We start from the raw sequence: 72,089 nt of genomic DNA, 5'->3' as shown, positions 1-72,089 counted from the left end.
TAATTACCTTCCCCCTTACATGGAAATCAACTTGCTATACCCCTCACAGAGGAACACAAATCCTCCAACTAGTCAAGCCACCTTGTGTCCAACCACCACACACACACTCGTACACGTTACGGTGAGTTTTCCTAAAGAAATCCCTTGACCTTTTCATGACAGATGACTGCAGTCTGGCCATTCCAGTTTAACAGAAGTGTTCTAAAACTCCTGTATCTCAAAGTGAAGGAGTCTGGGAGCTAATCCCTTTCTCCCAGAAGACCTCTGTCCCTTACACCGATCTCTGCAAACTTAGCAGTCAGGGGTGAATACCTGCTGTACGCTGATGTCACTAAACTGTCGTTTTAGGCTTTTCTGGAAGACAGAAGGTCTGTCCCAAGAAGATTAGATATTTCTGCTCTCCAGAAATAGAAATAGCCATGATTAAAATTTTTTTCAATAAAGTAATACATGAAAGTAACAAAAAATTTAAGGTACTGAAAGGTGTCAAGTAAAAAGCAACATGTTCTTTAAAAAACTTCAACTCAGTCTGTTTCATTTGGAATAAAAATAATGTACAGAACATTGTGAATTTCGAAAAGTAATATAAAATGTTTACATGGTGCTCAGTATGTGCCAGGCATTTCTCTATGAGCTGTATACATTTTAATTCATTTGCTCTTCATGACTCCACAAGGCAGGGCATTTCTCTATGAGCTGTATACATTTTAATTCATTTGCTCTTCATGACTCCACAAGGCAGGGCATTTCTCTATGAGCTGTATACATTTTAATTCATTTGCTCTTCATGACTCCACAAGGCAGATATTAGTTATTATTATTCCTGTTTCACAGATGTGAGGAGACTGAATCCCAGAGAGGGGAATCATCGGTCCAAGGTTGTCCCACTAGAATTTTTTTCCTGGACTTGCTTTATATACATGTATCCACCCATCAGTGCATCTCAAAGTAAACTGCAAACATTTTGACTCATTTTCTGATTTAGAGTTATTAACATTTTTGCTTTCCCATAAATATTGTCCTTGCGCTATTAAGAGCATAACTGATGGAACATTTGTTAGAATGCTCAACTACTGTCCATGGATTTGCTTCCGAGCTCAGCTTTCTTCCTTTCACCATGTGTCAATGGAAGGGTTTCCAGACAACAAATTCAAATTCCTTGTTCAAATGGTTTTAAAATATTTATGCTTAAATAGTATGAAATTGCAGTGGTCCAGTCACATTGTTGGAAACAACAGTCAGGCAAGGATGATGACATTGTAATTGCTGCTCCACACAGAGCAACTGTAAGACGCCCTCAGTTATAGGATAAATGCAATTTCCAGAGAGGCTGAAAACAGCAGCTCAGAATTGATGAAATCATGTAGATACTACATGACTAAGCACTCAATTCTATGGCTGGCAATCATCAGAATCACGGTTTTCAGATGAGGAAATGTCTCTGAGGATCTCCTCTCTCTGACCCTTCCTCTCTGCTCTTGGTCTCTGCCTCAATCACTTTTCCAGTGTCCCTCACCCTCTCTCCCACCTCCCCGTTCCTCTCTCTCCCCACAGCTCTCCCATCTCTGTGGCTTTCCCTTTTTTGCCATCTGCAGTCAAGGCAGTTAAGGATTCAGACACCCTCAGCTGTCTTCTCTCCTCGAACTTTTAAAAAATGATGAATTTGTGCTCCAGCTTCCTGTCCCTACAGCTGGAAGAACAGTAAAGGGAGGAGCTGATTGAATTTCAGACTTCTCCCTTTAATTTGCAACATTTCTGTATCTCTCCAGATGATCAAAGTGTTACTCCATCTTCAACATGTGAATGTGCTGGAATGCACTCACAAACTTTCTAACATGGTATTTCTGTATTTCTGAAAGCAACTCTATCAGTTATTTTGAGTACTTGCCAAAACATTGCTGAGCTCAATTTGTTAGCATTTTACCTGGAAATTTTCCTTCCATTTTTGAGTGCCATTGACCTAGATTTTATTCTATTTTGCTTTTCTAGATTTGTTATGAGAATTATGCTAATAATTAAAATGATTTGAGTAGTGTCTGTATTCTCTGGACCACTTTCTATAACCTAGGAATTCTTTCTTTGAATGCATAATGAATTGGTTAATAAATCTAATGTCTAATGCCTTTAGACCGAATCTAAAATCTAAGGTCTAATGCCTTTCTCAGAGTCTAGATCTTTTTACTTCCTTTATAACTTATTCAGTTATTGGTCTATTCAGATTTTCTACTTTTTCACATGTCAGTTATTATCATTAATACTTCCAAAGAGAAACTCCATTTTCATTTAAATTTTATTATTTTGGCCTAAAATATCCTTTGCCTGGCTCATGCCTCTCGGGATCTAGCCCTCATCCTGATTGGACATCAAGGGTAAGGTGTGAGTGAGTCTTCCGCCCTGAGCAACAATGCTGGGAACTTCGAGAGAGCATCCCCATTGGAAAGCAGTTGGCTGTGTTTCAGCCTGTGTCCACTTGTGTTTATCCACCGTGAACCTGAGAAGCAGCAATACCTGTGCAGGGGGCGGAGGAGAGCTGCCCACCCACAGCAGATGGAAGAAAGGACCACACCATCGCTGAGCAGGATTTTCCATGTTACATACAAATGGCGCCACCTGGAGCTCAATGTTGGTAGTCACCCTGGGGCTGGGCGACATAGAGATCGCTCACTGTCCCAAACGTTCCGGTACTGGGTCTCCACAGGTACCCTCCCGGTCCAATCACCCACTCACAGTCCCACCATCCCCACACCTGCTGAGCCAAAGGATGACAGCCAGATCACCAACGTGTGGTGGTTTTGCTTTGCATTTCCCTGATAATTTGTGACACAGGACATCTTTTCACACGCCTGCAGGCCATCTGTATGTCTTCTTTGGTGAAGTGTCTGGTTAGGCCTTCTGTTCATTCTGATGGGGTTCTTTTTTAAATTAAGCTGTGGGAGTTGTTTCTGTATTTTGGATGTTAACTCCTTATCCAGTACATTATTTGTAAATATTTTCTCCCAATCCAAAGATGTCTTTTCCTTTTGTTTAGTTTCCTTTGCTATGCAAAAGCTTTGAAGTTTAATTAGGTCCCATTTGTTTATTTTTGGTTTTGTTTCCATTTCTCTAGGAGACAGATCCAAAAATATATCACTGTGATTTATGCCAGAGAGTGTTCTGCCTATGTGGCCACGTTCCCCAATCCTAACTGAGCGAACACCCTGGCCCCACTGACCTCACGCCACGACTTGACTGAATCTAGGGCAGCCAAGTCCTGAGAAGAGACTTGGTCTAGAGATGTAGAGGCAACCTGAGGGCCTGGGGGCGGTCCAGGTGGGGCAGCAGTGGCCGCAGCTGGTACTCCAACAGCACCACAGATGCAGCCCAAGCCTCCGGCCCAGCACAGCCACCGGGACCCCAGCGACCACCACGCCACGAGCCCCACTCCCCGCTGGGCAAACGTCTGGGCTCTACCCACTCCACACCAGAACCCTGCATTAGACCTGGGACAACCACAACCGTTACCTACTGGCAAAAGTTAAAGATCAAGAGGATTCCCACGACAGCATGAGAAACACAGAGTCACATACAAGAGAATCCCCACAGGGCTATCGGCTTTCTCTGCAGGAGCTCTGCAGGCCAGAAAGAAGAGACATGGTAGTCTGAAAGAGAAGAACCTACAACCTAGGATACGCCAGCCAGCAAGATTGTCACTTAGAACGGAAAGAGACGGAAAGAATTTTCAAGACAAGCAAAAACTAAAAGAATCCAGCAATACTAAACCCATTCTAAAAAAAAAAAATGCTGAACGGTCTTCTCTAAATGGAGAGAAATAAGCATCAACAGGAAAAAAAATTCCAACAAGAAAGGCAAATATATAGTAAGGATTGAAGATCACTTATGCCAGTGTGTAGACTGAAAAAAACAAAAAATTGCAAAAGCAACTGTGACTACAATAAACAGCAAAAGGATAAGCATGAAGATATAAAATATGACATAAAAACACAAAATGTGAGGGAGAGGAGAAAAAATGTAGACCTTTTAGAATGTGTTTGAAATTTAATAATTATCTGTTTAAAGTAGGTAGGTATAACTATGAGGTTTCCCTGGTGGCTCAGACAGTAAAGAATCCACCTGCCAATGCAGGAGACCAGGATCTTCCTTGGGTTGGGAAGATCCCCTGGAGAAAGACATGGCCACTTGCTCCAGTATTCTCGCCTGGAGAATCCCGTGGACAGAGAAGCCTGGCAGGCTACAGTTCATGGGGTTGCAAAGAGTCAGAGATACGACTAGGTGACTAACACACAGAGGTATAATTATGGGTCAACATATATGAAACTCCATGGTAACTACGAATCAAAAACCTACAACAGATAAGACAAAAAACAAAAAGAAAGGGATCCAAGCATACTACAGAAGAAAATCATCAAACCACAATGGGAAAAACAGAAAGAAGAAATTAACAAAGAAAAATTACAGAAACAATTGGCAATCAAGGAATGAAATGGAAATAAGTAAATACTGATCAATAATTTAAATGTTAATAGGCTACCTGCTCCTATAAAAAAGAAACAGGAAAAAAAAAAAAAAGAAACAGGATAGCTGATTGGATATAAAACAAAGACTCTCAACAGGCTGACTACAAGAGACCACTTTAGGGCAGAAGACACACACAGACTGAAAGTGACAGAAAGGGAAGAGATATTCCATGCAAATGGAAATGACAAGAAAACAAGGGTGGCCATACTCAGACAAAACAGGCCTTAAGACAAAGGCTCTACTATTAATGACATAGGGATCAATACAGTAAGAGATCAATTCAAGCAACAAATTTAATAGGATATGAATTCTATTAAGCATTTTTTTCTGACCACAACAGTATGAAGCTAGAAATCAACTATAAGAAATTAAAACAGGAAAAGAACATGGAGACTAAATACCATGCTGCTTAAAAACAACAACAAAAAAAACTAAACCCAATGGATTAACAAGGAAATCAGAAAATACATCGAGACAAATGAAAATGAAAACACAATTTTTCAAGATCTACGGGATGCAGCAAAAGCAACCCTAAGAGGGAAGTCCAGAGTGATATAGGCCTTCCTCAAGACACAAGAAAAAAAAAAATCTAACCTAACCTATTACCTAAAATAGTTAGAAAATACAAAGCCCAAATCAGCAGAAGGAAGGAAGGAAAACTCAGAGTAAATTAAACAGAGATAAAAATAATAGAAAGGTCAATGAAACCAAGGGATAGTTTTTCTGAAAAGATAAATAAAACTGATAAACCTTTAACCAGGCTTACCAAGAGAGAGAGGACCCAGCAGGTGCATGTGAAAGTGAAAGTGAAGTCGCTCAGTCGTGTCCGACTCTTTGCAATCCTGCGGACTGTAGCCTACCAGGCTCCTCCGTCCATGGGATTCTCCAGGCAAGAATTCTGGAGTGGGTTGCCATTTCCTTCTCCAGGGGATCTTCCTGACCCAGGGATCGAACCCGGGTCTCCTGCATTGGAGACAGACGCTTTAACCTCTGAGCCACCAGGGAAGCCCCATTGTGCATGAACACACACACAAATAAACAATAAATGAAAGGAGAAATAACAACTAATACCACAGAGATACAAACAGTCACAAGAGAATACTGTGAAGTTATATGCCAACAACTGGACAACACAGAAGAAATGGACAAGTTCCGAGACACTTACAATCCACCAAGACTGAAATAAAGAAGGCACAGATAATTTGAACAGATCACTAAAAGTGAAATAGAATCTATTTTTTAAAAAAACCCCAGCAAGCAAAAGTCCAAGACTAGACAGCTTCACTGGGGAATTCTACCAAACATATAGAGAAAAACTTACAACGATCCTTCTCAAGCTATTTCAAAAAGTTGAAGAGGAGGGAACACCCCCAAATTCATTCTACAAGCCACCATTATCTTGACACAGAAGCCAGACAAAAACACTACAACAAAAAAGGACATCACAGGGAAATATCTTTAATGAATATAGATGCAAAAATTTTCAGCAATGTATGAGCAAACCAAAGTCAACAATACATAAAAAGGAACTATACACCATGATGAACAGTCACTATACACCATGATTCCAAAGTCACAAGGATGATTTGACATACACAAATCAATGTAATACACAAGATTTTAAAGGAAAAAAAATCACATGATCATCTCAATAGACTAAAAAAAAAAAGTAACAAAAACATGTAACAAAATTCAATCTCCATTTATGAAAGTGGGCATAGAGGGAACATATCTCAACATAATGAAAGCTATTGAACATTTATTACAAACCTAAAGTCAACATGACACTCAATGATGAAAAGCTGAAAGTCTGTCCAGTAAATTCAGGAACAAGACAAGGATGCCCACTCTCATCACTTCTATTTAACATAGTACTGGAAGTCCTAGCCACAGCAAATCACACAAGAAAAAGACATAAAAGGTATTCAGTTTGGAAGGAGAGAGGTAAGACTGTCACTATCTGCATAAATCTCCACCCAAAAACTACTATAACTAATAGATGAACTCAGCAAGACTGTAGGATACATATACAGGATTAATGTTATACAAGATGAATAACATTAATGTTATTAATGTTACTAATGACTGTAGGACTAATATACAGGAATCCATTGCATTTCTTTACACTAATAAGTATCACAAGATAAAGTTTTTTAAAAGTCCCATTTAAAATTGCATCCAAAGATGCCTTAGTCATGTAGTAGTTAGGTGGGGGAGGTAAAAGAAGTATTCTATATTCCTAAGATTAGGTCCGTAAGTCTGTGATTCTAGACTATAAACTTCACAAATATTTCTCAGATTCCACCCCCTTAGGTTGCACAAGACGGCCAGAGTGGGCATTTCCCTTCACCCATGAGGCTTGAGCCAGCTGAAGTTAGATACTTTCTTCCTCCAGGTTAGTGATACTCATAATACCCTAGCAGCTTCAGCTTTGGTTAGCTCGGCTGCCTGAGGGTAGGTCTTGTTAAGAGAGTGCTCTAGCATACTTCAAAATAGTTCTGGGAATTCCTTGGTGACCTAGTGATTACTGCCATAGCCTGAGTTCAATCCTTGGTCGAAGAACTGAAATCCCAAAAGCCATGCAGTATAAAAAAAAAAAAAAAAAAAGTTTTTTTCCCTTCCCCAAGCTGGAAGCAAAGGGGATTTCCTTTTCCTCCACATTTAATGTGGGGAATCTGGTCAAACTCCTCCAGGTAAATTCCATAATATCATAGGTGCCCCGTTATAACTGCGTCCTCCTCAGAGTTAACTCCCAGACTGTCCACACTTATCCTCTAACAATTTGTCAGCTACAGTTTAGGTTTTCCTGCCCCAGCGCTGGTCCCCACGATGCTTTCCCCTGTCTCTGTTCCAGCAAGCAATGATGTCACCGATTGATATTTGTCTCTCTCTCCAGTCTTGGGGGCAGCAGTATGCCCTGTGTCCTCCCCTCTCTTACAGGCATTCAGGAAGAGTTGCTGGCTTTTCAACCTGTTCGTCTTTCTTATTTTTTGCTAGGATTGACTGGCAACTTCCAAGCTCCTCACATGCCAATTAGAAGCCGAAATTCTGAGGTCTGCCTTTTTCACATCTCATCACGTTCCCTCCCTCAGACCACATTCTGTCTCCTCCCCAGCACTATTTCCTTCCCCAGGCCACCTGATGGCTCCTGGATCAATTTAGCAATATTCTTTGTCTATTTCCTAATTCATTAAATTCATCAATTATGACCACATTTAGCAGAAAGCAGTCAAATGACAAGCTACAAATCGGTGCTTGCCATCTGCCTCTACAAGGATTATGTCCTCTGCTGCAGCTGCTACTGACCTTCAGCAGCCCCTGAAGGGAGTCCAGGGTGGAGGGAAGAAATGAGGCACTCTGATCTTGGGGAAAACTGGCAGGATAGGCCTTCAAATAGTTAGATATTTTCAGGAACTGACTTTATGAACCCAATTCTTGTGTCTCCCCATATCCAGAAAAGCACTAAAATCCTTCATGGTGACGACTATTCCTCATGACTAGCAAGAGTTTCATGAGACTAGTAGAAACCTTCTAGAAAAAATATGTGCTTGATCAACTCGTACTTCCTCTTCATCAAAATCACATATATACTGACCTTCCCCCCTGCCTCTTTGGAGCAGTTTCTCAGAGCTTTCTGAGGTGCTGTCTCCCAGGCTATGATCCTCATTTTGACCCAAATAAAAACTTAACTTGCAACTCTCATGTTATGCATTTCAAGCCGACACGGGTAGTAAGATTTAATGAAAGAGGTGGCAGATCCATTTCAGGTGATCCTACCTGGAGAAGGCTAGCCACCACCCACTGCCTCTCCCGTAGGTGGGAGATACCCAGAACTGAAGATTGGGTGCTGTGTGTCCGGGTTCATGAGGTGGGACCAGGAACAAGGCAATAATTATGAAACTGACAGGAACCTGCAGGGCTCCCCCGCCCTGCCACCCAGAGACAGGTCCTGCCTCCATTTCCCTTGCCTCTTGTTCGCAGGAGAGCTTTAGCCTTCTAAGTCTTCCCTCAGTTCCAAAGAGCAAATTTAATCAGAGAATGAGAAAATTCAGAAACAAAAACCGACAACAAAATAAACAGTTTACCCATAAAAGGAAATGAAGGGCCTCTCCGTCCTCCTAAAGGGCCATGGGTGATATATCTGGAGCCATATGTGTGAGCTGTTTTGCAGATACTAAAACCCCACCAGGTGGAAGTAGTTAACCGCATGCTGACCATAAGCACGTAAACCTTGGACCAGTCGGAATGAGAAGGTTGACGAGGTTAACTCCTCAAATACCACCCTGTCAACAACCAATCAGAAGAATGTCCACGAGCTGATGCCTGCAGCCCTCTCCCTCACCCCCATCTTAACAAACGCTTCCCGCTGCCCATGCTCCTTGCATGGCCTCGTTTTGCAGAGCCTTGCAATAAACCCTGTATTTTCCTTCACCACAAACCAGTGGCAAAAGATTGGCTTCCCTGCGCACTGGGCAAGCAGACCCAAGTCTGGTTCAGTAACAAGTACACTGCATAAAGTTCTGTACGCACAAGACTACGTATACTTTCTGATATGTCATACGTGCAAATTTAAATGACCGTATTTTTAAACGTAATCATTTGCAAGATTGTAGAGTACCTACCTTGTATTGTGGCTTGGCCTCTGGGTTCAGCTTCAAAGAAAACACTGGCCTTAGGAAACTCAGAGTCTGAAAAACAAAAGGACCATTTTTAAGTCACAGAAATACAGGGATAATGTGGTAACCATTATAAAAATGTACCACAGAGCCTAGCTGTGGCCTGTGGACCAGCAGCATCTGTGTTAACCTTGGAGCTTGTTCCTATAAAGGCAGAGTCTCAGCCAACGGAATCACCATACACATGAAATCAAAATCAGCAGTTTAAACATCCCCAGGGAACTGAAAGGTACATTCGAGTTTAAAAAGCGCTGTCAGAGAGAGCCACACAAGTATAAAATCTATCCGGACCCTGAAACAGCCCTGTCTCCCTCCCTGCTAGCTTTGTTGAGTAAAATCTCTCCCTCTCTCTTCCTCTTCCCTCTGAACCAGGAGCTGAGGTCTAAGTCCTCCCTCCTCCTCATCTCTATGCAGAATACCACGTTCCCCCTGTACCGCAGGCTCTCCCCATACTCCAGAGTGAGTTGAATTCAGGTGGGTGATGAGTTGGTCCCTCTAACCACTCACCTCTAAGTGACCTCCTTCCCCAGCCTGCCTTGCACACACATTCAAGACATTGCCATCACCTTGAGTGGGTTCAGCTGTACTGTCTTCACTTTAAACATCCAAGTCTGAGTCAGTGCTGGCCCTTCCCGCCGATATGCTATCACTGCTCCATATATCCAGCTGTTTCTATTCTGTCTTTTATACTCTCCCTTATTACTATTTCTCCCCCTTTATTTTTTTAAGATTTTTTTTTATGTGGACCATTTTAAAGTCTGTGCTGAGTTTGTTACAGTGTTGCTTCTGTTTTATGTTTTGGTTTTTTGGCCGAAAAACATGTGGATCTTAGGTCCCTGACCAGGGATCAAACCTGGACCCCCTGCACTGGAAGGCAAAGTCTTAACCACTGGACCAGCAGGGAAGCCCTTTTTCATGTATCTCAGTCCCTCCTTCTACCCATACCCCATCCTCAACCTTCCGATAGAGACCGTCTGCCCACTCTGACCGTCCCCTGTCTTTTCCTCTCTTCATCTCTCTGTTATGCACGGACTTTTCAATGTACTTTTGCTCACTCTTGTCCTGGTCAAATTCAGCATGCCTCTCAAACTTTAGGTAGGAGGAGCCTAACTCAATTAACAGCTGATTTCTGAAGGGGAAAATGGGACATGTTGTATGGGGAAGAACCAAAATTGGAGCTCACCTCCTCTGGAATCTCCTTCAAAACTTCTTATAGCCCATAATTCCCGTTCTGCAATTTTCTGATTTGTCTGAACTTCTGTACTCTTTAGTAAGTTCCATGGTGGCTCAGACGGTAAAGCGTCTGCCTGCAATGCGGGAGACTGAGGTTTGATCGCTGGGTCAGGAAGATCCCCTGAAGAACGAATGGCAACCCACCCCAGTACTCTTGCTTGGAAAATCCCATGGATGGAGGAGTCTGGCAGGCTATAGTCTGCGGGGTCGCCAGGAGTCGGACATGACTGGGTGACTTTACTCGCTCTCTCTCACTCTGTACTCTTTTCCAAGCACCTGGGCACTTAAATTGTGATATTGTTATTTATAATAAGAAATACAAAAAAAAAAAAAAAAGAAATACATATGAAGTCTTGGTTCCTGTTCCTGGCACAGAGCTCTTGGCATAAAACCCTTGGCATTTCCTGAGATGAGCCATAAAAGTGCCTTTTATGTTCGTGAGGTGACTTCTGGAGAGTAGATCACTTTGGGAAGTATAAAGAAGTTAACAATATTAATCTTCCAACCCATGAATATGGGTTACCTTTCCATTTGACTGGGTCTTCTTTGATTTTCGTCTATTTCCTGATTTTTATAAATTTCCGTGTACAAGTCTTTCACCTGATTGGTTAAGTGCATTCTTAGGAATTTTACTTCTGTTGCTGCTGGGAAGAGGAGTGCTATCTAAAATTCTTTCCAGATAATCTGTGGTTTGTTTACAGAGATGTGCCTAATATCTGCAGATTCCATATCCTGCAGCTTTACTGGATTTATCAGTTCTGAACTTCTGGCTCTTTGGGGTTTCCTACACACACAAACATAATGAAAACTCCTCCTGCTTCTCCTCTAACTTCAGTACTTCACTTCTGGCTCCAGGTTGTGTGTGGGTTTTCCCAATGCCAAGCAATTCTCACACACCAGCTAGGAGTTCTACAATTTTAACGTGGTTCTGACATGATGGACCTGGACCCAGCATCAGATCCCACAGATTAAGAGTTCATTCCTGTACTTCCTGGAGGTCTGGTGGCTGACAGTCCACCTTGCAATGCAGGGGACATGGGTTTGATCCCTGGTCCGGGAAGACCCCACAGGTCGTGGAGCAACTAAGCCCATGCGCCACGACTACTGAGCCTGTGTTCCTCAACTAAGGAAGCCCGGGGGTCTAGAACCTGTGCTGCACAACCAGAGAAGCCAATGCCATGAGAAGCCCAAGCACTGCAATGAAGAGCAGCTCCCACTCGCCCCAACTAGAGAAAAGCCTATGCAAAGCAACAAGACCCAGCACAGCCAAAAAAACAAAAGAAGAATCCGATTTGCAATGCAGGGGATGCGGTTTCAATCCCTGATCAAGGAACTAAGATCCCACATGCCTCGGGGCAATTAAGCAAAGATCTCATGTTGCTGCAACTAAGACCCAGTGCAGCCAAGTAAGTAAATATCAAAAAGAATAATAAATTATAGTACAGTTTTTCGCTTAGCAACCATCCCTGTTCCCAGCATCTGTAGTCACATCTCACACTCCAGCTATGATCAAGGTTTTCCTCCCAGGGAAAGGCCACATATTCACCTGCAGTCTCGGTCTCTTTGCTGGCAGATGGAGAGCTCTTGTTAGCTTTGCTTGTCTCACAGGGAACAAGATGAACAGATCTAGTTTCAGTCCATCTCTGCAGCGTGGCAGTGCTTCCAGACCCACTCATTTCATAGACTGAGGTGAAGCAAGCACACGGATATCAGCATGTTGAATCCAAACATCTTGCAAACCTGTAAGAGTGGGGGAGCATGGATAGGTCTTATTTTAATACACCCTTCAAATTCCCATAGTGATTTCTGTGGGGCCACGCCTCATCTCAGTATCCTTTCAGAGGCCAGGTAACCATTGCCCCTCTGCCTGACCACACAGCCAAGCCACTGGGCACCGCCAATGAGCCAGTAAAACCAAAATGCAGGGATGTCCCTAGTGGTCCAGTGGCTAAGACTCCACACTCCTAATGCAGGGGGTCCAGGTTCCATCTTGGCCAGGGAACTAGATCTCACATGCCGCAACAAAGATGGAAGATCCCACATGTCACAACTAAGACCCAGCACAGTCAAATACATAATTAAAAAAAAAAATGAAATGCAGGAACCTTTACCACTGTTTAATACTTTTATCCTGCTAGGAAGATGCACGCAGTGCAGCCCACTGAGGTTGTTTTTAATTTCTTTTGATCAGAGTGGTGGTCTTTCCAAGTGAGATGCTGTCCATTTACCTTGGAATTGTGGTCCCCAGATCTAGCAGCTCTTCGTTGGCCAGTTTGAGCTACACATACAACACTATCCATGTCACGATAGAATCCAGTGGGTCCTCGCATGGTTCCAAAGTGAGTCCCGGGGTTAAAGAGGCTGCCTGATCATACCTCCTCCTTGCATCCCCCAGGCAGCATGTTCTGGTATAAACCATTTTCATTTTGTTACATATTCTTCTAAGTACAGCCATTCCCCTTAGAGCATTTCTTCATCATCCAAGGTATCATGGCTATTTCAGGTCCCAAGATTATTTCAAATCCTTTAGTCAAAGGGACAGTTTCCAGTGTATCCATTAGCCAGCTAATATGAATAGCAAGCTTGAGACTCCCCTGGTGGTCCAGTGGTGAAGATTCCCCCTTGCAATGCACGGGACATGGGTGCAATACCTGGTCGAGGAACTGAGATCCCATAAGCTGCGGGGCAACTAAGCCAGAGTGCTGAAGCTAGAGTCTGTGCGCCACAAGGAATATCCCATGTGCAACGACGTAACCCAATGTGGCCAAATAAATATTTTTTTTAAAGGAATAGCAAGCTTGCCTCTCAAGCGGAAATTCTCTATTCCAATGAATCACCCCTGGGACATGCAATGTTACTCATTCTTATTCAGCATTTTCAACGAATAATGTAGAAGGGTGAATGTATGTGCCTTCTGTTTTATGGTACTTGGTAGGGGTACCATTTCCAAGTCACATACATAATGTCCACCCTGTAACACAATCAGGTAAAGGAGATGCAATCACTTTACATAAAGGCTGTTGAAACATAACTGTTCGCCTCCAAACTTTCACACTATTTCAACCAAACCTTACATTCTTAACTGTAGTCTCCAACAGGATTCGATTGCAAGTTTTACTTTTTTAACACTAGGTAGGCAGTGTGTTTCATGACCTGAGGTAATATCCTTTCCCATAAAGCATTCAGGTGAAGGAGACACAACCTCTTTACCTACTGCCTGTTTAAATGTTCCACCTTCTGCAATCCCATCAGCCTTTCATGTTCTCAATCTCACTACAGTTCATGTCAAGACTTCACTGGGTTCTGGTATCCCAGTGGGTGGGTCTCCCACATCAAGGAGATCTGGAAACTTCTCTTTCCATCACTGATCCTTTTTACTCACTGTTGTGTAAAAAGGCTTTGGGTCCCCAGTGAAGAGACCCTGACTCTGTCAATCTTCATTTTTATCAGTCTGCCTAACCTATGCTCAAAGTGATGGCAGGTCAGATTTCTATTATCATCTTTGACTTTTAAATTTTTTCTAAACTAGAGAAAACAGAGCTGACAGGACAGTCGGGGAGTCCTTTTGGCCCACCCAATCTTTGTAGTACTGGATTACAACCTTAGTGTTTTTTTTTTTTATAACCTTAGTTTTAATTGAGTTCCATTTCATTCATTCCATTTCTTAGTACCAACATAGTGATTCATAAACTGGTCCCCAGAAGAGAGTGAAGAAAGAGGCAGATCACAACAGACTGGTCGGTGGCAGCTTAACTGAACAAAGAAACTTAATTACAAAGCTCATCCTGGGTGGACGCAAGCCAAGTAGGTCTCCACATCCACCCACCAAATCTTAAAATGTTTATATGGAGGCCTTTACTGGGTTCAGTCATGTATTCAGTCCAGGTGGTCTCAGCAACAAAGTTACTCTCTCAAGACTACATCCTTGTGACAGCTCCCGCTATGGGAAATGCAGGCAGAATGGACATGCAAAGGACAGAAGATGGGGTGAGGAGTCCCTCACTGGCTAGGTCCACCTCACAGGTCAACAGGCAGTCACATCCTCTGGTCAGTGATGTGGGTTTTCACACCGTAGGTGACTGCCAGCATCTGATGAAGCTGTAGCATCAGCTCCTGCTCTTGAGGGCTCAGGCATTCATGCCTCGCAGTTTCGTCAGCTGGGATTCGCATGCAGGAAGACTTGGGGTGTCCTCAGAGGCAAAAGCTTCTGGTGTCACCGACAGCCCCAGGGCTCCTTGGTGAAAGTGGATAAGGCCTGCCTGCTCTTTGCTCTAGCGTGAGGTCACAGCCAAAGGGATCAGTCTTGGCCGCAAGCTATGTGGTGACACAGGTAAAAGGCTTCCATTTCCTATGGGCATGTGTTCCTGTTTGTGTCTGAAGGCTCCCCTTTTCTCCCTGTCCTCGCCAACATTTCTTGTGGTCTTTCAGATGACAGCCATCCTGACTGAGTGTGAGGTGACACCTCACTGCAGTTTTGATTTGCATTTCCCAGATGGTAAGCCATGTTGAGCATCTTTCATGTGCCTGTTACCCTGCTGAGTAGTAACTGAACTCCAGAGCTCTCCCAGAGCTATTTTCATCAGTGGATAATTATGAAATCATTGTTTGTTTTGTCAGGTACAAGTGCTGGGACCTCCTCATACAATCTATTGCTAATGTCACACCCTTAAATGTTTTTCTTTGGGGGGGGGGGGTGTTGTTATTTGAGTGTTTATTTTTTCAGCTGTGCCATGCGGCATGTGGGATCTTAGTTCCCCCAACCAGGGACTGAACCCATGTCCCCTGCACTGGAAGCGTGGAGTCCTAACTCTTGGATCACTAGGGAGGTCCCTAATTCTTTTTGTTTTAAAGACAAAGATCGCCCATGAAAAACAGGTATTTTTATATGATATTAATGGAGATAGCTCAACTGGGACAAACTAGGAGAACTAGCTAGTTTCTGCTATTTCTCTAAAGACACCTGATGACTGCCCTTTATACTGAAATTTGGTTGAGGAGGCCCTTAGAGGACAGAAGGGAGCCGCAACTATTGAGCCCTGCACACCTAGAGCCTGTGCTCACAGCAAGAGAAGCCACCACAGTGAGAAGCCCGAGCACCACAACCAGAGAGCAGCTCCATCCCCCGCAAGGAGAGAAGAGCCCATGCAGCAACAGAGACCCTGCAGAGCCAAACATACACAGATAAAACCATCTTTAAAAGGTATCGGATCACGGAACTTCCTCAGGACTGTAGCTGTGCTCGCCATCACCATGGTGCTCAGCGCCGACCACAGGACCCCAGCTGGAGCACTCTGGGAGGAGGTACTGATCCAGACTGCTGGGGTCATCATCCCCAGGTAAGTCGTATAACTGTATAAGCTCATCCAGGTCATAAGGAATGGAGGCCCAAGGAGGATCAGCGTCTCTGAGATCTATCTGTGGGAGGTGATCAGTCTGGAAATTGCAGGATGAAGGGCATGGAGGGGCAGCAGCCCCTTCACACTGCTCAGCGTAAGAAAGCGCAGGGAGCTCGTGATGAGAATCATCTGAAAGGCTGAGACTCGTGGGATGAGTGCTTCCTGAAGTGCCCGGTAAGGGCATCTCTTCCTCCTTCACGGAAACAACCTGATGTGGGTCTCCTGGTGACACATTTTGCCGAAGCTGATTCTCCTCCCTCCTCCTTTTGACACGTTGGTTTTTAAACCACGTCTGGAGAGGGAAGAGATGAGCAGGTTAATAAGAGGGGGAAGCATCCAAAGGAGAATCCTCATATACTCCAGAAATTTGGTTGTTTCTGGTATATGAAAGTTACTCTCACACGTCTTCACGTTTAATTTGAGTGAGGAAAATTCTATCCTCTCCTGGTCCTGGAATCCAGGAGGCAAAGGGGGCATAGGATTGTGCTGCCAACTGGCACGACAGGACAGACTGCTTTCAGCTAAAAACAGGAGGTGTATTTAGAAAGTGGGTTTTGTCTTGGTGGATACTCTGCGTTCTCAGAGAGGATTCTGAAGCCTGAGAATACGGGGAGGTGGGGGGTGAGGAGTAGCTTGGGGTGCCTTCAGGATTCGTCCAGCGGTTCTCATGCCCTGAGTACTCTAAGGGAACTTAGCCACAAGGTACATAGATAACTGAATGTTGTGATTAAGGAGAATCTAGAAATAAACAGGAACAGACACAAATCCATCACCAAAGGATCTCATCTAGCATTGTGGGTCTGGAGTCAGAAAGGCCTGGGTTCAAATTCTAGCTCTACTGTTTATAATTCTTGGAACATGATTCCTCTCTGTGACTCTTGGTCTTAAAAAAAAAAAATGTGGAACAAATAAATAAAATGCTTAACATCTGTCCTGGCACACAGCAATTTTTCAAGCAATGAGAATTACATGATGACTAAATGTGTGTGAAATTCTGGGTTAGGTGTGCTATCTAGCTGCATAGAGACAGACCTCAGGGACATACCTTTATAACTGACTCGTCAAGATGAATAGTTGAAGCAAGTGTTCTTATGAGGAACAAATGTGGGTACCTGGTCCTTTCAAATACATCTCTTAGTGCTCCTAGCTGTTCTCCATTAAAGCGTGTGCGGAATCGGTGAGTTGAATTTTGCTTTTCTGTTAAAAGAGAACAGATGAAAATCTTCCCTAAAAAATACTTCCAAGGGAGTTGCCCATTGGTCCAGTGGTTAAGAATATGCCTTGCAATGCAGGGGACATGGGTTTGAGCCCTGGTTGGGGAGCCAAGACCCCACGCACTGCAAAGCAACTGAGTCTGTGAGTCTGTGTAACCACTAGGCCCACATGCTCTGGAGCGGGTACACCACAATGAGAGAGCCCATGCACCACAACCAGAGAGTCTTTGCATGGCAATAAAAGATCCTGCAGGCTGCAAGTAAGACCCAATGCAGCCAAATAAATATTTAAAATATATATATATACATATTCAATAAGAAAAGTAGTGGATAAGTCACATACAAAGCAAGCAGAAAGAGTAAAAGACACAGTAGTAAAATCAATTCAAGATTAACAACCTGTCAAGAGATACATGAAATAAAAAGATGTAAAATGCGTCATACAAATATAAAGTGTGGAGGGGGTTAAAAATACATAGGCTATTATATATGTGAACTTTATGGTAACAACAAAGAAAACACATATTAAATACCTAAAGAAAATGAGAAAAGATAAACAGAACACTAAAGAAAACAATCAAACCACAAGGTAAGAGAGAAAGAGAAGGAAGAACTACAAAAAAAGCCAGAAAACAATTTTTGCAATGGCAATTACACATCTATCAATAATTACTTTAAATGTAAATGGAATAAACTCCCCAATCAAAAAACCTAGGTGGCTAAATGGACTTTTTAAAGCTTCTATTAATGTTTGCCTTTTATATGCTGTCTATAAGAGATACACTTCAAAACTGAAGACAGAGAATGAAAGTGAAAGGATCAAAAAAGATATACCAAGCCAAGGGGTCAATCCTAAAGAAAATCAACTCTGAATATTCGCTGGAAGGACTGATGCTGAAGCTCCAGTACTTTGGCCACCTGATGAGAAGAGCTAACTCACTGGAAGAGACCCCAATGGAGAAACAGACTGAAGGCAGGGAGGAGAAGGGGACGACAGAGGACAAGATGGTTGGATGGCATCACCGGCTCAATGGACACGAGTTTGAGCAAACTCCAGGAGATGGTGAAGGACAGGGAAACCTGGTGAGCTGCAGTCCATGGGGTTGCAGAGAGTCTGACACGACTAAATGAGTGAACAACAACGCCAATGGGAAGGAAAAGAATGCTGGGGTAGCAATACTTGTATCAGAAGAAGTATACTTTAAAACAAAAGACTGTCACAAAAGACAAAAAAAAGGTCATTACAGAAGGATAAAGGGGTCAACCCAACAAGAAGATACATTTGTAGACATTTCTGCCCCCAGCATCAGTTCAGTTCAGTTCAGTCACTCAATTGTGTCCGCTGAGCAGACACATGACTCTTTGCGACCCCATGAATCGCAGCACGCCAGGCCTCCCTGTCCATCACCAACTCCCGGAGTCTACTCAAACCCATGTCCATGGAGTTGGTGATGCCATCCAGCCATCTCATCCTCTGTCGTCCCCTTCTCCTCCTGCCCCCAGTCCCTCCCAGCATCAGAGTCTTTTCCAATGAGTCAACTCTTTGCATGAGGTGGCCAAAGTATTGGAGCTTCAGCTTCAGCATCAGGCCTTCCAATGAACACCCAGGACTGATCTCCTTTAGGATGGACTGGTTGGATCTCCTTGCAGTCCAAGGGACTCTCAAGAGTCTTCTCCAACACCACACTTCAAAAGCATCAATTTTTCGGCACTCAGCTTTCTTCACAGTCCAACTCTCACATCCATTCATGACCACTGGAAAAACCATAGCCTTGACCAGACGGACCTTTGTTGGCAAAGTAATGTCTCTGCTTTTTAATATGCTGTCTAGGTTGGTCATAACTTTCCTTCCAAGGAGTGAGCGTCTTTTAATTTCATGGCTGCAGTCACCATCTGCAGTGATTTTGGAACCCAAAAATATAAAGTCTGACACTGTTTCCACTGTCTCCCCATCTATTTCCCATGAAGTGATGGGACCAGATGCCATGATCTTAGTTTTCTGAATGTTAAGCTTTAAGCAACTTTTTCACTCTCCTCTAGACATAAATAAAGTAAGTATTAAAGAAATAAAGGGAGAAATATACAGCAACACAGTAATATTGGGGGACTTTAATATTACATTCTTAAGGAAATGACTTTCAATATAAAATTCTCTATGCAGTCAAATTTATCCTTCCACGTGAGAACAGAATAAAGATACATTCAGATACTCATAAGTTCAACCAACTTATGTTGTGTGCTACATGAGGATACAGTTCAACTCAGAAAAATAAAGAACAAGAGGGAGGGGCCTTCCCTCGTGGTCCAGAGGGTAAGAATCTGAGCTTCCCAAGCATGGAGGTATGGGTTCAATCCCTGGTCAAACACTAAGGTCTCCCATGCCACCCAGTGCAGGCTTTGGGGGGTGGTGGTAACAAACAAGGAGGAATTTGTGTGGATGAAAGGAGAATCCACACAAGAGGATGACAAGGGGAACTTCCAGGTTGAGTCCTATACAACAGGCCTGGAAAGCAAGCAGAGCTGATTCCTGGAGGAGGAAATGGCAACCCACTCCAGTATTCTTGTCTGGGAAATTCTGTGGACAGAGGAGCCTGGTGGGCTACAGTCCATGGAATCCCAGAGTCAAGACATGATTGAGTACACATACATGTACATCTGCAACCAATATAAGAAATAAATTATTGGTGTCCAGAATACAACAAAAATGTTCCACTAAGCCTCAAAGGGGGAGAAAAACACTAGAAAAACGCCAAAGGAAAGAAGTAGGAAATTAGCAAAAGAGAAAAGCAAAACAGACTTTAAAATAGAGTGAAGAGTCTCAATTTCATTGGTTGACAAAGAAATGGAACTGGATCAAATTTCATGTATCCACTATTAAAAACAAAAGAACCCAAATGGAGTCACTTATGCTCCACACTGCCAACAGACTTAATTTACAGTTTCAGCTCTCCCAGAAATAGAATCTTAAGCCCATCAATCAGTAATTGCTCAATCAGTACTAGTTAGGTAACTGATAGACCCCCTGCTATCCCATAAAGGGAAATAACCCTGCAATAATCTGATTTCCCACCTTGTGTAGCCTAGTTCCTATTCCCTTCTGCCTGTACAATACAAATCATTCACTTTACACAGCTCCTCTGAGCTCCTTCTGATATGCTAGGCTGGATCCTGCCTGATTCATGAATCACTGAATAAAGCCAATAAAATCTTTAAAATTTACTCAGTTCAATTTTGTTTTCTGAACATCACCAAATGGTTGACATTTAAAAGTATGACAGTACCACTTGTTAAAAAGGAAGTGGAGGGAAAAAAAAAAAAAGGAAGTGGAGAAACAAAAACTTAAATTACTAGTGATGTAATTTTCTACTACACGTTATTCACTAAAGGAATGTTGCCTATAAGCTTAAATTATACATAACAGCTCATCTCTGGGAACCCTCCCAGGTAATGATCATTAAGCTAAAATATCTTTGTTTACCATATAGGAAATATCTTGACCAGGCTCACCTGAGAACGACTGCAGGAAAGTCATTAACACATTCCCTCCGGAGGTTGATGGGAACCAGGAAATGTTTGACATTACTTCCTCCCCTTTTAGAACATAAGAAGCCTGAATTGTAACTCAGACATGGAGGTTCTTTGGAACTCCAGTCCACTATCCTCTTGGTCTGCTGGCTTTCTGAATAAGGTCGATATTCCTTGTCCCAACAACTTGTCTGTGGACTTCCCTAGGGATAGGAATCTGCTTGCCAATGCGGGAGATATGGATTCGATCCCTGGTCTGGGAAGATTCCACATCCCTCAAAGCCCCTAGAGCCTGTGCTCTTCAACAAGAGAAGCAACGAGAAGCCCCAACACCACAACGAAGCGCAGCCTCCACTCGCCACAACTAGAGAAAGCCCTCGAGCAGCAACAAAGACCCAGCACAGCCAAAAACAACAGAAAGAAAATCGTCTGTCGATTTATTGACCTGTCATGCAGTAAGCACTGTTTTTCAAAAGCTCCCTGTTGGTATAACCCAATGGTTCCCAAAACTGATGAGCCAGTATTGGCAAAGCTCAGAGACTACCACAAAGTCTCACCTCAGTTTATCACAACCCAACTACTCAGCCTCTAGCAACTTCAGCTTGCATTGCCTTTACCCAGCTTACCTGCCATGAGAAATCCTTGAGAAGCCAGTGATTCAACCAGATGTTGCCTGACTCTGAATTGTAGTCTTATATATCTGCTGGGTTTAGAGGCCTAATATTTAAGCAAAATTTTAACAAAATCATGCCCCCACCCTACTCCTCCCTAATGCCACACCCTCCCATCATCCACTCAACAGGATTAATGAGAATCTAGTCTGTGCCTGGGGTTGTCCAGGGTCCTGGGGATAAGGTGTGAATCCAGATTTCATTTCTGACCTCAAATAGTGGAGGAAAATCAATCAAAGTCAAGGAGGACATGGATAAAATGTTCAACACTGTCACTCACAGAATAAAAATAAATAAACAGGATGCTGGGAGAAAGAACAAGTTGGTGAGACACCTGAAATCAAAAGGTAAAGAAGGGGTTTTGTGGGTGGGCCGCTCTCGGTGTGAACTGGGGGTCAAGAATGAATGTCTAAGGGACAGCTTGTGGAGGAGATGGACTGTCAAAGCCCCCCAACATCAGGTCTTCCCAGCCTTCCCACACGAGATAGCAGCCGACTTGGGGGAAGAATTTGGCAGAGCTTGAATCACAGAGGTCCTTGTAACTTAGGTTAAGGAGTTTTCGAATTTGGGACAGCTGAAAGTCCACGGACAATTCTAAGCAAGCGAACTTAACAAACTTGAATTTTTTAATTTAAGATTTTTTTTGTTTTTGGTCATTTCAGGATCTTTGTTGCATCTTGTGGGATCTTTTGTTGAGACACACGGGCTTAGTTGCCGCGCAGTATGTGAGATCTTAGTTCCCTGATCAGGATCGAACCTCAGTCCCCTGCATTGCAAGGTGGATTCTTAACCACTGGACCACCAGTGAAAGTGAAAGTCGCTCAGTCGTGTCCGACTCTTTGCAACCCCAAGGACTATACAGTCCATGAATTCTCCAGGCCAGAATACTGTAGTGGGTAACCATTCCCTTCTCCAGGGGATCTTCCCAACCCAGGGATCGAACTCTGGTCTCCCATATTGCAGGCAGATTCTTTACCAGCTGAGCCACCGGGCAAGCCAGGGATTCCACCGGACCACCAGGGATATCCTCAAACTAAATTAAAAAAAAATCATGCTGCTCTCTTGCCTCTTAGCTTCCCTTTCCCTGACCCTTTGTTCATTTTTTCCCCTCTCACCTTCATTTATTCTTCCTCACAATGTTTTTCTCTGCAAGAGGTCTTATGTATTTTGGTGAACATATGTAAACATTCCTGTATTTTCTGAGGAATTTTTCCCAGGACCCAGATTGGGAGATTACGCTTTCTCAAAAACCATATGTAGCTTGTTGAGTTTGTTATGCACTGCACTGAACTGGTCATTGGAGCCTCCTACACTCTAGCTATCCACTTAGGGCTTGTAGTGGTTTTTTGTTTGTGTGAATAAACTTTCTATAATGGAATAATTTTAGATTTATAGAAAAGTTGCAAAGATAATTAGAGAGTTTCCACAAACAATTCATCCAGCTCCCTCTAATGTTAATGCCTTACATACCCAGGTACATTTGCCAAAACCAAGAAATTTACATTGGTATATTAACTAAGTTTCAGACTTTCTTCTTCTTTTTTCCTGCACTGGGTCTTCGCTGCAGCATGCAGGCTCTCTAGTTGTGGTGTGCAGGCTTAGCTGCCCTGAAGAATGTGGGATCTTAATTCTCCTGTCAGGGACTGAACCCATGTCCCCTGCACTGGCAGCAAATTATAAACCTCTGGACCACCAGGGTAGTTCCCAGACTATTTTTTATCTCACCAGCTCTCCCCTAATGTCTTTTTTAGACTTTTTTTTAAGAACAGTTCCAGGTTCCAGGCAAAACTGGAGTAAGAGAGTAAGATAAAGAGACATCCCATATACCGTCTGTTGCCACACATACATAGCACCCCCACCATTATCCACCCACCCCGTCAGAGTGGTACATTTTTTATAACAGATGAACTTACACCAACACATCACAATCATCCCAAATCCACAGTTTACCTGAGGGTTCACTCTTGGGGTTATACATCCTGTGGGTCTAGAGACATGTGTACTAACCCATTCACCCTTAAACTATTATGCAGGGGGTTTTCACTGACCTAAAAATCATCTGTGCCCCACCTACTCATCTTCACCCTGGGAACCTCTGATCATTTCCCCATCCTTTACTGAATGTCCTATGTCAGAATCATACAGTATGTAGCCTTTTCAGATTGGGTTCTTTCACTTAGTAATACGCCTTTAAGATTCTTCCATGTCTTCATAGCTCACACTTTTTAGTGCTGAATAATATCCCATTGTCTGAATGTGCTAGAGTTTGTTTACCCATTTACCTACCCAGAAACACCTTGATTTCTTTCAATTTCTGGCAATTATGAATAATGCTGCTATAAATATTTCCGTGCAAGTTTTTCAATGGACATAAGTTTTCAACCCCTTTGGGTAAACATATATAGGAGCACAACTGGTGGTAAACACAGTAAGAATATGTTTAGTTTTGTAAGAAACCATCAAACTGTCTCCCAAAGTAGCTGTACCACCTGACTCTCCCACCGGCACAGAACAAGACTCCCGGTCCCTCCATACCCTCCTCAGCGTTTGCTACTGTTTGTGTTCAGCTTCACACATACTAAAGGGTTTGTGGTGTTAACTTCTTGTTCTAATTTACAGTTCTCTAATGATATCTGATGTTAAACATCATATATTCTTATTTGCCATCTGTGTATCTTCTTTGTTATGGGATCTGTTCAGATCTCTGCTGTTGTTCAGTCACTAAGTTGTGTCCGACTCTTTTCAGACCCCATGGACTGTAGCCTGCCAGGCTTCTCTGTTCATGGGATTCTCCCGGCAAGAAGACTGGAGTGGGTTGCCATCTCCTTCTCCAGGGGATCTTCCTGACCCAGGGATCGAACCCTGCATAGGCAGGCAGGTTCTTTACCACTGAGCCACCAGAGAAGCTTCTTCAGATCTCTGGCCCATTTTTAAATTGATTTGTTCTTCTTATTATTGTGTATTTGAGAATTCTTTGTTTTGACAAGAGTCTTATCAGATATGTGTTCTGCAATTATTTTCTCCCAATATGTGTGTCTGGCCTTCTCATTCTCTTGAGTTTGCAAGGTTTTGACCTTTTTTTGACCAGAAGAGAGATCTTCGTCAGCTAGTAGTTCTCAAACTTTAGGATACATGAGAATCACCTTGTAGGCTCATAAAAACATATAAAGCTGGGTCCCACCCCCAGAGTTCAATATATCACTATATATGTAGGTACCAATTGGGACCTATAAATATACATTTTAATAAATTCCCAGATGAGCTGATTTGTTGATCTGGAAACCACACTCAGAGGACCACTGTTCTAGCAATCCCAGGGTAGTCTTTTCATACGTATTGAAACCTGCTGATGACTTTTTAGATGAACTATAAAGCCTCAGGTCAACTCTGTATCTGTTATAAATATTTTCAGCATCCAAATTTGATGGCAGTTTTTTCTTTTAAAGAGCCACTTTAATTTAGGTCACTGTAGAGCACAGAAATATTAGCAATATTCAATCACCTTCTACCATGGATATAATTTAATTCTAACATTTTCTGAAATTGTGTATTTTCCACAATTTGGAGAGAATTTAGTTTAGAAGGGGTTATTTGCAAACCTGTAAAAATCACAGATGAGTCACTGTGGGAGAGGATAGCTAGATATTCACCAATCACATTTCCTCTTTCCCAGGCATGTGGAAAAATACATATGGATATTGATCTGTAATGTTCCTTTCTTGTGATATCTTTGTCTGCCTTTGGTGTCAGAGTAATGCTGGCTTCATACAATGTATTTCATAATTCAGCAGTGAAGCCATCTCACTAGGGGAGTTCTAGTAGGGAGGTTACTGAGTCAACCTCTTTACTTTTATAGTTCTGTTTATATTATTATATATTTTTTCTTCAGTCAGTTGTGGTATATTAAAAAAAAAAATACTTGGCTGAGTGGCCAAGATGGCAGAGTAGGAAGACCCTGAGCTCACCTCCTCTCACGAGCACATAATAACTACAACTATTTACAAAGCAACTGTCTATGAGAATGACCCAAGAACTAGCTGAAAAGATCTTCTACAACTAAAGATACAAAGCTATAAAAAAGAAACCATAACAAGATAAGCAGAGATGCAGTCAAGACCTGCTTTAGGTAGGCAACCCACAAACAAGAGGATGATTACAAATGCAGAGATTCAACGGAGGAGTGAGGATTCTGAGCTCCCCAACCTAGAGGTTCTCCATCAGGAAGACAAACACCCGGACTGTTTGGCTTGGAAGGCCAGTGGGACTTACTCTGGGAGAGTTGGTGGGTACAGGAAACAGACTCAATTGAAAGGGTGCACACGAAATCTCTGATGCTCTGAGAGCCAGGGCAGGAGCAGTAATTTGAAAGGAAGCTGTGTCAGAGACACCTGCAGATCCGGGAGAGCCTCCTGGAGAGGCAGCAGGAAACTGGGACTCACCTGCCAGCAGCCACTCTGAGGTGCTCATTCTACTACAAGAACACTGCTGCTAGTGCACGTCCTTCTGGAACCCTCCCTCTAGCCTGTTAGCACAGGACTTGGACCCACCCATCAGTCAGTTGGCACCAGTCCTGGGATACCCAGTATCAATCAGGTGACTCCCCGGGGACCGGCCCCACCAACCAGAGGGTCCAGGACCCACCAGTGGGCTGCTATTAGCTCTGGGACCCCTGGGGCCCCACAGCTAGTCCACCAGTGGGTGACACCAACTCCAGGACTCCCAGGACCCTGCAACAAAGGCCTTAGGACACAGCTGCACCCACCAGTGGGCTGACACCAGTTCTGGGCACCCCAAGCCCTGCTGCCAGAAACCCCTGGACTTGGCTCCACCCACCAGTGGTTCAGCAACGGTCCTAAGACACTGCCTCATTCCTCAGTGTGTGGGGATCAGCCCCAGGACCACCTCAACCCCGATGCCAGACAGGCTGGGACCTGGGTCACCCACCAGCTGGCTGGTACCAGCCTCAAGTAACCTGGGGCTCCTGAGCCAGCTGCCCCAGAATCCGGCCCAGTACAACAGAAGGACAACACCAGCTCTGGGGCCCTGGCCCCTCAGCCATTCATACCAGAACCTGGCTCTGCCCACCGACAGGCCAGCACTGACACCAGGACCCTCGGGACGCCCCGGCCAACAGCCTTGCGCCCCAGCCCCACCCACCAGTAGGCCAGCCAGGACAGGGACTCCCTGGGCCATACAGTTGAGCTTCTTTGTGCTTCCTCTCAAAGCAACGACAACAAAGCCTAACTCAAAGACCAGGTCAGAAGGGATCCGAGGCTTGTCTCACACCCCCGTGCTTGGCACCCTTCAATTAACTTTTACTTGGCTGCAAACACACACTGAAGCAGAGAAAAAAGATTATGTTTCAGTAGATATTAAATCCTAGTTTTGAGATCTGTATTTACTGCCTAAGACTCACCTCCAAAGATACCTCCTCATTGTGTAAAGTTTAACTGAATTATTGAAGGACACTTTTAAGTTTATTTCTGAAGCTGATCACAGCAGTCTATCTTTGGATGAAGATCAGATGCCCTAAGAACTTCAACCAGGAGACTGTGTATACTTGAGAAGGCATCACTTAAAGGACTGTCTGAAACCTAGATAAAAGGGCCTTCATCAGGTACTCTTAAAAAGCGCATCTGCAACAAAACTGAAGGGAACTGACTGTTGAGTTTATTTCCCACTTAGGAAAGGGCTCTGTGTTGGACTGGCCTATAGAAAGCCCTGCTGATGCCCAAAGACACCCACATCAGGACAAGCCCACAGCAGTGACAGGTGGAGAATCGGAGCCAGGCTTGTGAGACACATCCGGTTCATGTGACTGAACCATTCACAAGCTGTTTGTCTTCCTACAACACTGAAAATTATTTTTTTTTACTTCCAACCATACTGTTACCCCCAATATTTAACATGGAAAGAAAACTGTCCAGTGAAGTTGTAACGGAGTGTAGCTACTCGTAACATATCACTGCCTGTTTTAAGTCTATGCTGAAAGCAACATATTAATACAATGTTTCTGTAACACACTGGTATAATTGATAAAATGTACAGGCCTATAAAATGTTTCCTCATTAAAATGCCTCTGAGTTTGTTCACTATGTATGATCCGTTTTCTCCCAATGTGAATAGCTAGGCAAAAAAATATATATAAACAAAAAGTAGGCTTAGCACCACAGGACATGATGGACCAACCACCCTGGCACCAAGGGGCAAATATTTTGACCTAGCAAAAGATCTGTAATCAAAACAGGAGATGACAGAAGAACTGTTCATATATTGAGGTATGGGGAAGTCATTCTGGCTTATACACTGTACATCTGCTTTAACCATTAAGGAAAAAATATATTTAGAAATCAAAACAGAGCTGGATAGCGCTTGTGGACATGGTTTCAGACAAATGCCTGTATTACTGTGAACTTGAATTTTCTGAAGTGTATCAGAATCAAGGATACCACCATCAATTCTCAAAACAATATCTGCCAGCAGCTGCCAACTACAGCATTATAGTCTCAAGGTAACAAGGAAATCTTTCTCTTACTTAAGAATAGTAGTAACAGAACTCCCCTGGTGGCTCAGTGGGAATCCGCCTGCCAATGTAAGGGACTCGGGTGCGATTCCTGGTCCTGGAAGATTCCACATGCCATGGGGCAACTAAGCCTGGGTGCCACAACTACTGAGCCTGCGCTCCACAGCCCATGCTCTGCAACAAGACAGCAGCCCCCGCTCACTGCAACCAGAGAAAGCCCAAGAGCCACAGTGAAGACCCAGCACAGCCAAAAATAAATAAAATAAAAAAAACAGTAGTAACAAATGAGAGAGCTTAAGCTACAGCCTCTAAGAATAAAACACTAGATTTTTTTTATCATGAATAGTACTAAACAATTGCTTTATATTTTAGCAGAAAAAGGACATGTATGTGCAGTGGCCATACGTGTTTTATATGTTAATGGCCAGATTACAAAGTTAGACCTACTTAGATAAAATTAAACAACTGCCTATCAGGCTAAAACAAGTCTCCCCAGAAGTGCCCAGGCCAGCCTGTTCTTCAGGATTATTCTCCTTCTTTCCTCAGGGAATGAGATCTGCTTTCCAAAACTTACTAAATTTCTAGTCATCACTCTTGCACTTACTCGTAATTGGGTCTGTTGTCCTGAAAGGGTGGACCCAGGGACTAAAAACCTTAAATCATGAAAGACTCAGATCCAGTATTTGGAACATGGAAGATCCCAAAGCAGGGTCAGTTCCCCATATTGAGGCAGGACAATGATCTGTTTCAGCAAGAATTAGCTAGAGCAACTGTCGTCTTGTTTCCTCAAAGATTTCGGGGAAGTTAAAACCAAGAGTGGGGACTGAAACCGAATTTCTCTAAAACCAAGTCTCCTTACCAAGTTTCTGATTAATCTCTCTATTCAAAACTTCTTTCTTGTCCCCTTGGACCGCAATCCTGTGCTAACTGAACACTACTCCACCAGGGTCAGATGGCTGTAACTGCTGTTTTCGATAACATCATTAATGTACTAACATTGCTGTTACAGATATCATTATTAATGTACAAATGCAGGTTGTTTCTCCAGAGCAAAATGAGCTAAGACACTCCAGAGCTACGGACCACATGGCCAGAGAATCATAACCAGACACATCCTGATTCCTGAAATTACATTCAGGAATGTCATGATGCTTAATCCCCGTCTCTGCATTCTTCCCCTTTATAAGACCCCCTAACTCAAAAACCAGGTTGGAGTGAATCTAAGGGCTCGTCTCCCACTCCCTGCCTGGATGCCCTGCGTAAACCCTTACTTTACTACAAACACCCCCCCAACAGAGTCTGTCTTTCTTGGCCATAGGTAGACGAGCCCTTACCGATAGAACGCTCCTGGAAACTTAACAAAACCGGTACAAGGCAGAAAAGTGTTATCGATTAAAAGAGGCTAAATATCAATAACTTCAGATATGCAGATAACACCATCCTAAAGGCAGAAAGCAAAGAGGAACTAAAGAGCCTCTTGATGAAGGTGAGAGAGGAGAGTAAAAAAGCTGGCTTAAAACTCCACATTCAAAAAACTAAGATCATGGCATTGAATCCCAACACTTCATGGCAAATAGATGGAGAAACAATGGAAACAGTGACAGACTTTATTTTCCTGGACTCCAAAATCACTGCAAATGGTGACTGCAGCCATGAAATTAAGACACTTGCTCCTTGGTAGAATAGCTATGATAAACCTAGAAAGCATATTAAAAAGAAGAAACATCACTTTGCTAACAAAGGTCCATCCAGTCAAAGATATGGTTTTTCCAGTAGTCATGTATGGATGCGAGAGTTGGATCATAAAGAAAAAGGAAAGATAGCACTAAGTCATGTCTGACTCTTGTGATCCCATTAACTGTAGCCTGCTAGGCTCCTCTGTCCATGGAATTCTCCAAGCAAGAACACTGGAGTAGGTTGCCATTTCCTTCTCCAGGGGAGCTTCCCAACCTGGGAATTGAACCCAGGTCTCCCGCATTGTGGGCAGATGCTTTCCTGAAAGCCAAGTGCCAAAAAATTGATGCTTTTGAATTGTGGTACTGGAGATGGTTAGATGGCATCACCGACTCAACGGACATGAATTTGGGTAAACTCCGGGAGTTGGTGATGGACAGGGAGGCCTGGCATGCTACAGTTCACCGGGTCACAAAGAATTGGACATGACTGAGTGACTGAACTGAACTGAACTGGAGAAGACTCTTAAGAGTCCCTTGAACTGCAAGGAGATCAAACCAGTCAATCCTAAAGGAAATCAATCCTGAATATTCATTGGAAGGACTGATGCTGAAGCTCCAATACTTTGGTCACCTGATGCAAAGAGCCAACTCTTTGGAAAAGACCCTAATGCTGGGAAAGACTGAGGGTAAGAGAAGGGGACCAACAGAGGATGAGATGGTTGGATGGCATCATCGACTCAATGGACAAGAGTTAGAGTCAACTTCAGGAGATGGTGAAGGACAGCGAAGCCTGCAATGCCACTATGGGGTTTCGAACAGTCGGACGTGACTGAGCAAGTGAACAACAACAAAAAGAGGCTAAGGGACACAGCAGCCCAATGGAATGCACAGAATCTGAACGGATCCTGAGCTTAAAATTTGCTATAAAGGACATGTGTTTGGACAATTTGGGGAAACTTAAATGTGAGTTATATAGTAGTTGCCAATTCTTAAGCAGGAGCAGAGCTGAACATCTAGCAATCTTGTGGAAGGTATAAAAATTGGAGCTTAGTGTTTGCCAAAGGGAGATTTGATAAGCACCTTAGGCTAAAGTTACCTAGGAGATTAAGTGTATCATTATAATCACCTCTCAAAGCAGGTAAGACTGAATCTAATCAGCTCTGTTTTTGTTTGGATCAAAGAATGTATCCTCGCTCTTGTTCAGTCGCTCAGTCGTGTCTGACTCTTTGCGACCCCATGGACTGCAGCACGCCAGGCTTCCCTGTCCATCACCATCTCCCAGAGCTTGCTCAAACTCATGTCCATTGAGTTGATGATCCATCCAACCATCTCATCCTCTGTCGGTCCCCTTTTCCTCCTGCCTTCTGTCTTTCTCACCATCAGGGTCTTTTCCAATGAGTCGGCTCTTTGCATCACGTGACCAAAGTATTGGAGCTTCAGCTTCAGCATCAGTCCTTCCAATGAACATTCAGGATTGATTTCCTTTAAGATTGACTGGTTTGATCTCCTTGCCTGGAAAAGTTAATCCACTTAGAAAAGTTAATCCACGTGTGTTAATTGATAACACAATTTAAAGCTTTAAGAATGCTTGCATCTAAAAAATATATAAATATAGAAACACTCCCTTCATTAAAAATTTAGCAAACATACCAGGAGATCATTTCATAGAAGTCTACTTACACAAATTAAATTTGTAAAATCTAACTGCATTAAATGACTCAAAGCTCTGAAACCAGCATTCCGTGATTATTTTATTTACTAGAGAAGACAACACTTTCACAGTTTCAGGATCAGTTCAGTTCAGCTGCTCAGTCATGTCCGACTCTTTGTGACCCCATGGACTGCAGCATGCCAGGCCTCCCTGTCTATCACCAACTCCTGGAGTCCACCCAAACCCATGTCCATTGAGTCGGTGATGCCATCCAACCATCTCATCCTCTGTCGTCCCCTTCTCCTCCTGCCTTAATCTTTCCCAGCATCAGGGTCTTTTCCAATGAGTCAGTTCTTTGCATGAGGTGGCCAAAGTACTGCAGTTTCCGCTTCAGCATCAGTCCTTCCAATGAACACCCAGGACTGATCTCCTCTAGGATGGACTGGTTGGATCTCCTTGCAGTCCAAGGGACTCTCAAGAGTCTTCTCCAACACCACACTTCAAAAGCATCAATTCTTCGGCACTCAGCTTTCTTTATAGTCCAACTCTCACATCCATACATGACCACTGGAAAAACCATAGCCTTGACCAGACGGACCTTTGTTGGCAAAGTAATGTCTCTGCTTTTTAATATGCTGTCTAGGCTGGTCATAACTTTCCTTCCAAGGAGTAAGTGTCTTTTAATTTCACGGCTGCAATCACCATCTGCAGTGATTTTGGAGCCCAGAAAAATAAAGTCAGCCACTGTTTCCACTGTTTCCCCATCTATCTGCCATGAAGTGATGGGACCAGATGCCATGATCTTAGTTTTCTGAATGTTGAGCTTTAAGCCAACTTTTTCACTCTCTTCTTTCACTTTCAGGAGGCTCTTTAGTTCTTCTTCACTTTCTGTCATAAGGGTGGTGCCATCTGCACATCTGAGATTATTGATATTTCTCCCTGCAACCTTGATTTCAGCTTGTGCTTCTTCCAGCCCAGCGTTTCTCATGATGTACTCTGCATATAAGTTAAATAAACAGGGTGACAATATACAGCCTTGACGTACTCCTTTTCCTATTTGGAACCAGTTTGTTGTTCCATGTTCAGTTCTAACTGTTGCTTCCTGACCTGCATAACAGGTTTCTCAAGAGGCAGGTCAGGTGGTCTAGTATTCCCATCTCGTTCAGAATTTTCCACAGTTTATTGTGATCCACTCAGTCAAAGGCTTTGGCATAGTCAATAAAGCAGAAATAGATGTTTTTCTGTAACTCTCTCACTTTTTTGATGATCCAGCGGATGTTGGCAATTTGATCTCTGGTTCCTCTGCCTTTTCTAAAACCAGCTTGAACATTGGGAATTTCACAGTTCATGTATTGCTGAAACCTGGCTCGGAGAATTTTAAGCATTACTTTACTAGCGTGTGAGATGAGTGTAATTGTGCGGTACTTTGAGCATTCTTTGGCATTGCCTTTCTTAGGGACTGGAATGAAAACTGACCTTTTCCAGTCCTGCGGCCACTGCTGAGTTTCCCAAATTTGCTGGCATATTGAGTGCAGCACTTTCACAGCGTCATCTTTCAGGATTTGAAATAGCTCAAGTTTCAGGATAAGAGTTAACATTAATTGGGTACTTTCTTTGTGCCACATACAATTTTAAGGTATTTCATATATTTCCTTTAATCTTCATAGAAACTGTGTACTACCGGTCTACTGTTGTTTAGGCTTTATAGATGGAGACCTTAAAGCAGCAGTCTCCAACCTTTTTGGCACCAGGGTGCAGTTTTGTGAAAGACCATTTTTCTACAGATGGTGGGCGAGGAGGAGTGGGATGGTTTGGGTTGATTCAGGCACATTACATTTATTATGCTGTCACTGATTTGACAAGGGGTGGAGCTCAGGTGGTAATGTGAGAGACAGGGATTGGCTGTGGCCTTGTACCAGTCCTTGGCCTGAGGGTGGAGGACCCCTGCCTTAAAGAACAGAAAACTTAAGTAACTTGTTGTTACTCGTGTTATTCATGTTATTCACATCAAGTGGCAAAATTAGATTTGCACCCAGCCAGTCTGAACCCAAATTTCCCTGTCTTAAATGCAATGGTATTAAGCACAGGCTCTAGGGAGTGAGCCCATTAAGCATGGGCTTCCCTGGTGGTTCAGTGGTGAAGAATCCACCGGCCAATGCAGGAGACTCAGGTCGGATCCCTGGGTCAGGAAGATCCCCTGGAGAGGGAAATAGCAACCCACTCCAGTATTCTTGTCTGAGAAATCCCACTGACAGAGGTCTGGCGGGCTACAGTCCTTGGGGTCACAAAGAGTCAGACATGACTGAGGACTAAACAAAAAACACAGCTAGGGAGTGAGGGCCTCAATAGTTGTGGCTTGCAGGCTTAGTTGCTCCATGGCAAGTGAGATCTTAGTTCCTGAACCAGGGATTGAACCTGTGCCCCCTGCATTGGCAGATGGATTCTTAACCTCTGACTATGAGGGAAGTCCCTCTCACGCTTTCTACTCCTACCATGCTATATACCATGCCAAGTTCTTTCTACCCCTACCATGCTATGTTCTTTAGGTCTGTCATGCTGATTACACTTTTGCACAAACTGCTTTTCCACCTTCTATCCTAGCTAACTCTTACTCTTGTCTCAGAGCCTAAACAGTCTCCTTCAGGAAAATCTTTCTTGACCTCCCTGGCCAGGTCACCCCATTCTAGAATTAGCCCTCAAAGCCCTGTACCTACCCTTTGTAACAACCATCACATTTGATTTTTTTATGAGGGGCTGCTGAGCAAACATTTCCATATCTAGAACAGGAAAGCAGTGATTCTACCTGTTTCCCCCCATTCTCTAATGAAAAATTTCCAACAAGCACCAAAAGAAAAAGGTTAACCTAAAACAATAAAACAGCCAGTTATTTTACCTGCCAAACAGATTTATTCAGAAGCACCAAAGGAAGTGCGATCCAAGACATGCAGCTATGGTGAACCACATGCAAGCCCATAAAGAAAAGGAGAGGAGGGGACTTCCTTGCTGGTCCAGTGGCTGAAATTCCGTGCTCCCAAACTAAAAGTTTGAGTGCTGCAAGTAAAAGGCCCTGCATGTCACAACTAAAGACCCCACATGGCAGAACAAAGATGGAACATCCGCCTGCTGCAACGAAGACCTGGCATGACCAAGTAAGTAATTTAAAAAAAAAAAAAGAAAGGAAGAAAGAGACCTTACCTGGAGGTCCAGTGGTTAACACTCTGAGCTTCCAATGCAGGGGGAATGGGTTCGATCCTTGATCAGGAAACTAAGGTCCCACATGCCATATGGCATGACAAAAAGAAAATTTTTTTTAAAGAAAAAGGAAAGGATACTCTTATTGAGGAAAAGGGAAAGTTTCGAGGAGCTGGTATAAACAAAAAGTCCATTGGAGGAAACTGAGAGTTTAAAGTACAGTGTATTTTCATTGGCTGAGCTGTTTCTAGGCAGAGAGAAAATCTTTCTTCCTCCTGCTGGGGGTCGTAAAGTAAGGTCACTTTTCCCAGAGAGGTGAAGTACATCTCTCCCCACTGGGATCTATGAGGACAGCCGGTGGCGCATGCGTAAGAGCTCCGTCTTCTGGCCGTGCAACTTTTTTAGTGAGGTTTTTCTTTTATTAATCCTCACAAGAAAGAAAAATATAAATAATGCCTATGTACCTACTCTCCCACTTAAATTATGAATATTCTTGTTTCATTGTTCCTCCCACTTACTTGGGGGGGGGGGGGAATTTTAAAATAAATCTCAGTCATACTATCATTTTTCATATAAACACTCCAGAATTTATCTCTAACAGATAAGGACTTTGAAAACATAATCACAACTACCATTACAATGTTCCGGAAAACTCCCTTGATATCATCTGATGCACAGATTACATCTGAATTCTCCAACAGAATCTGAAGTGTACTTTTTCAATCTAGGGAAGATATCTTTCAAAGGCAATGGTGAAACCTTGACTTTTTCAGAAAACGTCATCAGTAACAAACCCCTTCTAGAGAAATGTTAAAGTACATCCTTCAGGCAGAAGGGAAAGGACACCAGTTGGAAATCTGGAGTTACACAAAAGAATGAAGAGCAATGGAAATGGCTGTTACATCGGTAAATATAATTGTTAAACAGAAATTATAACAATGCATTGCAGAGCTTACAACATGTAAAAATAAAGTGACAAACAGAGAGAGCACTGGGAAGTTGCTGCATAACACAGGGAACTCAGCTCGGAGCTCTGTGATGACCTAGAGGCGTGGGATGGGCTGGGGGAGAGGCTGAGGGAGGGAGGGGGGTTCTATGTATACTTGGGACTGATTCACGTTGTACAGCAGAAACCAACACAACATTGTAAAGCAATTAACCTCCAATTAAAAAGAAAAAACAGAAATAAAACACATGAGAATTACAGCATATGTTAGAGGAGAGAAGTGAAAATATGCTATTGTAAAGTTATACTGCTTATAAAGTGGTATATCATTTGAGACAGATTGTATAAGTTAAACACGTACACTAAAAATCCTGAAGAACCACTAAAATAACAAAATGAAGATTTTTAGCTCAACAGCCAACAAAGAAGATGAAACAATAATAAAACTTGATTAATGTAAAAGATGGCAGAGAAAAGGGGAAGGTGGGAATAATAGCTGAGATGAACAGAAAACAAGTAGCAATATGTTAGACTCAATATTTAACCATATCAATAACCTAATTAAAAGCAGATTTAAATTAAACGATTTCCCACCATAATCTGACTAAAGCCACATGATACCCACATGAGTGCAATAAATCTGCAAAACTGGGAGAGATAATAAATCATTGCTTTAAACCAATATATTTTCAGGAGATTTATTATTCTGCAGTGATTAACTGGAACATCAAAACCAGAATCTGATCACTACATCCATGTGTATAACTGTGCTTGTTCTAACAATAAATTTTGTCCTCCTCAGTCTAAAACACTGACGACTCATTTCCAAACATAAAGACCTAGGTTTCTGACCACATAAATTGGAAAAAAACTTGCAATTCTTTGGATGCAAGAAAAAAAGAGATTCCTTAAAGTCAGTTTTCTATGGTTCTCTAACTCTTGTCTTTAATTAAAAATTTCAAGTGCTGACTTGGTCATTTTCTCTCTTCAATTTCTCCCGTGCATTTTGCACAAAGCCAGGCAGGGGCTTGATATACAATAAATATCCTTAGAACAAACAACCAGCTACAGCTTTGTGTGGGGACCCACAAGGGACACACAAACCACTCCTCTCCCAGCTCCTCCCTCGTGGAAGGCCGGCCTTCCTGGGGATGCTGTCATGCTTGTTCCTGGAGACCTGCTTCATCTGCTCACCCTGCCTGGGCTGGCAGGATGCCCTGGTCCTTGGCCCCAGATTCAAGTTGAGCAGCAGTCACTGGCCTGGGCCTGCATTTTCTGGATGTTCTACGTCCCTTGATAAAGAGCCAAAGCCCTGACCCCTTCTCCCAGACCCCGAGACCTACCACCAGTCCTGCCCCTTCAGTGTGTTACCCTGATGCTGTTTACACGTTTGAACGTCACTCATGCATGAAGTGACCGTCCCCACACACACTCCAGTGTTCTCACTCCTCCTTCACATCCACACCCATGGGTTATAACATACCCACCTGAAAGAGATGGCAAGTTTCCCTTTGACCGTCAATGAGGATCCGACAGTCAAGGACACACGCTGCGTGTAAGGGACTTGCCGGGGAGACGAGAGTGGGTGAGGGGCAAGGCCCGGCGCGGGCTCCCGCCCTACAGCAGTTCCCAGGGGTGCAGCAGGTTAGACATCAAAGGGCAGACGCTTGCTGTCTGCAGTCACTAAGTTGTATCTGACTCTGTGACCCCACGACTGCAGCACGCTAGGCTCCCCCGTTCTCCACTATTTCCTGGTGTTTTCTCAGATTCATGTCCATTGAGTCGCTGCTGCTATCTAACCAGCTCACCCTCTGCTGCCCTCTTCTCCTTTTGCCTTTAGTCTTTCCCAGCATCAGGGTCTTTTCCACTGAGTTGTCTCCTCACATCAGATTAAGGGCACAGATTCAGAAGTCAGCTTCCTGGATTCTGTCCTGATTTGGCTCCTTCCTAACAGTGAGATCTTAAGATTCATTAAACTCCCCCAGTCTCAGTTTCCTTGGCACAAGGAGGATTATCAGAAATTCCTACTTCCTAGGATGTGCTCAGAACAGATAAGCTAGTATATGTAAACCTTTAGCCTAATCACTGACACATGCAGGGGGAAAACCTGTCAGAAAGGGAGGACCTTTTCTGAAATACCATTCTTGTATTATTTTCTAACATCTTAAACTCTAAAAACAAGACCTGAGGATGTAAAAATGTAGAAATGAAAAAAACTCACTCCAGGGCTTCCCTGGTAAAGAGTCTGCCTGCCAATGCAGGGGACACAGGTTTGAACCCTGGTCTGGGAAGATCCCACATGCCACAGGACAGCTAAGCCTGTGCCCCACATCTATTGAGCCTGTGCCCCAGGGCTCGGGAACCTCAACAAGAGAAACCACTGCAATGAGAAGCTCTCGCACCAGAACTAGAGAGCAGCCCTGCTCCCCGCAATGGGAAAAAGCCCGCAAGCAGCAGCAAAGACCCAGTGCAGCTATAAATAAATAAATCTTGAAAAAAAAAGTCATTGATTAGAAAAAATTTACTCCAGTGAAAACTATTTATTGAAAGAGAGAAGGAAATAATGGGAAAGGAAAGCCCTATGTGTGGGATGCATATGCATCAAAATTACCAAGGGGAATGCATGTCATTTCAAGAACGTATACAGCACTGTTGAGAATCCAGTCAGTGCTTGTCCAAAGGGTGAAGGACAGGGAAGTAATTGACAGAATCTACAAGTTATTGACTGATATCTATTGTAAACTCTGGACTGAGGGGGAATTTATTCCTTCCAGCTTCAGGTGACTTGATTCTCTGCAACCAAGTCACCCAGTGGCTTTCCCTTGCTCAAGGGTTAACTATATACACATATGTAGGATTTGGTTCTATCCAGGGTTTCAGGCATCCACTGTTGGCTTGGAACATAACCCCTGTTTCTAAGGGGCCACTACTGTATTTTTTTGAGTTGGGGATCTTCATTTCCTTTGAGGAGTATCCAGGAGTACAACTGCTGGATCATATGACAATTACATTTTTAAGTTTTAGAGAAATCGCCAAACTGTTTCCCACGATGGTTGCACCAAATTTCTCTCAACTCTCACTCCACTCGTTTGCGTGGTTTCTAAGGAGACGTTCGACATAATTCTTACTTTCGCTCCTATGTGGGCAGGTGCTGTTTCCCTCTGGCTTCTTTGTGTCTGTGGTTTTGGTGTTTGGCATAAACTTGGGAAATTCTCAGACATTATTACTTCAAGTATTTCTTCTGTTCCTTTCTCTTTTCTGCATCTAGTACTCCCATTAAGCACATGCTACACTTTCTGTACCTGTCTCAGAAGTTTTTTGATATTGTATATTTTTCCAGTCTTTTTTCTTTTTTTCAGTTTTGGAAGTTTCTATTGACATATCCTCAACCTCCGAGATTCTTTCCTAGCTATAGCTAATCTAGATAATGGGCTCGTCAAATGCACTCTTCACTTAGGTAAATACTTTAATCTGTAGAGCTTCTTTTTGACTCTCTCAGAATTTCCATCACTCTGCTTCTATTATCCATCTGTTCTTGTAGACTGTACTTTCTTCCTTAGAGCTCTTAGCATAACTTTGTATTCAGTTTTGAAACCAAGACGTGGGAATCCTCCAAACCTGTTCCTTGTCCAGACTATCTTGGCTGTTTGGTGACCCTTTCAGTGCCATACGAATTTTAGGATCTGTTTTCCTTTCTGCACACAAAGGCCACTGGCATTCTGACAGGGGGTGCACTGAATCTCTCAAACCGCACCAGGTAACAATATATGGAATTATTAACAGTATCAACAATATTGTCTTCCAACCCACAAACATGGAACGTCTTTTCATTTATTGAGGTTCCTCGTCTGTAATTTCCATCAATGGTGTTTTGTCATTTTCAATGTAGGAGTCTTGCACCTCCCTGGTTAGATTTCATCTTAAGCATTGTATTCTTTTTTACACGACTCTAAAAGAACTGGTTTCTTACTCTCCTTTACAGGTTGCTCATTGTCAAGGTATAGAAATAGGGAAGAAAGCTCAGAGGGCCCAAAGATGACAAAAGCAAGCAGCCTTCCTTTATATGTGGAGTGTATGGGAAACTCTAGGCACTCAGAAACTTAGGGAATCATTAGGTCCTATGTCTCTACAAGACCCGCAGACTGGAGGGGTCTGGAAGGATCTGGGTGCAGCCTCCTACGTCACACTTCATAACCCCTGCAAGCTGCCAGGTGTTCCTAAGCGAGGGGAGACAGAAACCAGGAAAGCCATTCACCATGGTTTATGCTGTATCTGCCTGAACATCTAACATTCAGCTCCTGAGTTCCAAACACCCCACCGGGCTGACTTTATCCTTGACTTCTCAGTATCAAGTTCCTTGTGCCAACAACCCCATTCTCTAGTCCTCTCAGCATCACGTAGGGTTCATAGGGAATGTCTGGCATGTATGCAAGCATGTTACAGAAAGGGGCTGTAACGGTTAATCGTCTGTGTCATCCTGACGCGCTGCTGGGTGGTCAGGTCTTGGGTTACACATTGTTTTCAGTGTATCTGTGACAGTGTTCCTGGAGGAGATTAACAGCTGAATCCACAGACTGAGTAAAGCAGACTGCCCTCCCTAAGGTGGACGGGCTTCCTCCCATCATCGGAAGACCTGAACAGAACAAAAAAGCTCACCAGCCTAGAGAAGGGAGGATTTCTCCTGCCTTCACAATGGAACTGAAACAATGGCTCTTCCTGGGTCTCAGGCCGCCAGACTCAGACCTGAACTACATCATTGAAGGTCTTGAGAGCTGTCAGTCTCCATAATCATATAAACGAATTCCTGTGTGTACATGTGTACACACATACAGGGACCAATAAATATTTGTGGAATGAAAAAACAAGTCAAAAGAGGCTCACATATAAAGTCGTATCCCTTCTTTAAACAGCCCCACACCTGACCATCTTCTTCATGACATTCTGAGACACTCTCACTCTGTCTCTATTTCAGGGACAGCCCTTGACATTTTGGCCAACTGGGCCCTTCCCAAACCACACTCCCCATTCCACACCTGGGACGACATACTCTTTGTGCCAAACCTGCCCTTGATGTCTTCCCTACGAGCAAGAGCCAAGTCCTGGTTCATGTCAGGACTATTTTATTATCACTGGCATAAGTGTGAGGGCAGGGGGAATTCCCGGCATCTTCTGGGAGTGGCAGTGATCCTGAACATTACAGAAGAGTGTAACGGGGTGTATATCTTCACTGGAAGATCTTCTGCCCCTTACAACGTCTCCACTGAAGTCAGCACAATATCTCCGCTCACCTTCAGCATTTTCACAGACTGTAGAGGCAGGCAGTGGACAAAGATGAGGATGGACTTGTTATTCACAAACACCTAAAGAAGGAGATATATTGCTTGTGAGCTCAGAGCAATTAGGCCTCCTCTTTCCCTTTCCTCTTTCCATTGCCTGCTGTACAAATTCTTTACTCTGTGAAAGTAAAGCAGAAATTCTCCTCCAGGACATCCTGCCAGGACACTGCTGTAGGAGTCATGCTCCACGGTCACCTCCTCGCCTCCAGAGCTGACATCCCTGCTTCACCCCGAGGGCAGGGGGCCTGCACGTCTCCCTCCACACTGCTGCCTGTCCGACACAGCAAGAGCGGTGTGGAGTCCACTCAGAAGCTCGCCGGTACAGCACACACGCTGCTCGAGATACTGAGTGTAGATGCCCGTGCTCTACAGGGACACGGTGCTCAGCCACTCTGTCGTACGCCTGAAACTGACACGGTAAGGTAAAGCAACGATACTTCAACTTTAAAAAGCACATGTGTTAAAAGTACAAAACAAAACAAAATTGGTCTGTTGCGATCACATCAGAGTTGGACTCTCCATGTGTTTCTTCACAGCAGGCCCAACACAGCCATGGCGCTCCACACCCTGGAGGGCCCACACACCTGGTATCCATTGTCCAGCACCAAGAATCGCAGCTCAAATGACTCGCCTAACACGAAATTGTCAGAAGACACTCTCTTTTCCTCCTGCCATTTCCCATCCTGGAAACTGTTCATCACCACCATGCTGTTGTAGAGTCGGAAATGGAATGCAATGTCGCTGTCTTTCCCAATACCTGTGCAGAATTCCACCACAAGCTCTGGTTTCCTCCTGCAAAGACAAGAGGATGGCTCCTGCAGACAGGCATTTACTGCAGAAAACAACTTCCTCAGGAACAACCACAGTTCTTTTCTCTCTCTCTCCCTCCCTCCTTCCCCTTCCCTCTTTCTCAAAATATTTATACCTTTCTCACTTTGCCATCTCTCTCTTTCCTTTCATCCCCTGCCTCCCCCAACCCCCCCCCCCACACACACATATACACACACACAGAGGAAGGAAATTCAGCCTGGATTGTAATCTCACACTTTTGCATGAGACACCTCAGCTTATTCCGATGATTAAAGATCAAGTTGTTTCACCCTCTGTCAGACATAAACTGACCTCTACTCACCCAACAAGAGGCTGAAAATTTGCCTTGATCTTCACCATGTAACCCACAGACAGGCAAACAGACTGGTAGTAGGGGATCGGCTATAGAAGAGACGGATGCATCAGTGAATGAAAAGCCAGTGTTCTCTCTCCCACATCACGGCCCAAGCAGAATCAGGACACAAGACATGATCTCCTCCCCCAGCCAAGAGACGTTAGTATACCTCCAACAAGGAGACATTAATTCATGTCCAGACATGCACTCAGAGGCACAGACACATATAGTAAGTACAAACACTTCCAAATCCAGAGAAACAATATGCAAAAGGACATACAAAAATGCAAATCCAGTGATTCCCACTCACACACACACACTCTTTCCCATTCTCTACCAGCATTCATGCAATGATTTGTGTCAAGGTGACCTGGCACAAGCAGCAGAACTAATCAGATTCCTTCCTCCCATCCTTCATACCAAGGACTCCATAGTCTCCAGCTGGGCCTTTCTTCCCTGTTGAAACTGTGTGTGCGAGTCTGTCTGGAGAAGGTGCCCTATAAATGCAGTTAAGAGGTGAATCACCCCTGAGCCTTTCACTCAGGCTATAGAGCCCTGCCCTCTATTCTGCAATTCATGACATCAAAAGTGTGTTCAGTCCACACTATCCAAAGTCCACTGTGATAAGAAGTGGCTTCTAACTGTACTAGAGATGCTGATAAGCTTAGTCTAAGCGCAATTCCTTGTGTCTACTGATAAGCAACAATGATACAACTGTAACAGAGAGCTCCCTGGTGACCCTTCCTCATAAAAGCGGTGCCCATCCCATGCCGTATGCAACTGACTTTTTCTCTGACATCGACTCTACTCCAGAACCTTTGCTGGCCATTTCCCTATCCACCCTAGACTTGGAGAGACACATCACCTGGATGAGACTGCCAGCTCTGCCACTGTGAGGCCTTATTAAAACTGTAACCTCTGCTAGACCCGGTCTTCCTACACACAGAATACCTGATGACCACAATCCCAAATCAGAGGGTTGTTAGTAAAGCAATCAGAGGGATCCAACCATCTAGCCGTTCATTTGATGACTGCTTATTGAATGATGAACCGGCAGCAGGCTCTGTACTATCTGCATAAGTGGAAAAAAAAAAAAACAACAGATAAAAATCTTGCTCCTAGGAGCTTACACTCCGGTTGGAAAATATATGCAGTAAAACTTTCAAATTATAATACATAAGCAAAATATATAATGTGTTAGAAGGGAATAAGTGTCTTGAAAAAGATGTTGGTAACAGAACAGAGCAGTCCACAGAGGGCTTAATCTCAAATAGGCTGGTTAAGGTGGCCCTTGTTGAGGAGAACAGATCTGACCAAAGGCTTAGAGGTCAAGAAGAGAGCCATGTGTATGCTGGGGAAGAAGTTCTAGCTAGCGAGATCAGCCACCAACATGGACCACGATGTGAAAGGACAACATGAAGCTTCGAGGAACAAAAGGGTGACTCTGTGACTGGAGTAAAGGGGCAGAGAAGGAGGGCTGAGCTCAGGAGATGGAAAAGTCGATCACAGGCCTTTGCAGGACTCTTGCTTTAAGTGAGATGGGAGCCTGAGGCAGAGGAGGGATCTGTTCTCATTTGTGTTTTAAAAGGATCTCCTCTGCTGCTGTGTGGAAAATAGACTGTACGTGGACCTGGACAAAATAAGACAGGCCATTCGCAAGGCCATTACAGTCATCCTGGAGAGCAGTGAGAGGGACTTGGATGAGGCTTGTGGAAGGGAAGTTGGTAGAACTGTGGAGCTCAGTAAAGAGGTCCCCACCCACAGCAGTGAAGCCTGCAAGGCTTAGTTACAGCCCTGGACACGGCAGAGACCCGTGCAACCAGGCATCCCATTCACCCTCCCCACCCCCCACAGTGGTAGAGGCTGTGACTCAGGCAATCTCAGAAGAGGAGTTCACCATCCCAGTGTCCCAGGCAGTGAAACCAATGAAACTGGCATCTGCAAGGCACCAAGGACCCTGGAGGCAGAAGCAGTGATAGTCAGGGCTTGGAACCTTGTTCCTGACACAGGCAGTGGAAGGTGGAAAGTGCTAACCAAAGGCAAGGATGGTTCAACATCCAGATAGCAAGAAATGTGATACACCACATCAAAGAAAAATAAAACGATAAAAGCTATGTGATTATCTCAACAGACACATAAAAGCGTTTGTCAATATTCAACATCCATTAACGATCAAAAAACCTCAATATTGGATACAGAAGAAATGTATTTCAAAATAGTAAAGGTGACATATGACAAACTCCTAGCAAACATCACACATTCAAGGGTGAAAAGCTGAAAGCTATCCCCTTAAAATCAAGAACAAGACAAAGATGTCCACTCTGCCACTCCTATTCAACATAATATTGGAAGTCCTAGCCAGAGCAATTAGACGAGAAAAAGAAAAAAAAGATGTCCAAATCGGAAAGGAAAAAAGAAAACTGATGCTATTTTTGGATGTCATGATTTTATATACAGAAAGCCCAAATAACTCCACCAGAAATTATTAAAAATTATAAATGAACATAAGGCTTCCCTGGTGGCTCAGACAGTAAAGAATCCACCTGCAATGCAGGAGACCTGAGTTCCATCCCTGAGCTGGGAAGATCCCCTGGAGGAGGGCATGGCAACCCACTCCAATATTCTTGCCTGGAGAATCCCCATGGACAGAGGAGCCTGGCGGGCTAGAGTCCATGGGGTCACAAAGAGCCGGACATGACTGAGTGACTAAGCACATAAGTGAATAAAGCTGCAGGGTACAAAATCAATAGAGAAAAACATGTTGCATTTCTACATGCTAAAAATGAGCTAGCAGAAAGATAAATTAAGAAAGCTATTGCACTTATAATCACAACAAAAAGAAGAAAATACACAGGAATAAATGTAACCAAGAAGGTGAAAGACCCATACACTGAAACCTAAACATTGTTGAAAGAAACTGAAGACTCAAATGAAAAGATAGTCCATGTTCATAAATTGAATGAAATAAAATGTTAAAATGTCCATATTACCTATACAACTTACATATTCCATGCAATCCCTATCAAAATCTCAAAGACATTTTTCACAAATAGAAAATACTAAAATTTGTATGGAACCACAAAAGACCCCAATAGCCAAAAAAATCCTGAAGAAAAGAAACAAAGCTGAAAGTCATACTCTTGGGGTCTCAAACTATATTAAAAAGCCATGGTACCTGGCAGAAAAAACATGATAATCAAAACTGCACAATACTGGCAAAAAAAAAAAAAAAGAGAGAGAGAGAGAGAGAGATAGACAGATACATAACCAATGGAACAGAATTGAGACCCCAGGAAAAATCCACACATAAATGGATAATTGATTTATGACAAAGGAACAAAGAACATACCATGGAGAAAGGACAGTCTCTTCAATAAATGCTACGAAAGTTGGGCATACAAAAAAAGAAACTATTATCTCACATCATATACAAAAAACAACTCAAAATTGATTAAAAGCTTGAATCTAAGACCTGAAACCATAAAACTCCAAGGAGAAAACATAGGCGGTATGCTCACTGACACCAGTCTTAACAGTATCTTTCTAGATATGTCACCTGATTGGAGGGAAACAAAAGCAAAAGTAAACATCAAACTAAAAATCTCCTTCATGGTAAACGAAACCATCAAGGAAATGAAAAAATAACCTACCAAACAGGGGAAGATATTTGCAAATGATATATTTGATACAGGTTAATAGCCAAAGTATATAAAGAACACATACAAGTCAACAACAAGAAAATAAACAACCTGATTAAAAAGTGTACAGAAGGTGTTTGGAGCTGGAGACGGCCTGGGCGCTGGTGGAGCGGCTGCCTGAGGTGGTCCGACAATGGTGATAAAAGGTAGAACGCTTTCACAGAAGGGGGGCAACCTGAGTTCAGTCTGCATCTGATCATTGTTGAGATTACATCCAAGGAGTGTGAACAGCAGAGCAGAGCTCTGTATTCAGAGCACGGGACACATGTAGACAAGAAAGCCGTGAGTTCATTTTGTGCCCTCACCTGTCTTAGGAAGAAGTCAAGCCCGCAAAGAAATTGTGTTCGGGAGAGGAAGAAGCTTCTAGGGAGAAGACACTTGGGATGCCCATGGTGACACGGAGGCTGAGGGATCCTGACATAAACCCTTGTTTGTCGGAATCGGACGCGTCTACCAGATGCATGGCCGAAAATAACTATGACAAGGAGAGCTGTTCCTCTCACTTCTTAAAGTACAAGAACTGCTGGAAGTTCTGGAACCCTGTCATGATCCAGAGAGGATAGAACGGAGTGAAGCCGCCCATGCCCACGGCAGCAGAGAGAGACAAGATCTTAGGAGCGATGGGGAAGATGCCCTATTGAGTGCCTTAAAACTGTTTATTTAACTTAGGAACAGATATATATATTTAGTAAGTGGTTATTGCGACTTCATAAGACCTTTCAGGCCTTACCCAGACAGCTCAGATTCCTCAGGGGAAGCCCCGTGTCCTCCGCTTCTGCTGTCAGTGCCGCGAGGAGAGCGGGCTGCCCCAGCTCTGCCACGTCCCCAACTTCACAAGACTTGCTGAAGGCAAGGGGGCCTTAGGAACAGCTTGGTGGAGAGTTGAGCTCTTCTGCTGGGTCTTGAGAGAAAGAAGAAAGATGCGAACAAGGGAGGGATTAATGGGGGTGAAAGGGAGGCAGTGTCTCCAAGGAAGGGAAGTGATGTGCGTGACAGCACCACAGAGGGCGGGCTGGAGCCATGTGTGGAGAGCAGTGTGTGGACTGTCCCCCTGGAGGGGTGGTGGGGAGCAGACTGGACGGCAGGTCCAGGGTGGGTACCCGATGGGCCTCAGTCCCAGGCATGTCACTAAGGTCTCTGCCCTGACATCACTCATGTACCTTGATTTAAAAAGCCTTGGGGAGGCACAGGTGTCTTTAAATGACATACAGAGAACTGGTTTTCTTTATGTTTCCTTAAGGATGGGCTTAGTCAAAGGATTCTGTGACTGCAGTCTGTGATTACTGGACAGCCTTCTAAAGAAAAGGTGATGCTTTCAGAGGTGGGGTTTCTACCTGCAGGATGAGATGGACAAGGAGGGGCTGGGGCTCGTCAGGTGATCGCAACACAGGATGAGGCTGGAGCTGAGCTTCATTTTATGATATAAAAGTGAGAATATTCAGTATCATGACTGGGGTGGGGTTGTAAAGCAGGTCTCAAACTCACTGCCTTTTAAAATCCAGGGTCTTTCATTTACAGGATTGCTTTGTAAAAGACACATTATTTGATCAAATTTCATGTGTACAGAAAGTGAAAACAGATAGTTTGTGTCCCTTCTCTTCGTCTGGTCCTGGTGCAGGAGTATTACGACAGCCGCTGACACAAACTGTCAGCTCGTTGGTCCCAGTCCAAAATCCAGGTCAGAGGTTTTTAAACTATGGAACCTTTATTTTCAAATGTGATTCTATTCAAATAAAAGGTAGAACTGTTTCCAAAAAAAAAAAAAGTGGACAGAAGCTGAATAGACAGTTTTTCATTTTCTGTAAGAAGACATCCAGATGGCCAATGGGCACATGAAAAGATTAACACCACAAATTACTAGGGAAACGCAGATCAAAACCACAATTAGATATCAATTCATGCCTGTCAGAATGACTATTAACAAAAAGGTAAAAAATGACAAGCATTGGCAAGGATGTATAGAAAAGGGAACCGTCATACACTGTTGCTGGGAATGTAAATTGATATAGCCACTATGGAAAAAATTGAGGACAGAACTAACATATGATCCAGCTATCCCACTTTAGGGTATGTATCCAAAGAAGACAAAAACACTAACTCATAAAGATAAATACTGCTGCTGCTGCTAAGTCAGTTCAGTCGTGTCCGACTCTGTGATCCCACAGACAGCAGTGCACCAGGCTCCCCCCTCCCTGGGATTCTCCAGGCAAGAATGCTGGAGTGGATAGCCATTTCCTTCTCCAATGCATGAAAGTGAAAAGTGAAAGTGAAGTCGCTCAGTCGTGTCTGACTCTTAGAGACCCCAGGGACTGCAGCCTTCCAGGCTCCTCCGTCCATGGGGTTCTCCAGGCAAGAGTACTGGAGTGGGTTACCATTGCCTTCTCCAAAGATAAATGCACCCCTATGTTTATCAAACCATTACGGACAACAGCAAGATATGGAAACAAAAAGTGCCCATCACTGGAAGAGATGATACACACACACACACACACACACACACACACACACACACATATGTGAAACACTACTCTGCTATAAAAAAGGTGAAATCCGACCAATTGCAACAACATGGACAGGCCTTGAGGGTATCATACTAAGTGAAACAAGTCAGATTGAGAAAGACAAATATCATATGACTTCACTCATATGTGGAATATAAAAAGCAAACAACATCAACAAAATAAACAAACAAACCTACTGAAGATAAATGCATAGAAAACAGAATAGTAGTTACGGTGGGGTGGAGGGGAATGGGTAAAGCAGATCAACTGTACGATGACAGACAAAGACACAATTTTTGGTGATGCAGAGTATACAGATGCAGAAATATAATACTGCTCACATGAAACTTTTGTAATGTTATAAACCAATGTTACTTCAATAAAAAATTAAAAATGAGAATCAAGAATGACTAGTAGGACTGTGGTCTTATTACTGAACTACTGAAGTCATACACTGAGGTCAGCAAACTGTGGCTGGAACCACTGGGGAGGAAAAGATAAGGAATCCAGCTTTGGGCACTCGGAGGTTGAGATGCCTATTGTACAGGGTTTAATGCATGAATTTGGAAGAGAGCTCTGGTCAGAGATATAAAACTTGAAACTCTAACATATAGATAGCAATTAAAACTGTGAAAGGTTGAGATCACCAAGGGAGTGAGTGCAGCTTACAATGGGAATGAATTGGCACTGAGTTGTTCAGATCAAGGACCCAAAAGAAAAAGAGGGAGAGGTGAAGGACAGTGAGGTTAAGAAGAAATCAAGAGATTATATGAGCACTGTTCTGAGTGGGAAAGCCAACCTTAAAAGGTCACATAATGTATAAGTGCATTTGTTAACAGCCTCAAAATTTTAAAGCTAGAGACAGAAAGTAGATGGGTGGTGGTGGTGGCGGCTTATAGATGGCGGTCCGGGAGAAGTGTTAGATGCTGCTACACAGGAATAACATGCGGTCTATCTTGATGTTGGAATAATTTTTATCTTGATTGTGGTGCTGGTTACATATACCTACATTTCTCATAAAATGACACAGAACTATATGTATGCATTGTACCAAAGTATAATCCCTGGGTTTGACACTGGACTATAATTATGTAAGATGTATCCAATTGGGAAAAACTAGGCAATGGGTGGCACTAGCAGTAAAGAACCTGTCTGCCAATGCAGGAGACATGAAAGTCGTGGGTTCAATCCCTGGGTCAGGAAGATCTCCTGGAGGAAGACACGGCAATCCACTCCAGTATCCCTGCTTGGAGAATTCCATGGACAGAGGAACCTGGGGGCTACAGTCCACAGGATCGCAGTCAGACTTGACTGAACCGACTTGGCACAGCACAGGCAGTGGGCGCATGGGACCTCACTCTTCAACATCTGCAGCTTCTGGAGAATTCGTGATTCTTTCCAATAAAAGTTTTTCTTTTAAAAAAATATTTTCCTTTTTAAATTTTATTTATTTTAATTGGAGGTTAATTAAGTTACAATGTAGTGGTTTTGCCATACATTGACATGAATCAGCCATGGGTGTACATGTGTTCCCCATTCTGAGCCCCTCTCCCACCTCCCTCCCCATCCCATCCCTCTGGGTCATCCCAGTAAACCAGCCCTGAGCACCCTGTCTCATGCAATGAACCTGGACTGGTGGTCTGTTTCACATATGATAATATACATGTTTCAATGCCATTCTCTCAAATCATCCCACCCTCGCCTTCTCCCACAGAGTCCAAAAGACTGTTCTATGCATCTGTGTCTCTTTTGCTGTCTCGCATATAGGGTTATTATTACCATCTTTCTAAATTCCATATATATGCATTAGTATACTGATTTGGTGTTTTTCTTTCTGGCTTACTTCACTCTGTATAATAGGCTCCAGTTTCATCCATCTCATTAGAACTGATTCAAATATATTCTTTTTAATGGCTGAGTAATATTCCATTGTGTATATGTACCATGGCTTTCTTATCTATTCATCTGCCGATGGACATCTAGGTTGCTTCCATGTCCTGGCTATTATAAACAGTGCTGCAATGAACATTGGGGTACACGTGTCTCTTTCAGTTCTGGGTTTTCTCCAGCAGTGGGATTGCTGGGTCATATGGCAGTTCTATTTCCAGTTTTTTAAGGAATCTCCACACTGTTCTCCATAGTGGCTGTACTAGTTTGCATTCCCACCAACAGTGTAAGAGGGTTACCTTTTCTCCACACCCTCTCCAGCATTTATTGCTTGTAGACTTTTGGATAGCAGCCATCCTGACTGGCGTGTAGTGGTACCTCATTGTGGTTTTGATTTGCATTTCTGATAATAAGTGATGTTCAGCATCTTTTCATGTGTTTGTTAGCCATCTGTATGTCTTCTTTGGAGAAATGTCTGTTTAGTTCTTTGGCCCATTTTTTGATTGGGTCGTTTATTTTTCTGGAATTGAGCTGCAGGAGTTGCTTGTATATTTTTTAGATTAATTCTTTGTTGGTTGCTTCATTTGCTGTTATTTTCTCCCATTCTGAAGGCTGTCTTTTCACCTTGCTTATAGTTTCCTTCATTGTGCAAAAGCTTTTAAGTTTCATTAGGTCCCATTTATTTATTTTTGCTTTTATTTCCAATATTCTGGGAGGTGGGTCATAGAGGATCCTGCTGTGATTTATGTTGCAGAGTGTTTTGCCTATGTTCTCCTCTAGGAGTTTTATAGTTTCTGGTCTTACATTTAGATCTTTAATCCATTTTGAGTTTATTTTTGTGTATGGTGTTAGAAAGTGTTCTAGTTTCATTCTTTTACACGTGGCTGACCAGTTTTCCCAGCACCACTTGTTAAAGAGGTTGTCTTTTTTCCATTGTATAATCTTGCCTCCTTTGTCAAAGATAAGGTGTCCATAGGTGCATGGATTTATCTCTGGGCTTTCTATTCTGTTCCATTGGTCTATATTTCTGTCTTTGTGTCACTACAATACTGTCTTGATAACTGTAGCTTTGTAGTATAGCGTGAAGTCAGGCAGGTTGATTCCTCCAGTTCCATTCTTCTTTCTCAAGATTCCTTTGGCTATTCGACGTTTTTTGTATTTCCATACAAATTGTTGTTAATTAATTTATTTTTTCATTTATTTTTATTAGTTGGAGGCTAATTACTTCACAACATTGCAGTGGGTTTTGTCATACATTGATATGAATCAGCCATGGAGTTACATGTATTCCCCATCCCGATCCCCCCTTCCACCTCCCTCTCCACCAGATTCCTCTGGGTCTTCCCAGTGCACCAGGCCCAAACACTTGTCTCATGCATCCCACCTGGGCTGGTGATCTGTTTCACCATAGATAATATACATGCTTTTCTTTTGAAACATCCCACCCTCACCTCCCACAGAGTCCAAAAGTCTGTTCTGTACATCTGTGTCTCTTTTTCTGTTTTGCATATAGGGTTATCATTACCATCTTTCTAAATTCCATATATATGTGTTAGTATGCTGTAATGTTCTTTATCTTTCTGGCTTACTTCACTCTGTATAATGGGCTCCAGTTTCATCCACCTCATTAGAACTGATTCAAATGAATTCTTTTTAACGGCTGATTAATATTCCATGGTGTATATGTACCACAGCTTCCTTATCCATTTGTCTGCTGATTTAATTGAAGAATAGTTGCTTTACAAAATTTTGCTGGTTTCTGTCAAACATCATCAGCAAACTAGATATGGAAGGGAAATTTCTCAACCTGATAGAAAGCTATAATAAATCTACAGTCAACATCACACTCAATAATGAAAAACTGAATGCTTTCAGTCTAAGATCCAAAACAAGCCAAGACTCATTATTATCACTATAACCTGACCTAGCACTGGAGGTTTTAGTCAGCAAAATAAGGCAAGAAAAGGAAATAAAATAAATAGAACAGAAAGTCTGACCCTGCCTAGAGTTAAGGAGACTTTTCATTGATTACTTGGTGATTAAAAAAAAAAAAAACCAGAATGACTTTCAAGAGTACTGTGAGGAATGAAAGATGTCAATCTCAACAGGTTACTTACTGTAGGACTCAACTCTTGACAGCACAAAATTCCAGTGATGAAGCTCAGTGCTCATCAAGGCTGAGGATTCGGCTGAGACCCCGACTATAAAGGGGCAGCACAAGGGACTCTGTGTGCATGAACTGTGGCGGTGTTTACATGGTGCTTACACACATGACAAAATGAGATGGTATCTCTCACACACACACACACACACTGAAGACATGCAAAAACTGCTTAAATTCTAACAAAGCCTTGTGTTTTTTAAAAAACTAGTGTCACACGGGATCTTTCATTGCAGTGCACAGACTCTTTCATTGTGGTGTGTGAGCTTCAGTAGTTGTGGCCCACTGGCTTAGTTGTTCTGTGGTATGCGGGATCTTAGTTCCATGACAAGGGATCGAACCTGCACCCCCTGCAGTGGAAGCGCAGAGTCCTAACCAGAGGGCCACCAGGGAAGTCCCTGGAAGCCTGTGTTAAATATCATTCCTGCCAACCTTAAATGAAGATGCTCGACAAACATAAGAAAGCAGTCACCTCTTCTTCTAGAAAATGAAGCAATTGACAGAAGTGTTGATACTATTTGCAATTTCCTCATCGCTGTGTGTTACACACATTACTTTTTATATTGTTTAACATTTCCTACTGTCTTGGCATTACAACAAAGTTGACATGGCTACTAAATACTTTTTGGATTAAATCCTAAGATAAGATATCTCAGCATGTGTTCGCCAGAATTTTCTTTTCCTTATTCTGACTAAATTTTAAGCATGAAATACCTCTCTATTTACTTTTCTTTAGGTTATATAATCATAAAGAGATTCTGAAGAAATAGTTGAGATTTACTGACCAATAGGAGTTACTGAGGATTTCTGAGAAACACTAGGCTTTTATTACAGAGGGAAGAGAAAGCATTCATTTAAACGAAGGATTATAAAATGATTATGAAGCATCCTAGGAGCAAGGCAATTTCAGGGACATGGGAATGAACAGTAAGATTTCAGATACAATCTCTGGCTTCACTGAGCTGTCAAGTGAAGAGTGGGGCTCCATCACTGACGAATTTTAAAGCAGAGCCAATAGGACTTGTGGACAGAGCACATTCCGGGTGTGATGGAAAGATGGGCAGGGATGACACAGGTCTGGCCTGAGCTGCTGTGACAGAGACAAAGACGGACGGTGGATTGCTTCTCCACTGAGAGAAGGCCTGAGTGTGCTGGCATGGAGGCTAAGTGCAATCATGTTTACGTTACTTACATTTATAAACACTTTTTTTTTTTTTGATGCACCAAGACGTATGTGGGATCTTGGTTCCCCAACCAGGGATCGAACCTGTGCCCCCTGCAGTGGAAGCACAGTCTTGACCACTGGACCACCAGGGAAGTCCCGACATTTACAAAAACGTCTTGTCGGGTCCTGGGCAGGCTCCCTGTCCTTTCTCTGCTTAATGCTTACTACCTCTGGGGCCACATCAACAAAGCCCAAGGGTCCAGCCGGGGAATTTCAAATAGAGGCTTCTGGCTCTTCATAAACCCAGAGCCTGGACCCACCTCCTCCCCAATAAAGCCAAAGCCTCCTGCCCCACTTTGCTCTGACTTCACTCCCCGCCAGCTGAGCCATCTCCTGGGGAACCCCTTTACTATTTACTCTATGGATAATAAAGTTTATCTTGTATTTACTGTTGCATGTAGTCATGTATGGGTGTGAGAGCTGGACCATAAAGAAGGCCTAGCACCAAAGACATGACTGAGCAACTTCACTTTTACTTTTATGCATTGGAGAAGGAAATGGCAACCCACTCCAGTGTTCTTGCCTGGAGAATCCCAGGGATGGGGTTGCACAGAGTCGGACACGACTGAAGTGACTTAGCAGCAGTAGCAGTAGCAGCGCCAAAGAACTGATGTGTTTCAACTGTGGTATTGGAGAAGATTTTTGAGAGCCCCATGGACAGCAAGGAGATCAAACCAGTCAATTCCTAAAGGAAATCAGTCCTGAATATTCACTGGAAGGACTGATGCTGAAGCTGAAGCTCCGATACTTTGGCCACCTGATGGGGACAGCCAACTCATTAGAAAAGACCCGGTTGTTGAGAAAGACTGAGGGCAGGAGGAGAAGGGGGCATCGCCAACTCAATGGACGTGAGTTTAAACAAGCTCTGGGAGATGGTGAAGGACAGGGAAGTCTGGTGTGTTGCAGTCCATGGGGTCACAAAGAGTCAGACACGACTGAGCGACTCAACAACAACTAACTGTTGCATGTGTGTAAATCATCCTGACATCCATACAGATTTCTGTGCACGTGCATATGTGTGTACTGGAGGGTAACCTGGAGGGGTGATCAGCATCCAGCAGGGGACACTAGGCCCCCAAATTAAACAAGAAGCATTACTTCAGGAGTATAATCCTCTCCCTTTATTCACTTGGGCATTTAATGGTTAATAGTTTAGTTTACAGATTTCTGGCTACTGTAGGCTCCAGACTGGGACAGAAGAGACAAGAAAACTGAGGGGTCATCAGGGAACATCACGATGGTTTAGGGGCTCAGGGTCCCCAGCTGCACTGTCCTTTTCTCTCCACCTTCCTGGGTCTTCTTTGTCTTACATATAATCTCTAGGATCCTTAGTCAAACTTGCTTAATGGATGTGGTAGGAACAAGGATATCTACTTCAACTTTTCTGAGCCAGAGTCCTACAATTTTATGTCAAACCCAGGCTCCTCTGTCCATGGAATTCTCCAGGCAAGAATACTGGAATGGGTCACCATTTCCTTCTCCAAGGGATCTTTCCAACCCAGGGAACGAACCCGGGTCTTCTGCATTGGCAGGTGGGCTCTTTACCACTGCACCACCTGGGAAGCATTCTGGGTCAGCTGAGGATCAGCCAGCACTTTCACAGAATCTGCAGAAGAGAGGACTTATCACCAGGGAAACCAAGCCCTCCTAAAACCAAGATCCCTGCCAAGTTTATAACAGACCTCGCTATTCAAAACTTCATTCCTTCTCTTGTCCCACTTCAGGATTGAGGAGTGTCAAAGAAAAGCAGTGAGTGTTGAAACCAAGCAGGCCACTGCAGACCCCTCCAGGGTACACAGACAGCCTCTGTAACCCCTGTTTCTTGTTTGTTAAAAAGGGCTTTAGTTTCCTTTTTGGCCTTCCATGAGTTCAGAAGACCAGACTCAAACAATTACTAATGAGGGAAGTGAGGGAATGAGGAAAAAACGGGAGGAGCAAGAAAAGTAATCATGGCTTAAACAATGGTTCAGCGATAAACAGAATCCTAGTTCCTCCTTGTGATATGTAAAACTATAAGACACGTATCTTTGAGTTGTTCTATAGAAATTAACACCTTGACTCAAGTGGAGGAAGATGACTACACACAGACCACAAGCAAGTGGCTGGAACCAGAAGGCTGATGGTTAGATTTCTGAAACAGGGCTTCCCTGGTGGCTCAGGAGCAAAGAATCCACCTGCCAATGCAGGAGATCTGGGTTCGATCCCTGCTCCAGGAAGATCCCGCCTGCCATGGAGCAACTAAGCTGGTGTGCCACAACTACTCAGCCCATGCTCTAGAGCCTTGGAGCCACAACTACCGAAGCCCGTGCACCCTATAGCCTGTGCTCTGCCATGAGAAGTCACCACAATGAGAAGCCCATGTGCTGAAACTAGAAAGTAGCCCCTGCTCTCCGAAACTTAGAGGAAAAACCCAGGTAGCAATGAAGACCCAGCACAGCCAAAAATAAACTGGGGAAAAAAAAAAAAAAGATTCCTGAATCATCACCCTGTTACTTCACCACCAACCAATGAGAAAGAAGTCATGCACCATACAGCTCTCACCACAAACGCTGTCTTGCTTGGAAGCCTTCGGGAAGTTCATGTCTTTTGAGCCAGGATCATCCATTCTTTGCCACTGTGAAAATTATAACAATGTGCACCTTTTGAGTAGATTCTGCCTGTGGGGTAAAGACCTGGTAAGAGGCACAAAGGCTGCATTTTAGACTCAGCCACCCCCTCACTCCATCACCTTTATTCCTGTAGTTCCCCGGCTACTCCTTCCTCCCTGGCATTACCCTCACTGCAGTTCCTGCCGAATCAGACATGCCCTGCTCAAGGACATACTTGTGACTGACTCTGTTTCTGACATCCCTCTTCACCCTGCTGGGTAACTCTGAGGCTTACAAACAGGAACAAAGCCAGAGGGTGGGGCTGCCAGGATTCACTCATATTCTGCAACTCCAAGAGATTCACACCCAAAACTAGACACAGTTGGGAAGAGCTGCCCTGAGGAAGACATAACAATGTCAGAGCACCAGGTGAGCTGAAAAGACACAGCCTTCAGTGATCCCAGGTCAGATAAAGGGAGGAGGAAGAGGTAGGAAATTGTGTACGATGAAAATATGCACATTTCTACTTGGAATGTTGTATTGAGAGTTGTGAGTGTGTGGAAGCAAGACTCCCTGAGGATCTATTATGTGGAATCCCTGTGGGAATCGTGTGGAGCTGGGACCACACTGCACAAAGGCAGTGCAATAGCCTTTGATGATATGTGACCAAGAGTGAACTCTACCGAGACACTGTCACTTTGGGGCGGGGGGGTGGAGCACTGACTGGGATGAGGGAGTGTGTGCATGAGTGCAAGGGGCTGAGATTACGCATCTGTCTTCATGAGTCTGTGTGTAAGAGTGGAGCACAGCTGTGCATGTATGGTGAGTGAGAATGTGGGGAGGTATGTGTGACACGGGGAGATGCTTGTCTGTGTGACTATGCGTGTAAATGTGTGTGTAAGAAATCTCTGACTGGGTGTTGATCTGTGAGAACGTGTGTGGCTTGGTGTGCATGTGGGGGTTCGTCCCGACACAGCAGTGACTGTTTAAGCGCCCGTGGGTCTTTCCATGAGTGTCAGAGGGGATCCTGGTTGGCAGAACTGGTGGCCCTTCCGACTATGAGTTACCCAGAACTCACCTCTGAGCATTCATGAGAGCAGAGGGAGGGACTCCTTAGATGCCTCTTCTCAAGAAGAGTGGGAGGTGACCTCAGCCCGGAGGGCGCTGTGTCTCCAGTCTGGGTCCACACACAGTGACCACTCACTCCGCCTCAGGTCTCCTCCCCAAGTGAGCCCTTCCCTCTGCCTCACAGGAGGAGGTGAGCAGACCCTGGCCCCAGGGCAACGGCCGCGGGGGGGGGGGGGGGGGGGGGGGGGATGTGGTCTCAGAGAATCGAACCACCTGAGGCTGGAAGGAAAAAACTCAGCCCCAGTTCAGGGTTTACAGTAGAAATCAGTCAATAACTTGTAGATTCTCCCAATTACTTTCCTGCCACACATCCTGTGGACAAGCACTGACGGACTGGGTTCTCAACAACGTTGTAAACATTCTTGAAAGGACAAGCGTTCCCCTTGGTAATTCTGATGCACATGCATCCCACATAGGGGGCTTCCCCTTCCATTATTTCCCTCTCGCTTTAAACAACGTTCTTCACTGGTGTGAATTTTTTTATTTTTATATCCTCAAGTCTTGTCATCAGAGTTTCAGATACCAGACAGTAATTGAAGGGTGCTATTCCAGAAAGGGTCTTTCCTCTTCTGACAGGTCGCCCCTGCATGTGCCAGGGATTAGGCTAAAGACTTTATATGTACTAGCACATCTATTCCTGAGAACACCCTAGGAAGTAGGAATTCCTGATAACCCTCCTCGTACTGAGGAAAATGAGGCAGGGAGAGTTCAAGTAATGGATCTAAGATGTCACTGCTAGTAAGGGACAGAATTAGGACTTGAATCCAGGAAGCTGGCTCTTGAATCCATGCTCCTGTCTCTCTTTCTCCCTGTCTGTCTCTCTTTCAGCCACACCACACAGCATGCAGGATCTTAGTTCCCTGACCAGGGATCAAACCTGGGCCCTCTGCATGGGGAGGGAAGGAACTTAAGTTCAAGTTCTTGAAACCTTGGCTCTTAACTATGACCCTCACAACTCTTCAAAGGAATAGGGACCTAACTCTGCTGCAGTAGGGAGATAGGGGACCTTAGAGTTCACCCTTTGATGTCTAACCTGCTGCACCCCGAAAACCACTGTAGGGCGGGAGCCCACACCTGGCCTTGCCCCTCATCCACTCTCGTCTCCCCTAGCAGGTCCCATACACACAGGATGTGTCCTTGACTGTCGGGTCTTCATTGACAATCAAAGGGAAACCTGCCGTCTCTTTCAGGTGGGTATGTTATATATAGCCCATGGGTGTGGAGGTGGAGGAGGAATGAGAATACTAGAGTGTGTGTGGGGACGGTCACTTCATGCATGAGTGACGTTCAAACGTGTAAACAGCATCAGGGTAACACAGTGCAGGGGCAGGACGGCTGGCAGGTCTCGGGGTCTGGGAGAGGGGGTCAGGGCTTTGGCTCTTTATCAAGGGATGTAGAACATCCAGAAGATGCAGGCCCAAGCCAGTGACTGCTGCTCAACTTGAATCTTGGGCCAAGGACCAGGTCATCCCACCACCCTGGGCAGGGTGAGCTGAAACAGCCCCCCAGGAACAAGGATGACAGCATCCCCAGGAAGGGTGGCCTTCCACGAGGGAGGAGCTGGGAGAGCAGGGGTGTGTGGGTCCAGTGTGGGTTCCCACACGAGGAACAGACCTGTTCAACAAGCCGTATGCTTTGCCCATCAGCAGGAATCCACAAATGCAGGTGGATTTCCACACTGTGACTGATGAGAACTTAGACATCGCCTTTCATTTTTGAGTGTCCTGTGGCCAAGCTGTGAAGATAAACAGCCATCAAGATGGGAGCTGAAACTGTGAGGTGGAATCCTCCGAAATGCCCTGTGCCAATGGCCAACCATCTGTCCTGCACGCCCGGTGCTGTAGAATGAGGACAGGTAAGTGTGCCCGGGACCACCCCTTCCATGGCCTCCACAGGCTCCCCTAGGGGGACACTGCTCTCCCCTGGCCCCACCCCAGGTGTCCTTCGGCATCCATCTCCCATCATCACTCCTGTTGGTACTGCCATCCCCAAGATCTTTTCCCAAATCTAACCAGGGTCAAGATCAGTTTACACGCCACTTTGCTCCAGATGGAGAATTGGCTCTGGCTTCACCCACAGGTATCATTTCTACCTATGCCATTATTATTTGAATTTTTGTGTCACTAAATAGTTAAAATATGCATATGTGTAATTATAGTCCATCCAATATAACTCTTTCTCTCACTCTCAAACCAGAACAACTTTCTAGTTTCTTTACACTCCTTCCAGAGGTAAAATATGATTGTACAAGTACATTTACTATCTATTCATTTTATGTATATTTTTCATTTCTTTTTAAACAAATGGTGTTATAAATTTCTCTATCACACCAGGAGGACTAGAGTTTATTTGTGGTCTAGAATGTATTTTAAAGAAATACTTCCATCCATGATGTTTCATCATTTAATGTTTGCCTAACACTGCAACAGAAGGATTACCAAAAATGATTTACCTTGACCCTTATTAACACACATGAATATTTTCTCATCAATGATGCTCCATTAACATCTCTATTCCACACTTTTGTCATTATAACCTCCCAATACTTACTTACATTGGAATAATAACTGGTTCAAAAAGCACACATATTTTAAGTATGACAAATTAATACTTCAAAAGCGACTATTTCTGGAAAGCCTCACCAATAAAGAATAGGTTCGACTATTCTGACCTTTTTAAATGTCCAGTCAAAAATATAGTATTTTTAAGACTGAGGAAGAGCATCATTTCATATTTCTATAAGCTGTTAAAATAATATCCTATTTTTTAGCCATCTGTACTATTTCTACCTCTTTAAGACCACTTTACTTTCATTCCTCACCACCATCATCTCAAATCTAAGCTACTCAAAGAGAAACCTGGGTGATCAGAGTAAATGGCAGCATGGTTTAGCAGAACAGAAATGTATGTATTCAGTGAACACTTCTCAGCCACTCAGACTGTGACGCTCTGTCCAAGATTCATAAGACATAGTTCTTGGCCACAGGAATCTTCTAAGCTCCAGCAAATAAAGACTGCAACAGAGAGTGGTAGAACACCAGTGGAGGAATAAGACAAATACAAAAAATAGAGTGGACGAGTCTCCAAAACAGTCCTAAAAGTCTATAAAAAGAAACATGTCTAACTGGGTTTTGAAGTTGGAATATGGGTTTTCTGAGGAAATGGTGTGTGTACCAGGGCAGAAGCAGAAAGGAAGACTGAACGTTTGTTTGCTGGCACAACTGTATTTCTTACTCATTTTCCCCTCCAGGTAATGGTAAATGGCCAACAATATTATAGCCTTGCCCACTGACTCCCACCAGAGTCTGTGCAGTTCGTGCAGGTGTGGAGAGATGTCTCCCTGGCCTCAGTGTCTATCAGCTAGACAGGAATGTGACCAGAGTCCCCACTGTCAAGGAGATCTCTCCATCGAAGTGACCATGTGACTCCCAGAGTTGCAAACAGAATGGTTCCTCCCCACCCTTCCCCAAAATGTGGTCATTAAAATTTCTGAAAACTTGACAGGGTTTGGTTCTTGCTCTGGGGGAAAAAAAGTGGTCATCACCAAGAGGGTTGTGAGAGTACTGTGGGAAAAACCAAAGAATCTAAGAAGGTAGATATTTATCTGACACAAGGAGTAAGTGACACGGTCACTGAAATGTCAGTAAAGGCATTAGCAACAATATCCTTAAATAGTACCTACTATATGTCAGATGCTCTGAACTAAAATCCTTCCCCCATTGCAGACAACTAAACCAAAGGCAACTGTCTATACCCACAAAGCTGTAATTGGTGATTTGGGGAAGAAGCCTTGTAATTTGAGAGAAATCAGGTGAAATCCACAAAAACTACTAGACTGATCAAGTCAGCAAGGCAGCAGGATTCAAGATGAACATACGGAAATCAGTTGCATTTCTTCACCTTAACAATAAAATATCAGAAATGTGAAAAAGCATCCCTTTCAAACTCACATAAAAAATACTTAGGAATAAACCTGACCAAAGAGGAGAAAGACTTAAATGCTGTGAACTATAAAACATTAACAAAGGAAATCAAAGATGATTCAAAGAAATGGAAAGATACCTCAAGCTCTTGTATGGAAAGATTAATCTTAAAATGGCCAGACTACCCAAAGCAATCCACAGATTTAATGTGATCCCTTATCAAATGAGGGCTTCCCAGGTGGCTCTAGCAGTAAAGAACCCGCCTGCCAATGCAGGAGATCTAAGAGATGCAGGTTTGATCCCTAAGTCAGGAAGATCCCCTGGAGGAGGAAATGGCAACCCACTCCAGTATTCTTACCTGGAGAATCTCATGGACAGAGGAGCTTGGTGGGCTACAGTCCATGGGGTCACAAAGACCTGGACATGACTGAGTGACTAACACATACACACTTACCAAATTACTCATGACATTTTTCACAGAAGTAGAACAAATAATCCTAGAATGTATATAGAACCATAAAAGACCCAGAATTGCCAAAGCAATCCTAAGGAAAAAGAACAAAGCAGGAGGCATAACCCTCCCAGGAATGAGGCAGTACCACAAAGCTACAGTAATCAAAATAGTGGGGTAGTGTCACACACACACACAAACATACATATGGATCAATGGAACAGAACAGAAAACTCAAAAATAAACCCACACATCTACAGTCAATCTTCAACAAAGGAAGCAAGAATATACAACGGAAAAAGCAAATTCTCTTCAGCAAGTGGTGCTGGGAAAGCTGGACAGCCCATACCAATCGTGAAGTTAGGGCACACTCTCACACCATACACAAAAATAAGCTCAAAATGGCCTAGACTTAAATATGAGATGTGTGTGCATGCTCAGACGCTCAATCGTGTCCAACTCCTTGCGACCCCATGGACTGTAGCCTGCCAGGCTCCTCTGTCCATGGGATTCTCCAGGCAAAAATACTAGAGTGGGTAGCCATTCCCTTCTCCAGGGAATCTTCCCAACCCAGGGAACAAACCCCACATCTCCTCCATCTCCTGCTTTAGCAAACGGATTCTTAACACTCGGCCCCCTGGGAAGCCCTAAATATTAGATGTAACACCATAAAACTCCTTGAAGACAACATAAACAAAACATTCTCTGACATGAACTGTATCAATGTTTTCTTAGGTCAGTCTCCCAAAACAACAAAAATAAAAGCAAATTAAGCAAATGGAACCTAGTCAAACTTAAAAGCTTCTGTACAGCAAAGGAAACCACAAACGAAACAGACAGACAACTTAGACTGGGAGAGGGTATTTGGATGCGACCAACAAGGACTTAATTTCCAAATAGTTCACACAAGTCAATATCAAAAAAAAAACCCAACACAATCAAAAAACAGTCAGAAGACTTAAATAGACATTTCCCCCAAGAAGTCTTACAGCTGCCCAACCAGGACATGACAAGATGCACAATACCACTAAATTCTTAAAGAAATGCAGATCAATACTACAATGAGGTACCACCTCACACCAGTCCGAATGGCCATCACTTAAAAGTCTACAAATAACAAATGCTCAGGAGGATATGGAAAAAAGGGAACCCTCCTACACTGTTGGTGGGAATGTTAATTGATACATCCACTGTGGAAAAAGCAAGCAGGTTCCTCAAAAAACTAAGAGTTGCCATAGGATCCAGCAATCCCACTCCTGGGCATATACCCAGACAAAACAACAACAAAAAGATGCATGCACCTCTATGTCCAAAGCAGCACTATTTACAACTGTCAAGACATGGAAACAAAATAAATGTCCATCAACAGATGGATGACTGAAGATGCGGTACATATGTACAATGGAATCCTACTCAGCCATAAAAAGAAAATAATGCCATTTGCAGCAACATGGCTGGACCGGGAGATTATCATACTAAGTAAGCCAGAAAAGGAAAGACAAATATATGATATCACCTATATGTGAATCTAAAATATGAAACAAACTTTTCTACAAAAGAAACAGACTCATAGACATAGAGAACAGACTTGTGGTTGCCAACGCAGTATGGGGGTAGGGGAGGGATGAACTGAGTTTGCGATCAGCAGATGCAAACTAGTATATTTAGAATGGATAAACAACAAGGTCTTACTGTATACCACAAGGAATTATACTTGATATCCTGTGATAAATTATAATCGGAAAGAATATGAAAAAGAATGTACACGTATGTATAACTGAGTCACTCTGCTGAACAGAAATTAATACAACATTGTAAATCAACTAATCTTCAACAAAATTAACTTTTAAAAAACAGTGCTTCACATAAATTTTTAAAAATCAGTGAAATTTCTTAATTGTTCCTTTATTCTAAGGTTGTCTATTGTTAACTGACATTCTGCCTTGCTTTGTGCAAGACGCACTAGAAAAATTAGAGGGAAAATGACATGGTCAGCATTTGAAATTTTAATCCAAGGAAGAGTTGGAGAAAACAGAAAATGAACCTCAAAAAATTCTTTTTTTTTTTAATCCAAAATTACAATATTTTTTCAATTTATGTGGGCAGAAACTGGAGGCTTACATTTTGGAAATGAACTGTCAGGGTTTTAGACCAGGGAGGACAGAATTTACTGCTGGAAAAAGCACAATTTATACACATCGATGCAGTGATCAGAGTCTGGTGTTGATGTTTCCATTAACCATTGTAGAATAACAAATCTCCCCAAAATGAATTGGTTCAAAACAACAGTTTATGCTCTCTCCCAGTTTTACAGGTTTGCTGCCTTCAGATGGGTACCACATTGCGGTGGGAAATGAAGTTTCTTATTTTGTGTTTTTGCCTGCACTGTGCAGCGTGTGGGATCTTCATTCCCTGACCAGGGATCAAATCTGGGGCCCTACATTTAAAGCGGATTCCTAACCACTGGACCACCATGGAATTCCCAGGAATCAAGTTTTCTGAAGGATCTCTTGGTCCAGATTACCAGACAGATGCTTTCCTCATGTCTGACGTTTCACTTGGGGTGGGTAAAACAGCTGGGGGCTAACTGGCTATTTCTTTCTTACAAACATTCATGTTTATCCCAGATCACCTCAAATTATGAAGGTCTCATGGGATTTGGACTTAACATCTGGCTTCCACCAGTGAAGCAGAAGGTACAAGATACAACAGGACCTAGCTCTAGGAGTCATGCAGTGCCACTCCCGTTACATTCTGTTGTTCAAAACCAAGTTAGAGAGACAGCCAAAATCATGGGGCATGGATGTTCTGACTTGTGGTTCCTGAGAAGTCATCCCTGGGGACTAGCTACCTTTCTACTTCCCACAGACCAAAAACACTAACATCACTCTGAAGAACTCCCAAATGTAGTACAATCATAGCAACAGGCTCGGGATTGACTTCCAGCATCTCAACTAAATCAGGACTCATGAAATCAAACGAGTAGAAATTCTCAGGCGCAGTGCCTTTCAGTGTGTGCACTAAAGGGACGAATCATCGGCCTCACGCACACCGAGCACAGAGCGCTACAGCAGGCACGGAGGAATATCCAGTCCACACCCCCATGCTAGGGGGCCACAGGGGATAAACAGCAGCCCCTGGTTCCCATCACTGCTGAGCACTGGCCGTGCTCCAATCAATCACTGCCCACGGGAATCTTTCTCTGCGGCAACTGGCACCAAACTCATTCTCAGCTTCTATCAGCGCCTGCAAGATGACAGAATGACAACTCCTCCCTTCCAGAGGCTCTGATCATCTATTCCTTATAACACTGGAGAACCACTTAGGAGACACAAGTGGCTGCCTGAAAACAGACCAAGACAGATTTAAGAAAGTCCTCTGTGTCCACATTCCCTGGTGGCTCAGACGGTAAAGTGTCTGGTTTCAATGCGGGAGACCTGGGTTGGGAAGACCCCCTGGAAAAGGAAATGGCAACTCTTGCCTGGAAAATCCCATGGATGGAGGAGCCTGGTAAGCTACAGTCCATGGAGTCGCAAAGAGTCAGACATGATTGAGCGACTTCACTTCTGTGTTCACAAGGACTATCTCAGGCATCAGTTTTGATACTTCATATCATCTCGCACTGCCGGGCGCCGTTATGGGAGGTCCCACCCGTGACGAGGTCATGAAGAAAATACCGGGCAGGCAAGGCCGTCCGGGACCCCATCCATGACGAGGTCACGAGGAAAAAACCTGACAGGCAAGGCCGTCTAGGATAAGGGACCCTCCAGGTTGGCCTCGGCCTCTACCCCACCCTGTATCCTCCCCCCTTTTTCTGCTGTTGTTCTTGTTTGCCCTGCTGCGGATTCTTGTGTTGCCTGCCGAGAGCTCTCCTGCTCCTCTTTCACTGAATGAGGACCAACTTAAACCCTAATTAATAAATCTCCTGGACGCTGGTACCCTATGAAGGGGCGAGGGGTGACGGAAATGCTTCAATTCAAACCCTTTTGCTGGCATTCTGGCTTGTGTGATAAATATGTGCTCTCATTGCAAAAAATGCTCTTGATTGTTCTAAACATCCTAAGCACAGTACGCTAACAAAAGAAACTATTAAGCATAGGCCCCTTCGCGGGGTGAGAAAAGCTCCACAAATATAATAGCCACAAATGTGCCTAATAGAAAATAGTTTAGATAGAGATTAGCTGGTGACTTCTTGCAGGTAGTTAACTTTTAGACTAAGAGCCTGTTTTGTGCCATATCTGCTGTTTCTGCAGTCCTTCGCATTTCTGTTCTGTAAAAATGTAATCCTATCTAGTTCCCATAGAGATGACGCTTATTAGAAAGAAAATAGATTAACTATAAGAAAAACAGGGTCGGCTACTGAAGTTGCCTGTCACACCAGGTGCAAGCCATACAATGTTAGCAGGCCTGAAGGCCAAATGATAAGACTCTATGAACGAAAAGTATGTGGGTGACATCCTGTTTCTGTTGAAGGTCAAGTTGCAGTAATGTTTTGAGATGCCCTGTGTGTAAGCAATATGCACTTCCCCCAAAAAGGTGTTGTTAAGGGTATAAAGGGGCCGTGCGAAAATAAACTCCAGACTCAGCCCCGAGCTTTGTCTCACTGTGTCTCTCATTCGCCAACGCCGTTCATCCTGAGGGTTCCCCTGGATATTGCTGGGGCTGGACCTCGGCATCGCACCATAAAGAATGACACTGCATAGGAACCTGGAATGTTAGGCCCATGAATCAGGGTACCTTAGACATTGTCAAGCAGGCAATGGCAAGAGAGAACACGACATTTTATCAATCAGTGAACTAAAATGGACAGGAACAGGCAAATTTAATTTCAGATGACCATTATACCCACTACGCTGGGCAAGGATTCCTTAGAAGAAATGGAGTAGCCCTCAGGGTCAACAAGAGTCCAAAATACAGTACTTGAGTGCAATCTCAAAAACAACAGAATAATCTCAGTTCATTTCCAAAGCAAATCATTCAACATGACAGTAATCCCAGTCTCTGCCCCAAACACTAATGCCAAAGAAGCTGAGGTTGACCAGTTCTATGAAGACCTACAAGATCCGCAAGAACTAACATCAAAATAAAAAGACATCCTTTTCATCAGAAGGGACTGGAATGCAAAAGGAGAAGTCAAGAGATACCTAGAGTAACAGGCAAGTTTGGCCTTGGAGTACAAAATGAAGAAGGGCAAAGGTTAATAGAGCTCTGTCAAGAGAACACACTGGTCATAGGAAACACCCTTTTCCAACAACATCTCTTCCAAGAGACAACTTTACACAAGGACATCACCAGTCAATACCAAAATCAGAGTGATTATATTCTTTACAGCCAAAGATGAAGAAGCTCTATATAGTCACCAAAAACAAGACCTGGAGCTGACTGTGGCTCAGATCATGAACTCCTTATGCAAAATTCAGGCTTAAACTGAGGAAGTAGGGGAAACCACTAGACCATTCAGGTATGACCTAAATCAAATCCCTTATGATTATACAGTGGAGGTGACAAATAAACTCAAAGGATTAGATCTGGTAGACAGTGTGCCTAAGGAACTATGGACGGAGGTTTGTAACACTGTACAGGAGGCAGTGACCAAGACCATCCCACAGAAAAAGAAATGCAAGAAGGCAAAGTAGTTGTCTGAGGAGGCTTTACAAATAGCTGAGGAAACAAAAGAAGTGAAAGGCAAGGGAGAAAGGGAAAGATAAACCCAACTGAATGCAGAGTTCCAGAGAATAGCAAGGAGAGATAAGAAGGCCTTCTTAAATGAACAATGCAAATAAATAAAGGAAAACAATAGAATGGGAAAGATTAGAGGTTTCTTCATGAAAATTGGAGATATCAAGGGAACATTACATGTAAGGATGGGCGTGATAAAGGACAGAAATAGTAAGGACCTAACAGATGCAGAAGAGATTAAGAAGAGGTGGCAATAATACACAGAAGAACTACACAAAAATAGTCTTGATGACTGAGATAACAATCATGGTATGGTCACTCACACTTGCCAAGCATCCTGGAGTGTGAAGTCAGGTGGACCTTAGGAAGCGTTACTATGAACAAAGCTAGCGGAGGTGATGGAATTCCAGCTGAGCTATTTAAAATGCTAAAAGATGATACTGGTAATGCTGCATTCAGCGTATCAACAAATTTGGAAAACTTAACAGAGGCCACAGGACTGGAAAAGGTCAGTTTTCATTCCAATCCCAAAGAAGGGCAATGCCAAATAATGTTCAAACTATCATACAATTGTACTCATTTCACATGCTAGTAAGGTTGTGCTCAAAATCCTTCAAGCTATGCTTCAAGAGTATGTGGAACAAAAGCTTTCAGATGTACAAACTAAGTTTAAAAAAGGCAGAGGAACCAGAGATCAAATTGCCAACAGTTACTGGAACACAGAGAAAGCAAATAATTTCACAAAAACACCTACTTCTGCTTCACTGACTATGCTAAAGCCTTTGACTGTGTGGATCACAACAAACTGTCTTGAAAATTCTGAAAGAAATGGGAGTATCAGACTACCTTACCTGTCTCCTGAGAAAGCTGCATGAGGGTCAAGAAGCAACAGTTAAACTGGACATAGAACAACGGACTGGTTCAAAATTGAGAAAGGAGTACAAGGCTGTATATTGTCACCCTGCTTATTCAACTTACACGCATAGTACATTATGTGAAATGCTGGGCTGCATGAAGCACAAGCTGGAATCAAGACTGCCAGGTGAAATATCAACAACCTCAAATATGCAGATGATACCACGTTAATGGCAGAATTTGAAGAGGAATTAAAGAGTTTATTGATGAGGGTGAAACAGGACAGTGGAAAAAGCTGGCTTAAAACTCAACATTCAGAAAACTAAGGCATCTGGTCTCATCACTTCATGGCAAATAGAAGGGGAAAAAGTAGAAGCAGTGACAGATTTTCTTTTCTTGGGCTCGATAACCACTGTGGACAGTGACTGCAGCCATGAAATTAAAAGACGCTTGCTCCTCGGAAGGAAAGCTATGACAAACCTAGACAGTGTATTAAAAACCAGAGATATCACTTTGTTGACAAAGGTCTCCATGGTCAAAGCTATGGTTTTTTCAGTAGTTATGTATGGATGTGAGAGTTGAACCATAAAGCAGGGTGAGCACTGAAGAACTGATGCTTTTGAATCATGGTGCTGGAGAAGACTCTTGAGAGTCCTTTGGACTGCAAGGAGATCAAACCAGTCAATCCTAAAGGAAAGCAACCTTGAATATTCACTGGAAGGACTGACGCTGAAGCTCTAACACTTTGGCCACCTCCTGAGCAAAGCCAATTCACTGGAAAAGATCCTGATGCTGGGAAAGACTGAAGGCAAAAGGAGAAGGGGGTGACAGAAGATGAAATGTTAAATAGCATTCCTGAGTAAATGGACATGAATTTGAGCAAACTCTGGGAGACAGTGAAGGACAAAGGAGCCTGGAGTGCTGTAGTCCATGCGGTCACAAAGAGCTGGACACGATTTAGTGACTGAACGACAATAACAGTCATCTCACACTGTGTTCAATGTCCCAGTTTGTTGTTCAACAGCAATCTTACTAAGTGGTCTGCCTGTTGCCTCAAACGTCCTTCAACCTAACCTGCAGACACACTGAGGTGGCAACTCACAGCTAACAGTACTCTTCAGGCCTTTCTTCCTGTTTTCATTCCACAGTGGAAATTTCCTATTTAACTCTTGGGTTCTGATTTGGCACAATCTCCTGCCTCACTCTTGATCATTTCAGCATTTTGATAATGGATCACAGAACCTCATCAGGTAACCTGCAATTCATGTTTTGGAGAACTAGGAAATTCTTGCTCTAAGTGAATGAAAACTATCCTGTGGCCCATAGCTTACTGAGCAGAGCATGAGTTAGATTTCATATCTACTTGTCCCTTGGCTGGTGGCTATTTTACTTTAATAACCTACCCAACTCTACATGGAGGCCCTGCTAAACAAACGTGTAATAACTGCCCTTCCTTGAATGATATTTCTCAACCAGTCCACTTCACATGGACTGTTCATCTCTATCTTAGATACTGCTTGTGCTCATGGTGGCCAGTAGAGATGTCTCAGATACAAATATAAAACAGAGAGTCCAGGGACTTCCCTGGTTGCCCAGTGGTTAAGAATCTGCCTTGTAATGAGGGGTTGCAGGTTCAATTCCTTGTTGGCAAACTAAGATCCCACATGTCACAGGGCAAATAAGCCCACATGCAGCAACTACCGAGACGGTGTGCCCCAACTAGAGAGCTCCAACTAAAGATCTCACATGATGAAACTAACATCCAAGGCGGCCAAATAAAATAAATATCTTTTTTAAAATATAGAGAGTCCAGGGAACAAAAAATCTTTCAAGGGCTTCTGGGGGCTTCCCCAGACCCCATTTTTCTCAATCTTCCTCAATCCAAGTCCCTGATCATCTCCCAGCAAATAGGGCATTTCTCAAGAAATGGAAACCCAGTCCTGGGTCCTAAAGCAGTCTCTTCTCATTCTTCCCATTCTGTGCCAAAGCGCCCCCCCCCCCCCCCCCCCCGCCAAAGAAGTTCTGTTCTGTGATAGTTTGATCCTTGATGCTTAAGTCCCCAAAAGCTGGGTCGCCTCTGTGGTGCTGTCGCGGTGCTGACTCATGATGATGGCCCTAATGTGGAAGCCTGCCTGTTTTCAAGTGAGGGGCAGGCAACACACTTTTTTTCCCTGATAAGTCATAGCTCTAAGTCTCTATGATGCATGAAACACAAATTCACTTTGGATTTTCTGAACAGAAATTTGCAAATTGTTTCAGATTGTTCTAACAGGAATTCTTATGCAACAGAGTTTAAGACTGGAGGAAAATTCCATTTTCATCAGCATTTCCTATACTGACTCCTCAACAACTATTAAAATCTTTTACAGGGACTTCCCTGGTGGTCCAGTGGTTAAAACTCTGAGCTCCCAATGCAGGAGACCTGGGTCGGGAAACTACATCCCACATGCCGCAATGAAAATCAAAGATCCCGTGTGCCGCAACTAAGACCCAGCACAGCCAAATAAATATAGCAAGTTTTAAAAAATCTTTTATATATTCTTTCTCCCAAAGAACAAAGATGCTGTAGAGCTGTACAAAAATTTTTCTATTTTAATTTTCATAAAACTGTAGTGGTGGACTGCCCTTTTGAGTACAGTGGTTAAGAATTCACCCGCCAAAAAAAAAAAAAAGAATTCACCCGCCAATGCAGGGAACATGGGTTTGATCTCTGGTCTGGGAAGATTCTACAGGCTGTAGGACAACTAAGCCCACATGCCAAAATACTGACCCTGTGCTCTGGAGCCCGAGAGTCACCAACTACTGAGCCTGTGTGCTGCAACTACTAAAGCCTGTGCACCTAGAATCTGTGTTCTGCAACAGGAGAAGCCACCACAATGAGAAGCCTGTGCACTGAAACAAAAAGTACTCCTTGCTCCCCACAACTAGAGAAAGACTGTACACAAAGATTTGGCACAACCCCCAGAAAATAAAATGAATAAAATAAAAAATTTTTTAAAAACTGCAATAGTAAAATAAACCTACATTCCATACTATGGTCTCATAAGCCATATATTAAGAGAGATGGAATTTCCTTATGCTTCCCTCACAAAATAGACAAAATATTAATATAGGGATAATTTGACAAGAGTTGGCAGTTATTCTTAATATTAAAGTACTAGTATCTTCTATCAATAAAAATTAAGCAGAAGTTGCAATATAACCAACGGAAAAAAGAAATGTATCATAGCGTGTTTATGGCACTAGTTCAATGTTTTATTTTTAGGGCCCTCAAGATGAGTTAAGAAGTTCTGGTAAATATCAGAGAAGCAGGATCCCTATCACAAAGACTTTCAGCACCAACATAAGAGGCTTATGCTTGGTTCTAAGTACACCTGTGAGCCTTGGGAACCTACAAGGAAAGCAACAGGTCATCTTCTGCCATCAGACACCATTTATTAAACAGAACAACTGGTGAAAGCCAAGTGACTCCCACGCCTGAAGACTGTCCCATTCCCAGAACCTCTGCTGCGAAAGCTGTCACATGGACAGAAAGCATGGTTTGGAAATCAGGGGATGTTTATTTCAAGGGGGCCTGTCACAGAGAAGCTACTGAAAACAGACGTCTGGAAGGAATGCACAAATAACCAAGTGAGTGAGTGTGCCCCCCTTCTAACCTGAAGAGTAAACCTGGGACATTGTTTCTTATAGGTCTCTCTGATATACAAGATCTACAAGGGTGATGTCTCCTCCCACCTCCCTTGATGGTGAAAGGTTGGGGCAGGACAAAAAGAGAGACTCCATCAATATAGGGAAGAGAGCAATTCTTGAAAATAGCCCAGACTCTATGGGAGCATGCCTCAGATCTGAATGAGCTGAGTATATCAAAAGCAGTTGAGAACAGAATCCAGGCTTCACTTCCTGCCCCTGTGTGACCCTTTGCAAGCACAACTAAGGCATCAGCTTGAGATTCTACCCTGTGGTGCTGGAGAGCAGTCCCTCGAGATATCTTAAACCAAGAGCCATTGTAAGGTATAGTTCTCAATAAGCACAATGCCCGGGTTCGGGCAAACGAGAAGTGGATGGAGAAGTGACCCCTCTCACCATGACTCTTATGACCCACTTGGAGAATATGAGTTTCTGTCCTGGAAATTCCAGAGCTTGCAGCTCCAGAGGTCTTAGTTCTCAGGAGAGGGACCACATCCACCAGACGATACAGCCAGAGTTCCATTAATCTTAAGCTCTGGCTGCCACCCAATCACTTTTGGGCTCTTCATGCCAAGAGAACAGAAAGC

The 72,089-nt window shown here is 43.5% G+C and overlaps 3 protein-coding genes across 3 annotated transcripts; 1 reads left to right on the top strand and 2 right to left on the bottom strand.

Annotated features, from left to right (window-relative positions):
- Positions 1-15,490: 15,490 nt before the first annotated feature.
- Positions 15,491-25,697, bottom strand: LEUTX (leucine twenty homeobox). The gene is made up of 3 exons (XM_043900596.1): positions 25,670-25,697; positions 16,866-17,017; positions 15,491-16,112 (listed from the first exon to the last, which is right to left on the bottom strand). The coding sequence occupies exons 1-3, from the start codon at positions 25,695-25,697 to the stop codon at positions 15,633-15,635; spliced, it is 660 nt and encodes a 219-aa protein (XP_043756531.1). The 3' UTR covers positions 15,491-15,632.
- A 14,656-nt stretch (positions 25,698-40,353) lies between these two features.
- Positions 40,354-42,187, bottom strand: LGALS13 (galectin 13). Its single transcript, XM_043899154.1, has 4 exons — positions 42,140-42,187; positions 41,687-41,766; positions 41,139-41,346; positions 40,354-40,578 (listed from the first exon to the last, which is right to left on the bottom strand). Exons 1-4 carry the CDS (start codon positions 42,149-42,151, stop codon positions 40,465-40,467), a joined length of 414 nt encoding a protein of 137 aa, XP_043755089.1. The 5' UTR covers positions 42,152-42,187; the 3' UTR covers positions 40,354-40,464.
- Positions 42,188-45,631: 3,444 nt separating this feature from the next.
- LOC122692009 (coiled-coil-helix-coiled-coil-helix domain-containing protein 7-like) lies at positions 45,632-46,039 on the top strand. Its single transcript, XM_043899153.1, has one exon. The coding sequence runs from the start codon at positions 45,801-45,803 to the stop codon at positions 45,978-45,980; it is 180 nt and encodes a 59-aa protein (XP_043755088.1). The 5' UTR covers positions 45,632-45,800; the 3' UTR covers positions 45,981-46,039.
- The last annotated feature ends 26,050 nt before the right edge of the window (positions 46,040-72,089 follow it).

The sequence above is a fragment of the Cervus elaphus genome, chromosome 4, assembly GCF_910594005.1.
Source record: "Cervus elaphus chromosome 4, mCerEla1.1, whole genome shotgun sequence".
Taxonomy (NCBI): domain Eukaryota; kingdom Metazoa; phylum Chordata; class Mammalia; order Artiodactyla; family Cervidae; genus Cervus; species Cervus elaphus.
The sequence above is the reverse complement of the archived record's forward strand: the minus strand, read 5'-3'. Positions and strand labels throughout refer to the sequence as shown.

Excerpts from the sequence above, each read along its gene's own strand:
- LEUTX (XM_043900596.1), bottom strand. The coding sequence starts at position 25,697 with ATGAGCACCTCAGAGTGGCTGCTGGCAG. Across the intron at positions 17,018-25,669 it reads CTCAGAGTGGCTGCTGGCAG|AAAAGCAAAATTCAACTCAC; the intron begins GTGAGTCCCAGT and ends CTCTTTTAACAG. Across the intron at positions 16,113-16,865 it reads TTGACGAGTCAGTTATAAAG|ACGTGGTTTAAAAACCAACG; the intron begins GTATGTCCCTGA and ends TTCCCTCTCCAG.
- LGALS13 (XM_043899154.1), bottom strand. Across the intron at positions 41,347-41,686 it reads AATTTTCAGCCTCTTGTTGG|GAGGAAACCAGAGCTTGTGG; the intron begins GTGAGTAGAGGT and ends TTGTCTTTGCAG. Across the intron at positions 40,579-41,138 it reads TGCTGGACAATGGATACCAG|GTGTTTGTGAATAACAAGTC; the intron begins GTGTGTGGGCCC and ends CTCCTTCTTTAG.
- LOC122692009 (XM_043899153.1), top strand. The coding sequence starts at position 45,801 with ATGCCCATGGTGACACGGAGGCTGAGGGATCCTGACATAAACCCTTGT.